The sequence below is a fragment of the Phalangium opilio genome, unplaced genomic scaffold (genome assembly GCF_054372755.1).
Source record: "Phalangium opilio isolate 3A_F unplaced genomic scaffold, DU_Popi_V2 ptg000026l_1, whole genome shotgun sequence".
Lineage (NCBI taxonomy): Eukaryota > Metazoa > Arthropoda > Arachnida > Opiliones > Phalangiidae > Phalangium > Phalangium opilio.
Window position 1 is genome coordinate 1,401,272 of NW_028324157.1, and position 72,089 is coordinate 1,473,360.

Below are 72,089 nucleotides of genomic sequence, written 5' to 3' on the forward strand. Positions count from 1 at the left end.
CTCCTGACTACTTGCGTGTTAATGTTTTCTTATTTTGTGATTACACTTATTTTTCTTTCTCTTGACATTTTGTAACCACGTACGATGCCCATTTACACGTCACTTTGTTGACTTTGTGGGCAATCATTCAAATAAATAAATAAACACGAAATTCATATTCCTTGAAAGAATTCCTCCAAAAAATCGACCTTTGACAAACATTAGGAAGCCATGAATTGCGAGAATTTATTGAAGATCCTCAATTTATAGTTTCCACCGATTCCCGAATAAATGTGAACATAGTTTTAGTAGACGAGAAATATAAATTAATTTTCCACAGAAAACATATCCAAGGACCGTTAGACTAAATTTTTACGAGTGCGATCCGATCTATATAGAACCATGTGCAGATATTCTCACTAGTTATTCCCCGCGTTACTCAATCGTTAGCTCTACTCAAAATATTTCTCAAACGGAAAAATTGGTTTCAAGTATACGGTTGCCGGAATTTTGAAGTAATATTCTAAATTCTTTCGAAGCACTTGAAATTATCATTAAGCTAGTCTTAACTCCAGCAAAACACGAAATTTATATCCCTCAGCAACTCAATTTTCTTTTCGCTAAGTTTAATAAGTCGATATAGCTTTATAGTTCCACATTTGATTAACTTTACAAGCGTGAAATTGTTTACGAAGTAAAATTTAGACGTAAACGAAACATTTTCATAGGTTAGAAGCTTTAATGCGAATTAGAATGTAAAATGGCTTTACTGAAACTTTCATGCACGCCTATTGGCTAAACTTCAATCCTTCGGGGTCTCCAACAACATCTTCCACTGGATTAAGAGTTACCTCCTTGACAGATCTCAAGCTGTGCGCGTCGGTACCTCCCTGAGTGACGTCCTCCCTGTCTTGAATAATGAAATCCTACAATGCAACTGTATATTCAAGTACTGGTTTCGCTCCTGTTGATGTCAATGAGAAGAAATTCCACCACAGAATTTGTATTAGTCCTAGACGTCGATATGATGCCCAACTATAACCTCCACGAAATGTTCCTGGAGTAGGCTTGAGAAAATAGGCTCTTTCTCGAATCTCGAAAAGATGATAAAACTGTTTACGTTGTACCCGCATTCGAAATGAAAGAAATAGCCCAAATACCCAAGGATAAAACGGACAACGTTTGGAAATGATGGACGCCCACCTCTTTTACATCGAGCTTAGTAGGAAATGTCAGAAACATATTGACTACGAAGCCTGGTATAGAGAACCAATGACTAATAAGTTAGCTGTCATTTTTGAAGTCTTGTGGAGAGATCCTTGGGAACCTTTCTTCTTCAGCAGAAATTCAGCGCCTTATCATGATGAAAGGTTTAGACAATATGACTTTAATTTAAAAGTCAAGTAAGACCAAGATACCACCGTGTGTAGAAAGAAGAAACAATGGATAATTAACCCATTGATTGATATCTTTGTAGGTTCGCGAATTACACGTTGTAGGATACAAATTTTCAGTTTTAAATAACACTTTTTGTCATCCATAATGGCCTGAAAACGGCCAACTCATTCCATAAAGAAAAGGATACCGATCAAGAAAAGAACCGTATCTTATTTCGACAGTTCAAAACTGAACTAAAGGAAAATATCCAGACTCCTCCAGGAGGTGCTACTGATCTCGAAGCTTCCATTTACATGAAAAATATAAAACTTACAAAAAAGAAGTAATTTATCAGGTTAGTTTTAAAGAGTAAGTAAAAAGAAAATCAAATCTACCTTCCATTGTGTATAAAAACAATGGTCCCGAAAGCTTTGGAACAGATTTTGGCTGTTATGAAAAAACTGTCTCCATTGAGGAACTCTATTTAGATAATATAGGAGTTTAATGGTGTATATTAGTACTAGTTATTCTTATAATGACGTGATTTAATGTAAAGATTTGTATTTTAAAATAGGGATTTTGCTCATAAACATGCATTGGTTTTGAAAAGTAATCCAAATGTACCTTTTCATACTTTGGACCTATCAAATAACCTAATTGAAGATAAAGGTAATATATTTTCTAATTAATTTGAACTATACTTAATAATTTAAAGTGTTTAGCACAAAATTGATATTTTAAACACAAAACATTAAAGGAAAAAAAATTGGTTTACAAAATTCCGAGCTTCTAATATGAAATTGGTCCCGAAAGCTTTGGAACAGATTTTGGCTGTTATGAAAAAACTGACTCCATTGAGAAACTCTATTTAGATAATATATGAGTTAAATGGTGTATATTCGTACAAGTTATTCTTATAATTAATGTAATTGCGTGATTTAATGTAAAGATTTGTATTTTAAAATAGGGATGTTGCTCATAAACATTCATTGGCTTTGATAAGTAATCCAAATGTACCTTTTCATACTTTGGACCTATCAAATAACCTAATAGAAGATAAAGGTAATATATTTACTGACGAAAAAAGAAATATCAAAGACAAATAAATAACAACAATAGCTCTTCATTGTATTTCTTAATGAAATATCTCTTGTCAATTAATTGTAAAGAAAAACAGAAAATAAATGTTACCAGTAAACAATGTGGTGAACTTTTTATGAGGATATTATTTCTGCATTTTTCATAATAACGCTGAACTGCCTATGTGTACGAGGTTGAATTCAGGGTTCGTACAAACCTGGGAAACTGGGAAAACTAAGACAAATAAATAACTTTCAAGAAATTCAGTGTTTTTTCTTCTTGAAATATATATGGCGGTCTATTTGTTAACATGTTTTACTGTAGTTTAGTGTGTTTTGTTGTAATTTAAGTGAATTTTAGACTGTTTTATTGCAGTTTTAGTGTGCTTTGGTGCGTTTTATTGTAGTTTTATTGTACCTTAGTGTATTCTATTGTAGAATAGTGTAGTTTAAGAGTGTTTTTATTGTACTTTTAGTGTATTTTATTGTACTTTTAGTGTATTTTATTGTGGTTTAGTGTAGTTTTAGAGTGTTTTATTGTACTTTTAGTGTATTTTATTGAGTTTTACTGTGCTTTGGTGTGTTTTGTTATAGTTTTATTGTAGTTTAATTGTATTTCAGTGTGTTTTACTGTAATTTTATTGTATTTTGTTGTAATTTAGGTTTTTCATCATAACTTTCTATTGTACCTTAGTGTATTTTATTGTGGTATAGTGTAGTTTTAGAGTGTTTTATTGTGTTTTGGTGTGTTTTATTGTGTTTTGGTGTGTTTTATTATAGTTTTATTGTAGTTTTATTGTAGTTTTATTGTAGTTTTATTGTAGTTTTTTGTAGTTTTATTGTATTTCAGTGTGTTTTACTGTAATTTTATTGTATTTTGTTGTAATTTTATTGTATTTTGTTGTAATTTTATTGTATTTTGTTGTAATTTTATTGTATTTTGTTGTAATTTAAGTTTTTCATCATAACTTTTTATTGCACCTTAGTGTAGTTTATTGTTGTATAGTGTAATTTTAGAGTGTTTTATTGTGTTTTTAGTGTATTTTATTGTGGTATAGTGTAGTTTTAGAGTGTTTTATTGTGTTTTATTGTGTTTTACTGTGTTTTATTTTACTTTTAGTGTATTTTATTGTGGTATAGTGAAGTTTTAGAGGGTTTTATTGTGTTTTACTGTGTTTTATTGTAGTTTTATTGTACCTTAGTGTAGTTTTAGAGTGTTTTATATTACTTTTAGTGTGTTTTGTTGTACTTTTAGTGTATTGTATTATGGTATAGTGTAGTTTTAAAGTGTTTTATTGTACTTATAGTGTATTTTATTGTGTTTTACTGTACAAACAACAGACCTACAATCGTAGATTCATATACATGTACCTTAGTGTAGTTTTAGAGTGTTTAATTGTACTTTTAGTGTGTTTTGTTGTACTTTTAGTGTATTTTATTATGGTATAGTGTAGTTTTAAAGTGTTTTATTGTACAAACAACAGACCTACAATCGTAAATTCATATACAAAGATAAATTACATATCACTATGCAGCGAAAGGTAGAAAAAACTAGTTGAAGAGGTTTATATTGAACTAACATTGGGAGAAAAACGTTCAAAAATAATTAATTCATACACCTACTGTTTTGTCGTGACAGATGTTCGTAAAAATGTTATGGTAAGTTGAGTGTCGAAAACATCTTGTGCCGAAAGGTAGTTTAAAATGTTTGAATCTAGACACTGACCGGCGGTAGCGAGTGATTCTTCAAGTTCAGTAGCGATATGACTGGGTAAACAACCCGAATAAAGATCATGCCGAGAAGCGAGTTCATACTCGTATAGTATATTAAAAGTTTCGCGCGACGCTACTTTAGCCAAGGTATACAGAGAAGGTATATTCGATAAAGACATGACTAATATTTGCGGGGAGAATTTAATAGTTTGTAGATCTGAATACAGTAACTTATTGCTAGTAGTGAACTTGGTTATCCAGCAGATATACGTTTCGTAACGGGGGGAAAGAATCATATTATATTAATAAATCCACGGTACTATAGTCATCAACCGAATATACCCTTAAGTAACATTGGTTCGCTCGTTAACGTATCTGCCTTTAAAACTCGTTGTTCTATGTATCACGAGTTCGAATCCCCTTATCGAGAGTCCTTAACAAGCGAACCAACGTTACTTTTGTAAAGGATATATTTTGCTCCTTTATAACTAACAGTTGTTTTTATAAAGCAAGGACAAGGTTGGTTGATGTCAAAGATAATTCGAAATATACGTATAACGAATAGGTTGGTTCGCGATACCTCTAGGTGAATAATATAGCGCCTATACCGTGTTAAAAATATATTTTGCTCTGTTATAACTAACAGTTGTTGGTTATAGACTTCGTTCCTATTAAGCTAGCTAGGACCCGAGGATTCGTTATACCTCTAGGTGAATAATATAGCGCCTATACCTAGTTGAAAAATATATTTTGCTCCGTTATAACCAACAGTTGTTTTTATAAAGCAAAAACAAGGTTGGTTGACGTTAAATATAATTCGAAATATACGTATGACGTCAAGGTTATAATATATTTTTCTCCGTTATAACTAACAGATGTTTTTGTACAACGTAAACCAGATTGATTTATATCTATGATAGTTCAAAATGTACTTATTTTAACGTGATACGCGTATTATAAGACCGTTCTAGATACGCTATATAACTCCGCAATTCGCGGCGTACCATCACTTGAGCCAATATCTCTCGACCATAAACTATCTAAATTCTCTCGATGACTTCAAAAGTGGTAAGATTTTTTAAATTTTCCGCGTTGTTAAAACTGCATGTCCAATTGTATCATTATTGTCTTTAGACGGCAAATCAAACGTGGGAAACTATCGAGATTAAATTTAATCAGAGTGAAAATATCGGTGTAAAATTAGTTAAATTAAACAATAAATTATATATAGATATCAGAAGATACGCTTTTAAAAAACCCCTTATATATGGAATATGTATTTCGGTAGATTTGATAGAAGAAGTTAAAAAAAATTTAAGCAAACCATGCTGTACCCTAAAGCAGACCCTATGCTTCCCGGGAATGCTGGAACTGGAAAATTTTAAAGATACGGGTTATTTATTAACAAAATATAGGGGGGAAATGCGCGAAAAACAATTAAATTTAAAGTTTGATGAAGTACCAGAAGTTGTCAGTCTTATAGATAAAGTTGTAAAGAAAATACCTGTAACTGAGTAAGAAATTTGAAAATGTAAACAATAAAGAATTTTTAAAACATATTTTTAGAAAATTAATACTTACTCCAATTTCACATAGAAAATGGCACTTGCTTAAAAATTAAACGGTGTTTAAAATGCTGTAAAGGTGGAGGTTGGAAGGTTGTGGAGGTTATAATAATAATAATAATAATCTAAGCTTTGCCTATGAAGGGATTTCCACACTAAGCCTGTGGCTTGTTTACAGGTGGGTCCCTTTACAATGCATAGAGGGGTGGTGGCTAGCCCCTATGCCACAGCTAACCGACAGCGCCCTATACTGACTATTACCGTTAACCTCTGCAAGTTTTGATGGAAAGGAGAAACCGGGTTAGACCGCGGAGGAAAACTCCTTTAACAAGCGGGGAGAGAACTTGCAAACTCTACGCAGAAGGATTTGTTCCCAGATTTTCACCCGGTGCCACAGTCCGGGATCGAACCCGGGATCCTCTTGCTGCGAGGCGAAAGCGCTAACCGCTACGCCACCCCTAAGGAAGGTTGTGGAGGTTGGTAGGTTGTGGGGTTGGGACAAAATGGCATTCAAAAGCGTTGACAAATACAGAGAAGTGGTACAAATACAAAGAAGTGGTACAAATACAGATAAGTGGTACAAATACAGATAAGTGGTACAAATACAGATAAGTGGTACAAATACAGATAAGTGGTACAAATGCAGAGAAGTGGTAATGTTAGTTTAATGAAAGATGAGAGATAAGAAAATTATAAGTATATAAAACACACACATACATTTCTGGGAAGACAAACACCAGCCAACAAGTTGTTAAAATTATCGTAAGTAAACGTCTTTGATAGGGTTAAAGGGAGGGTGAAGGAGGAAATGATTGGCTCTTCAAGCTTTTCACCCCGGCTAACCATATCCACGTGTCATCACTTAGAAATGGACTCAGTTAAATTGTTAGTATACTCTTAACAATATAGTTTACCCTTGCATGTCCATTTGTAGCCAGACTTATAATTTGAGTATTCGGTTAATTTTTAAACCATCAGGGACGAATCAAAAGCGTTGTCCGAAACTGACAATACGTCGGACACACCTTCCTACCCTATCTGCTGTAGTGAGTATGGTAGAATAAATTCACCCATTACTTTAGAAGCCGTCGTTAGACGAAACAACTTAAGACGAATTGAAAAATTTGGTGCTATCGGATGGGATAAAGATTACGGAAAATCCGAAAGGAGTACAGATCCCGAAACGGGGCATTTACTAATAAACCCCTCACCGAATGAAGTCTATAATGTAGCCGATGGTGAAGGTTATATATGGCAATACGTTAATGGCCCTAATATAAATTTTGGTTTGAAACACTTAGCGATGTTCAGATTACTAACTTCTACAGAGAAATTACCCGCAGGGCCATTAATTGACATGTTTGCTAGACAGTTTCCATGTATCATAAATAAGAAGGTTCATCAATTCAAATTGAAAGAATTTGCGGGGGATAGTATCCACGAATTTCCCGTACAACTCACACCGAACAAAATGTACGGAATGTCAACCCCAAATATTTGTCAGTTACGAAGTTGCCATCCTCGCAATGAGGAGGGATGTAAATTTCGTACCTTTTATTACGGAGGATACGAATTTCATTGTCCATATCAGTACTTAAGAGTTCTTCATATGTGTATGTTTATGGTATATAAAACTAACAAAACAGTAAGGAAAAATTATAGTGATGAAAACGACACAGCTACGCATTATATATTCAAGGCCCTGCAGATTTGCTGGTTAGCCGAGTGTCTGTGTGATAACACTCACAGTTTAATGTTTCATGAAGTTCATTATCACATGAGATCCAATGACGCGAATAAGTATTTCGTAGACTTTCTTTAATTAATAAAACGTTTGTAAGTTCTACATTTTGTAGGCGAGGGACAGTAAATAAACAATATTTGTAGAATCTAGAATAAAAAGAAAATGTTTGAATGACATAAATATCTAATAATTTACGTAGGTTTAATATAATTAATATTTTAAGCCCATTATAAAACCTTATCTTTTCACCATTTAAACAACTGCCTTATCTGGAAGTTCATATCTATATAAATAAATCTTGTTATAGATTTAAATGGTTTTCGAAACCCCACCAATTACGTCAATAATATATTTATATATATATATATATAAATTAGACATATCTAATTTGCTTAAAGCAGATGGACTTGCTTGATCTATTGAATTAAAGTGTTATAAAATTAGGGGATAAAATATATTTTAAGATTAAATTTAACATTGATTTAAAAAGGATATTTTCTCTGTGGAATTTAAAACAAAATAAAATACGCTAAATTACAATAAAATACACTAAAAGTACAATAAAACACTCTAAAACTACACTATACCACAATAAAATACCCTAAGGTACAATAAAACTACAATAAAACACACCAAAGCACAGAAAAACACAATAAAATACACTAAAAGTACAATAAAACACTCTAAACCTACACTATACCACAATAAAACACAGTTAAACACAATAAAACACAATAAAAGTACAATAAAACACTCTAAAACTACACTATACCACGTAAAAATAAACTAAGGTACAATAAAACTACAATAAAACACAGTAAAACACAATAATATACACTACAAGTACAATAAAACTACAATAAAATACAGTAAAACACAATAAAATACACTACAAGTACAATAAAACTACAATAAAATACAGTAAAACACAATAAAATACACTAAAAGTACAATAAAAGTACAATAAAACACTCTAAAACTACACTATACCACAATAAAGTACACTAAGGTACAATAAAAAGTTATGATGAAAAACTTAAATTACAACAAAATACAATAAAATTACAGTAAAACACACTGAAATACAATTAAACTACAATAAAACTATAACAAAACACACCAAAGCACAGTAAAACTCAATAAAATACACTAAAAGTACAATAAAACACTCTAAAACTACACTAAACCACAATAAAATACACTAAAAGTACAATAAAATACACTAAAAGTACAATAAAATACACTAAAAGTACAATAAAAACACTCTTAAACTACACTATTCTACAATAGAATACACTAAGGTACAATAAAACTACAATAAAACGCACCAAAGCACACTAAAACTGCAATAAAACAGTCTAAAATTCACTTAAATTACAACAAAACACACTAAACTACAGTAAAACATGTTAACAAATAGACCGCCATATATATTTCAAGAAGAAAAAACACTGAATTTCTTGAAAGTTATTTATTTGTCTTAGTTTTCCCAGTTTCCCAGGTTTGTACGAACCCTGAATTCAACCTCGTACACATAGGCAGTTCAGCGTTATTATGAAAAATGCAGAAATAATATCCTCATAAAAAGTTCACCACAATGTTTACTGGTAACATTTATTTTCTGTTTTTCTTTACAATTAATTGACAAGAGATATTTCATTAAGAAATACAATGAAGAGCTATTGTTGTTATTTATTTGTCTTTGATATTTCTTTTTTCGTCAGTAAATATATTACCTTTATCTTCTATTAGGTTATTTGATAGGTCCAAAGTATGAAAAGGTACATTTGGATTACTTATCAAAGCCAATGAATGTTTATGAGCAACATCCCTATTTTAAAATACAAATCTTTACATTAAATCACGCAATTACATTAATTATAAGAATAACTTGTACGAATATACACCATTTAACTCATATATTATCTAAATAGAGTTTCTCAATGGAGTCAGTTTTTTCATAACAGCCAAAATCTGTTCCAAAGCTTTCGGGACCAATTTCATATTAGAAGCTCGGAATTTTGTAAACCAATTTTTTTTCCTTTAATGTTTTGTGTTTAAAATATCAATTTTGTGCTAAACACTTTAAATTATTAAGTATAGTTCAAATTAATTAGAAAATATATTACCTTTATCTTCAATTAGGTTATTTGATAGGTCCAAAGTATGAAAAGGTACATTTGGATTACTTTTCAAAACCAATGCATGTTTATGAGCAAAATCCCTATTTTAAAATACAAATCTTTACATTAAATCACGTCATTATAAGAATAACTAGTACTAATATACACCATTAAACTCCTATATTATCTAAATAGAGTTCCTCAATGGAGACAGTTTTTTCATAACAGCCAAAATCTGTTCCAAAGCTTTCGGGACCATTGTTTTTATACACAATGGAAGGTAGATTTGATTTTCTTTTTACTTACTCTTTAAAACTAACCTGATAAATTACTTCTTTTTTGTAAGTTTTATATTTTTCATGTAAATGGAAGCTTCGAGATCAGTAGCACCTCCTGGAGGAGTCTGGATATTTTTCCTATAGTTCAGTTTTGAACTGTCGAAATAAGATACGGTTCTTTTCTTGATCGGTATCCTTTTCTTTATGGAATGAGTTGGCCGTTTTCAGGCCATTATGGATGACAAAAAGTGTTATTTAAAAGTGAAAATTTGTATCCTACAACGTGTAATTCACGAACCTACAGAGATATCAATCAATGGGTTAATTATCCATTGTTTCTTCTTTCTACACAAATTAAAGTCATATTGTCTAAATCTTTCATCATGATAAGGCGCTGAATTTCTGCTGAAGAAGAAAGGTTCCCAAGGATCTCTCCACAAGACTTCAAAAATGACAGCTAACTTATTAGTCATTGGTTCTCTATACCAGGCTTCGTAGTCAATATGTTTCTGACATTTCCAACAAAGCTCGATGTAAAAGAGGTGGGCGTCCATCATTTCCAAACGTTGTCCGTTTTATCCTTGGGTATTTGGGCTATTTCTTTCATTTCGAATGCGGGTACAACGTAAACAGTTTTATCATCTTTTCGAGATTCGAGAAAGAGCCTATTTTCTCAGGCCTACTCCAGGAACATTTCGTGGAGGTTATAGTTGGGCATCATATCGACGTCTAAGACTAATACAAATTCTGTGGTGAAATTACTTCTCGCCACCTTACGTAATAACGTTATAACGTAGAGGTAGGTTAGGTTTAAACACGTTAGGACGAGTCCTTGCGTTTGGTGTTGGCCTGTAAACGGGGTAGCCTCTGCCTCTACCGTTGGCTTTAGTACGATACTAATAGAAAATTAGATGTGAATTGCTTTGAATACGACAGATTTGAAAGGAGAGTATTTACACACGCTTATTTTTCTGTGATTGTATTTTGAAAATAAGTACTGGTATTTGATTCCGTTTGGGCTGTCAAATCTTTGTTCCTTTTGTAAGTATAACTCTACACCCGTATCAGTCCTTTTCCAGAAAGACATTACCGATACATACCTCTATTTTATCCGATACGCTATGAACTTGACACATCTTCATTTAACAATGATTAAACTATACCGCCACCCCTTAATATACGTTACGCAATACAACAACTCTTCGAAGGACGTCACAATTGTAGAAGATTTAACCCTTGTCAATGTACGTTTAAAGCTATCCATTCTCGTCTCTTACCAATGACGTCACAGATACAGCAATGACGTCACAGATACAGTTGTAGAAGAGACTGCCAGGTGTTTTCCCGCGAGGGGGCGCGCGAGTTTTCCCGCCAGGGGGCGCGCAAGTGGGGGCGTGGCATAATACGTCATAGGTCATTGACATAGTGACCTTGACATTCTACACCTACGGAGGTACGAAGTGTGGGGTTATACTACTAGTGTAGGCGACGCGACAGCTTTTTCAATATCCTCCATAATCTGAGGTGTTGGAGTCTTTAACCCAGGGAGATTTAACACGAATGGAAACGTCGTTCCGTCAATCTCACAAGTTTTTGTACCAAAGTCCAAAATGGCCCGATGTTTATACAGAAAATTTTTTCCCAGAATAAAATCGTTCGGTAGTGAGGGAACTATGTGAAATTCCTGCTTTAGTTTCAACTGTCCTAAGTGGAAGTCTATTCGCGCGCGCCCCTTTGTAAAGGTATAACGGCTATCGCCTAACACTATACATTGAGTCTCTTCTTCTTCCGGAAGTACTAAGTCTGGTTTCAAAGTTCTGACTAAATTACGCCACTGATATAAGCTGATAAAACAAGCATCAGCGCCTGAATCTAGCCTAGTCGCGAAAGTCCCATGCGAATACACGGCTTCTATGGCCACGGGAGGGTCAACCTCACAGCGACGCACATCCATAGAGCCAATTTCCATAAGGGGCTTTACTTTCTTCGCGCGGCGGGAAGACGATCCCGTTTTTGTCTTCCCGCTTTCGCGTTTTCCGAAGCCTGTCTTTGCGCGACTTCCTGTTTGCTCCGACAAGTTGTGGCATAATGCCCTAAGAGCTCGCACTTATAGCATTCTACGTGACTTAAATCATTTTGCTCTGGATTAACCTGTGCACGAGTCTTTGGTATTTCTTGCTTTAGGTATCGCAACCTTTGATTTCGCACCCCCCGCAGGCGGTTTAGTCAAAACCGCAGCTGTGGGAGAATTTCTTCCCGCGGCGTAGACTTTGAACTTTTTCTAGGATACAATGAGCTAGAAGGGGTCGCTCGCAAAATATCTTCCGTTACGCGACCCTTTTCTATAAAAAGCGCATTGTCCTTATGTTGTCGTTGAAGACATGGATGCTTATTTCGGGGAGGATATTTCTCTTGCAAATACCGACCAGTTCAGAGTCAGTATACGGAACGCGTAGGTTCTGATTCATCGCGGTAATACTCGCGATGTACGCGTCAAAAGACACATCGGCGGGTTGTTTCAACCCTAGCTATTTCGCACAGAAAAGAAATAGTCTCTAAACGCGCCATTCACTGTACGCCACATTAGTGTCTGATTAGGTCTATTCAAGTCTCTAAACCAGATTAATGCACGGCCCCTTAATATTTGTGGGAGAAGCGCGATAATGTCAGTGTCTGTCATGCTGTGATATTCAGCGAACTCCGTCAAAGTCCGAAGGAATTCCGGCACGCTTTCACCTTCAACACCACTAAATATTAAGTCAGGGGGCGGTTTAGGCCTATTTTTGGTGGCTGGTCTAGTTCCTATGCTTGCTAACGTAGTCGCGCGAGTTTAAATAGTTTGCATCAAAACATTGGACATTGCACCTTGCGGTAGCGGCGGCGGAGGTGGGATTCCTCCAGCCGCTTGTCCTTGTCCATGGGTAGGACTAGTACCAAGGCTTGGAGGAGGAGTGATACTCCTCGGGGTAGTATAGGATCCCGGTAACTGCGCGTTGAGCGCCGCGAACAAAGCTTGCGGATCGGCGGGATTCATAACGCGACAGTTTGTGAAATATTCAAATATTTCTTTGTATTTTTTATTTTTTTTATTTCTTAACTATCGAACTCTTAAAATCTTAAAAAAACACCTGTATAAATAAAACTACTTAACTCTTTTTTTCTCAATACTGTATCTAATCCTATTTTTTATTTTTTGTAAACTTCAAAAAATACCTTTGTGAAGCAAGAGAGTTGGGGTCCAGGGATTTACCAGTGACGCACGTGTAAGATAAACATCTTCGACGTCACGGAAAAAAATGGGTGGTCACTCGGTAATCCCCTGGGCCACGCCCTCTAGCTATAAAAAAAAACCTTTTGTGCGGTCCGGGACCGAGATTGTAAAAGTTTTTGAAAAAATAAACCAGAATGCTTGCAAGAGTCAACGAAAAAGGATAGGCTCTCGAGTTTTTCTCAACACTCTCCCAAATGAAAAAAAATACTTAGAAAAATTTTAAAATAATTAAACAAAACAAATCAAACGTATTTTTCAGTCGGTACGTTTATTAAATAATTAAGTCTCTCCCAAGAGCATAAAAATTACCCTAGAAATCCCAACCAAAACTATAAGGATTTTCTATATGGTGCCGAAACCCGGGAAAAAACACTCGGTATTTAAAAAACAAAGGACTACAATCGGACAAAATCCAAAAACGTGTTAACAAGCCCAAAAGGATTGAAACGCGAGCGCGTACCCAAAAGGATTAATTTAAACGCGTGAATAAAAGTGCAAGTGAACTCGTTTACGGACCCAAATGGACCCAAAGCGGTAAAGTTAAAAATTTAAAAATTAAACAATTAACAATTATGGCGGTAAATCAAACGCCAGAAGAAATCGCGAAAGCCTTAGCTGACGCTACGGAATTAAAGAAACAAAGAGAATCGCGAAAGACTGTTCGCGCTAACACTACAACGGCTATAAATCAGCTTTAAAAATTAATTAAAGCCACGGTAATTAATTCTGACGATATTGAGGATCAATTAGCTATCCTGGAATTAAAAGAATCGGCTCTGGAACATTTAAACGCCGTAATTTATTCGCTCGCGGACGGTTGTGATGAAACGGAACTCGCCAGTGAATTTGACTCAGTCGAAAAATACAGAACTGAAATCAAACTCATCAAAAACCAAGTGACGAGGGCCTTAAAAAAGGCGGGAATTGTTCTCGACGACCAACTATCCATTGCATCATCGTCAACGGCTACCAATCCAGCGTCCTCAGCCACTCAACAGGATTTAATCACCTTGCTACAAGCGACTCAAGAAGCCAGACTGGCACCCTTGACTGTCGAAAAGTTCTACGGGGACCCCACGGAATGGACAGGATTTTGGAGCAACTTCGAAAGCGTCGTCGACTCCAAGACCAACATGAAAAAGGTACAGAAATTCAGCTACTTAAAGTCCTATCTCGGAGGCAAAGCATTAAGAAAAATATCGGGAATGAAACCTTCAGATCAAAGCTATGACGAAGCCGTAAGAATATTAAAAAACCAATTCGGTAGAGACGAACTGGTCTCGCATAGCCACATGAAGGTTTTATTCTCTTTAAAACCTGTAGAAAGCTCTAAGGATTTGGTCGCTTTAGAAAATTTATATAATATCGCGGACACGCATGTTAGAAGTTTAAAATCGGTAGGAATTTATAAATCTGAAAACGGGTTATACTTATGTCCAAAATTATTAAGTTGTATACCCGAAGATATGAGGTTAGAATTTACAAAAGAAAAGGGTGTCGCGGCCGAATTCTTGGGGTCAGAGGTTGAATCTAGGCAAACATGTCGCTTATTGGGTAGTATGTATGGCGACTCTGTGAAGCCAACCGTGCATGAAAATTCAAAACCAAAACAAAAATACGAAAATAAGCCGAATAGGGCTAGCGCGTCATTGCTTACGTCACAAATTAAAAGTAACTCCTCGGGCAACTCCTCACGAAACAGAGGCCCGTATTGCATATTTTGCAAAGAGCAAACGCATCACACGTCAAACTGCACCAACTTCGAGTTGGAGGAAAAAATAAAGCTCATTAAAGATAACGAGCGCTGTGAAATTTGTTTAAGATTCGGGCACCCAACAAAAGATTGCACTTCGCCCTACAAAACGTGCAAAATCTGTAACAATTCGAATCATAACGCGGCCTTGTGCGAAAAAAACAACGCGAATAAGAAAAATAATAGCAAGCAAGACGTAGGAAAACAAGTTGTGAACAGCAATTCGGTCACGTGTGAAAGATCGGTTTTACTTCAAACAGCCCAAGCGGTGGCTGGAAATACGTCAACTCACCGGGAAACGCGAGTTCGCTGTCTTCTTGACAATGGAAGCCAAGGTAGCTTCGTCAGTGAAGAAATCTCAAAAATGTTAAACCTACCCGTCATCGGAAAATGCGAATTTAAAATAAGAAACTTCGGTAATGAAAATCCAACGGAAGCGGTTAGAAATATTGTGAAGCTTACTCTTAAAAACGCGAAGCTTGGAGGAGAAAAAAATCGAGATTGCAGCTGTAGAAGTACCGTATATCTGCGAAGGTGAAGCCACAGAAAATTCGGGCACGGTCCAGAAAATAGAATGCCAATTAAAGAAAAAAGGTTATCAATTGGCAGACGAAATCAGTGGTCAAACGCCAGAAATGATAAAAATTGGAATCCTAATCGGCGGAGACGTATATTGGGAATTCGCTACAGGAAAAATTGAGCGTTTTACCCAAAGATTAGTCGCCGTGGAAACGACCTTCGGTTGGGCTATACAAGGTCCCGTGAAGTTGGGCAACATCGCCGTCGGAAGTTACACGGTCAGCGTCCTAAAAGTCAGTTTAACCGAAAAACACATCTCCAAAGTCGTTGAGTCCTTCTGGAATCTTGAAGGAATGGGAATCACAGAAAAACCAAGTGATCCTACCAACATGGAAATATTAGAAGCCTTCCAGGAAGATATCAAGCAGGAAAACGGACGCTACGTGGTAAAATTTCCGTGGATAAGAAAAAAAGAAGCCCTTCCTGACAACTTAGCTATAGCTACCAAAAGAATGGAGGGATTGGCGCGAAAATTTGAAAAACAACCCGAACTTTACGCGGATTATAAAGCTATAATCGACGACCAAATCAAACAAGGTGTCGCGGAAGTAGTTTTGGACCCTGAAAACAAGAAGCCTGGAACGTATTATGTACCCCACCAGCCGGTCGTACGGTTAGAAAGTTTGACTACAAAATTAAGAGTCGTTTTCGACGCATCGAGCCACGCCCATGGAGCACCCTCGCTCAACGACTGTCTCAGCAGCGGTCCAAGCTTGAACCCCGACATGCTGCAGTTACTCTTAAAATTCAGAGTGAAGAAAATTGCCATAGTTGCCGATATCACCAAAGCGTTCTTACAAGTTTCATTGGACTCGGATGATAGAGACTCGGTCCGTTTCTTGTGGATTAGAGAAGAAGATGGAAAATTAAATCTAAAAGAATTTCAAGTTATGCGCATGGCAAGGGTACCATTCGGCGTCACGTCAAGCCCGTACCTTTTGGCAGCCACCGTGAAAACCCACATTAACAAATACCAGGAAACGGAACCAAAAGCCTTCGAAATTCTGAATGAAAGCTTGTACGTCGATGACCTCGCGGGAGGAGAGGACGACGTCCAAAGCGCGTATGAAATATCAAAATCTGCATCGAAAATTATGGCAGGCGCAAAAATGGAATTGCGGAAGTGGCAAACGAATTCCGACAGTTTAAGAGAAATATGGAAGAATGAAACTGAGGATCCAAACACGAAAATCAAATTCAGCGGAGAATCGGAACCAAAGGTTCAAAAAATACTGGGCTACGTCTGGGACCCAAAGTCCGATGCGGTATCAGTTGACCTCGAAAAATTAGCCAAGATGCCGCCGGAAAACAAAATTACAAAAAGAACTGTCCTCAGCACTGTCGCTCAGATTTTCGATCCCATCGGGATTCTCGCGCCATATACCATACGGGCAAAAATAGTCTTTCAAGGTCTATGGGAATTAAAATTAAAATGGGACGAAGAGCTCCCTGAAAACCTAAGGGAAAATTTCATGAACTGGCACGAGGAAATTAAATATTTGATGGAAGTCAAGATCCCTCGATGCTACTTCCAACCGGAAAATGAAACTATAAAACTAGAAATTCACTGTTTTACGGACTCCAGCAAAAAGGCATACGCGGCCATCGTTTATCTGCGGTTCGTGACGTCAGACAATCAAATTCACGTCAGTTTCGTCACGGCAAAGAATAGAGTAGCTCCTCTAAAGGACGAAAGGCTCGAAATACCAAAATTGGAGCTCATGGGCTGCTTGCTTGGAGCACGTTTAGCCAGAAACGTTGCAAAGATATTTAAAAACCAGGAAATTCCCATAAAAATGTGGTCGGATTCAGAAGCATGCTTGGCTTGGATAAGAAGCCCAGCCAAAAACTGGAAACCTTTCGTTCAAAACAGAGCAGCCGAGATACAAGGGTTAGTGGATCCACAAAATTGGTCCCACTGCCCTGGAAAACAAAATCCGGCCGATTTGCCAACTCGTGGTATCAAAGGAAAGGATTTAAAGGAAAATACCCTTTGGTGGCACGGACCCTCTTGGCTTACGGAAGACGAGTCCAAGTGGCCCGTAGAAAACAAGAAAGGCGCGGAAATAGAAGGCGTGGAGAAAGAAAGGAGAAAAGTCGTAATGACAGTCGGAGTGAGACAAAGAACAGGAATTCTGGAAATCATAGACTTGAACAGGCATAATTAATTAGACAAAATTATCAGAATTATAGCCTATCTGTACCGATTCAAAGAAGGAAAGAAAAACGCCGGCCCAATAACAGCGGATGAAATTTCAAGAGCGGAAATAAAATTAATCAAGGATGTCCAAATGTCGTCTTATGAAGAAGAAATAAAAGCGCTTCAAGAAAAGAAACCGCTACCCAAAAATTCAAATATCTTGTCACTTAATCCAAGATTAAACGACCAAGGGTTATTGTGTCTCGGCGGGAGAATAGAAGAGGCTGAATTCAGCTATGCCATAAAACATCCGGTTATTCTCCACAAAAAAGAAAGATTGGCCCACCTGCTCATGTTACGAAGCCATGAGCAAGTAAATCACGAAGGCATCCAAGCCACTGTGACGCAATCACGTGAAAAATATTGGATAATTGTTGGAAGGCAATTAGCAAAACATATAGTAACAAGCTGTTACAAATGTAAAAAGTTCAACGCTAAGCCTTGCGACACGGATATGGGAATGTTACCTAAGGATAGGATAACGGAAGCACCCCCCTTTTCGGTAATTGGCATTGACTTTGGCGGTCCCTTGATGGTTAAACTCGGGGGAAAAATAGAAAAATCGTACATCTGTTTATTTACGTGCAGTGTAACGCGCGCGGTACACCTAGAGCTCGTACCGTCACAAAGTACCTACGAGTTTCTCATGGCTATGAGAAGAATGATTTCCCGTCGCGGTATCCCAACGACCATTTATTCAGACAACGCGAAAACATTTAAAAAGGCCGAAAGTGATTTAAAATCTATGTGGGAAAATTTAAAAAGCGACGCGGTTAAACAATTCTTTGGAAAAAAAGGAATCCACTGGAAGTTTATCGTGGAACGCGCACCCTGGTGGGGAGGACACTATGAAAGGCTAATAAAGTCAACAAAGGTTATCCTTAGAAAAACTTTAGGAAAGGCGTCTTTGACCTACCAGGAAGTCGAGACAATACTACACGAAACAGAGGCGGTCGTGAACAACGCTAGCGAACCCGAACCATTATCACCAGCGCATTTGATAATTGGAAAACGATTAACATGTTTGCCACCCCAAAATTCAAAACCTCTAAAAAACCCTAGCACCCAAACCGAATTTGCCAAAAGGCTAAGATATAGGGTAGCTCTCCAAGAAAGACTCTGGAAACGTTGGAGGCAAGAGTACCTCTTAGAGTTAAGAAGTGCCCACCACGTTAAATTAGCTAAAACCCATAGTCAAGTTAAAGTGGGTGACGTCATGATTGTCCACGAGGACCACGTACCTAAACACATGTGGAAGCTAGGGGTAATAAAAGAAGTAATGGTGGGAAGAGATTCAAAAATAAGATCATGTTTGGTTAAAATGGGTAATGGTAGTGAGATTAAGCGACCAATCCAATTATTGTACGCGCTAGAGCTTGATGAAAATGAAACTGTATAAATTGTTTAAAATTATAAAATTAATAAGCAAAAAAAATCCTAGTAATACTGTGTATTACTCGCGGGAGTGTGAAATATTCAAATATTTCTTTGTATTTTTTATTTTTTTTATTTCTTAACTATCGAACTCTTAAAATCTTAAAAAAAGCACCTGTATAAATAAAACTACTTAAGTCTTTTTTTCTCAATACTGTATCTAATCCTATTTTTTATTTTTTTGTAAACTTCAAAAAATACCTTTGTGAAGCAAGAGAGTTGGGGTCCAGGGATTTACCAGTGACGCACGTGTAAGATAAACATCTTCGACGTCACGGAAAAAATGGGTGGTCACTCGGTAATCCCCTGGGCCACGCTCTCTAGCTATAAAAAAAAACCTTTTGTACGGTCCGGGACCGAGATTGTAAACGTTTTTGAAAAAATAAACCAGAATGCTTGCAAGAGTCAACGAAAAAGGATAGGCTCTCGAGTTTTTCTCAACCCTCTCCCAAATGAAAAAAAATACTTAGAAAAATTTTAAAATAATTAAACAAAACAAATCAAACGTATTTTTCAGTCGGTACGTTTATTAAATAATTAAGTCTCTCCCAAGAGCATAAAAATTACCCTAGAAATCCCAACCAAAACTATAAGGATTTTCTATATAGTTCAAGCAATGGCACAAGTGATATTCACAAGTACGCGTTTACGCACACTTGGTAATTGTCAGTCTTAACGAGTCCTGGCAAGCTCGCCATTTTATGTAACCGTAAAATTAAAACGTAGGAAAGGGGGCCTAATTTCACGGCTCACAAAGAAAATTAAATAAAACTAGCAATTAAGAAGTTCCCAGGATACCCGTTTAAAGGACTTATTGTCCATGAATAACTATATTTACCAAGTTATCTATTGTCGAAAGAAGACTCAGTCGTAGTAGAAATAATACTTGTCTTTATTAAACAAAACACGTCTGAACTTAGAGCGTGTACAAAGGAACTGCAACTGAATTTTTACAGATTGTAGGCGGGGGTTTTTATCCGCGCGAACTAATGTTTTTTAGTAAGTTTGACAGCGGTGGCGCTTAAGGGGCCACTTCGGGACAATTTGGCATTATACAAAATTTAGTATAAAAAAATAAAACCCGAGCAAAGCAGACGACGCGGGTTTCTTCCCTGGGAGGAGAAGCTTGGTGTGGACGGTTACATTGTTAAGCCTAAATTTTACCGCGTCGCGCGCATTTGTAACTAAAATAGAAACGGACGTGACGACATCTAGGAGTAGGAATAGTTGTGATCCGACTTTCTAGGTGCTTCTCTCGCCACACACCTACATTTCAAGGTAAATCTGCTTTCCACATTTTAGACCTTTCTTTCAAACAAACTGAAATTTATACTTGACATCCTTATTAGACATATAAGTGCATTTTTGGTAGTATCTATGAATTTCAGAAAATTTTATTTCATTTTGTTAAATTTTAGTAGTCAGAGGAAAGTTGCTTTAAAGGAAAAATCATGAAATCAGATTTTCGCGTGGAAATTGTAGAGAAAACCAAATATATAGAAATATTTTAGTATCAATAGAAAGACCTGCCCACTGGTCCTTGAAAATAGCTCATATAATTGGGAATGCTATATTCTGACATCGCCATTTTCCTCTTCGAATGGGACCCCCAAAAAAATGTTTTTTTTCGGTTGGTGTGTTAATAACGCCGAAACCCGAATTCTTAGAAATATTTCAACAAAACTAGTCCAATTCTCGTGAAAAGGTGCATAAGAAACTCAATTTTCATTTAAATATATGTAATAGAAGGAAACTTATTCCACTTTATGTGGAGAGACCCGAATTTGTTAAATGTACACGGCAAAAAACAAGGGTTATACTAAAACTGTCGTATCTCAAAAACTTTTCAGTATTTAGTCCTTAAAACTTGACATCATTAGTTTTAAGGCTTGCTTAAAGTGTACGTAAAATTTTAAAAAAATCGGTTTACATCGCTTTTCCGGTCCCAACTCCGAAGACCAGAGGGATACGCATGTAGTTGACTGCAGTATCCACGGACCGCAAAAAATTCTGATGCCAACAAAGGAGCTATTACTGGAGTTCAAAAATTACGGGTGGCGTGAAAAGGTATGTCATATGCTAAATTAATTCATAGAGTAGTTAAATTTGGTTATAGCCGTGTTTTAAAACTGCGTATATTTTTTATCATTATTTCCAGATTAACTACGTAATCTTTGCGGATTTTGGAGCGATTTTACTTAAAATCCTCACGTGTATACCGGATTCCAAGCTCTCATCAATAACTCAGCTAACTAGTCACATGGCCTGTGGATTTAGTTACGTAGTCGTGGGACCGGACGGGAAGCCATCTAAACTAGTAACTTATCGCCGATATTTTCCAAAACATCCGTGCTATGTATTTGGATTACTACAAGTTGGACTGCGCCCACGCTTTTACCGGATCCTGATTCGCTTGGGAAAGCGCTTTATCCATGACTAAAGTGAAACTCGATCTATTAGTTGACCCCGATATGCACCTTTTCATAGAGAAGGGTATAAGAGGGGGTGTCTCAATGATATGTCACCGATTGGCCCAGACAAACAACAAGGATTTACCAGAATCCTTCGACGCCGAAAAACCCAGCAGCTACATAACATACCTAGGTGAGAATATATTGCTGTCACCCCCCTAACCCCAACCCACTTGTTAATTTGTAAATTTTTTTTTATTTATTTATGTTTTTTATTATTTTATTTTATTTTTGTCATTTTCTTCGCTCGCAACATTGTAACAATCTCTATGGTACAGTTATGTGCGATAATCTCCCAATGACCGCGTTTAAATGGATCAGACCCTGCCGTGACTTTACGGAGGAAATTATACTAAACCATCCGGATGACGATGACACTGGATACATACTCGAGGTTGATTTGGACTACCCCCAACACCTTCACAACGATCACAACTGCTATCCTCCAGCAAGTGAAAGACGCATAATCACAACGGCTGAACTTTCGCCTTTTTCCAAGGATCAGCTACGTGAAATAAATCTGAAAGAGAAGAATCTGTCCGAAACTGGTACCATATTTTTTTATTTATTTATGTTTTTTATTATTTTATTTTATTTTTGTCATTTTCTTCGCTCGCAAGATTGTAACAATCTCTATGGTACAGTTATGTGCGATAATCTCCCAATGACCGCGTTTAAATGGATCAGACCCTGCCGTGACTTTACGGAGGAAATTATACTAAACCATCCGGATGACGATGACACTGGATACATACTCGAGGTTGATTTGGACTACCCCCAACACCTTCACAACGATCACAACTGCTATCCTCCAGCAAGTGAAAGACGCATAATCACAACGGCTGAACTTTCGCCTTTTTCCAAGGATCAGCTACGTGAAATAAATCTGAAAGAGAAGAATCTGTCCGAAACTGGTACCATATTTTTTTATTTATTTATGTTTTTTATTATTTTATTTTATTTTTGTCATTTTCTTCGCTCGCAAGATTGTAACAATCTCTATGGTACAGTTATGTGCGATAATCTCCCAATGACCGCGTTTAAATGGATCAGACCCTGCCGTGACTTTACGGAGGAAATTATACTAAACCATCCGGATGACGATGACACTGGATACATACTCGAGGTTGATTTGGACTACCCCCAACACCTTCACAACGATCACAACTGCTATCCTCCAGCATCTGAAAGACGCATAATCACAACGGCTGAACTTTCGCCTTTTTCCAAGGATCAGCTACGTGAAATAAATCTTAAAGAGAAGGATAGCTGTCCGAAACTGGTACCATCGCTCTGCAAGAAGGGGAACTACGTTGTGCACTACCACAACCTCATGTTGTACGTATCTAAGGGACTGGTTATCAGTAATATTCACCGCATTCTATCGTTCAAGCAGGGGGCTTGGTTGAAGCTCTTTATTGACTTCAATACGGAAAAACGTAAGATGGCGGCGAACGAGTTCTTTGAGTCACCATTCTGTGAAGATTGCTATACCGTTTTTGTTTAAGTTTTTCTTCGGCTCCGAAAGATTTAGAAGAACAGTTTTTTCCCTACTGAATATTGAACGCTTATTCGGTAAGGTATTTAAATCCTACTCGTGGCGGTTTTGATTTTATGAAATGATGGTCAAACATTGATCCTAAGCCTCGGTCGCCGTTAATGTTTTTGGTAGCTCCTTTTTTCGCGAGAGCTCAGCCTACATTTGAGTAAAACCGATCATAACTATATAAAATCGTTCACAAATGTGTTTGATGTATGCTACATTTAGCGACTAACTGATAATCGTGACCACGATTCAATTAGTTGTGCTGGTAGAAACAGAATCACCAAGTAGAGTTCCCAGTCTATAAAGTAAAAACAGACTTTCAAGTTTGAACCGCACCGTACTATTCTATTCAGTCCGCATCGCGAGGTCGAATGTAAACCCCTGGAAGTTTAGCTACCCCGTATAGAATTCTAAACTATTCCGAATTGAATCGAGAAGTAAAAGTATGACGATTAGTTTTTTAAACGAACGTGCCTAACTCGTCTGATTTATCTTCAAAAAAAAACAATTACTCCCCCCTAACAACGCTATACTAGATCCTTAAAGCCAACATCGCATCAACGAATTAGCGACAACGTACGCATAAGTGGGCGTTTCTAATAATCGAGCGTAATAGGGAAGGTTCTAACATCTTCAATTGCATTCTTTGAAATTAAAGGAATAAAACCAAGGGGTGCAGTTAAAGCCCAGGAGATTCGCAAATCTGCCCACCTTTGCTCGATAGACAATCCCCTCTCTCTGCGATATATGATGAAGGAATTTCACCACCTGTTGGGGAATTTTTGGAGCCGTTATTAAGTAACCGATTATTGTTTAGAAAATCATTCACTGCTTAAATCTTTGGAATTCCCCCTTGTCAAAATTGAATTATTTTTTTTCTTTGATGGGCCTAAAATTTATTATATTATACTTGTTAGATAACCACATTAGCAATTACCATTATTTAACCTTGTTTCAGTAGGATGACCCAAATCAACAAATTGTTGTTAAATAAATTGTAGTCAAAGTTCGATTGTTTGAAAATACATTTTATTCAAACCATAATAGACTTATGAGCAAACTGATCAGTTGAAAATTACTTAGAATGAAAAATCATAAATATTTTTAAATCGTGTTCAATTCACAAAAAAGCATAATTAACAAAACTCATTTCCTGTTTCTGACCTTTGTTAAATCCCCAAATTTTTCCTCACAAAAATTAAGTCAATAAAACTTGGATGACGTTCAAACAATTATCAGGGTTCCAATTAATGTTTGGACAAATATTAAATGTTATACTCTTAATTGGATCATCTGACACCAGCGATTTGCACTGATTCAACTTTGTGTCAGGAGTATTTGGAGTCTCAAAACCAGATAATTGTTCAAAAGTAAAATCATAAAGACTACTATGATCGACTTGTTCAATTTTTTGTGGTTGGTTGTGTAAAACACCATAGTCAACGGGAGATTCCTGCTTTGCGCTTGAAGTGAAAGGAGGTATTGCGCGGTTATCTTGCATAACAGTAAGAGCTCCATCATATCCATGGAAATGTTCGATTATTTCCAGGGGAGCTCTGTCAAAGTCACGAGAAGCAACTCTATTCAAGTCAGGAGAAGTAGAAACAGATTTGAGTTGTTCCGATAGGAAATCCCACATCATCTTTGATCTATAGGAAAATTACCCCTATCTTGTTTTTCATATTAAAAATATTACAAGTACGCTTACTTTGACTTGAACCGATTCATAATTAACCAGATGTTTTAACTTGTTTAGTACTTCTTGAAACAGTAAGAAACTAAAATTGTAAAGAAAATTTTTAAAAGAAAATCTGATAAATTAAAATTAAACACTAAAAGCCAAAGTAACTTTTTGCACAAGGCTACCATTTTTATTTTCTACAAACCACTGTAACCGCAAAATTGAAATGTAGGAAAGGGGGCCTAATTTCACGGCTCACAAAGAATGTAAATTAAAACTAGAACTAAGAAGTTCCCAGATTACCCGTTTAAAGGACTTATTATCCATGACTAACTATAATTACCAAGTAATCCATTGTCGAAAGAAGACACAGTCGTAGTAGAAATAATACTTGTCTTTATTAAACAAAAACACGTCTGAACTTAGCGCGTGTACAAAGGAACTGCAACTGACTCCGTTACAGACGGAGGCGGGGGTTTTTATTCCCGCGAAAACGTTTTTTAGTAAGTTTGACAGCGGTGGCGCTTAAGGCGCCACTTCGGGACAATTTAACATTATACAAAAATAAGTATAAAAAATTAAAAATGAACAAAGCAGACGACGCGGTTTTTTCCGGGAAGGAGAAGCTTGGTGTGGACGGTTACATCCTCTCCCCCAAAGAAACGTCGTCTGCTGCGGCACTTTTGTTCCCAAATCCGCTGAGTTTAGGGCAGGCGGCGAGGAGGGCATCCTGGCCTTGGCAGCAGTCTTCTATGGCGAATTCCATGGACCGCGTCAAAACGTTATGTTGCGTGCCGAATAGTCTCCCATGGTTCTCGCGAGATTGCTTGACGGGAAAAATTAAAATCACTAGACGTCACATCTGTGATTGAATGCATGCGTAGATACTGTTCTACGTCTGCGCGAGACCGAAGAGTCTTATGAGTAAAGTTCGCTGGAGGGTGATAATTTATGTCTAGTTCAGGACCTCCAGGCTTTGGACTCTTCCTCAGTACTATCTCACGTTTCCATCCTTTAGGAAAAGGATTGACAAATCTCATAGGATTTATGGGAACAGGGTTGGACAATTCCGCATCGTCTTCCTCAAAGAGGGTAGAGGGAGAGAAGTCTCCCTCGAGCTCCTATCAGGAGAGGAAAGTGGAGAAAGGTCTCGCGGCATCCGATTCACTCGGAAGACCGCGGTAGGATCTGAGAATAAGGCGAGTCCTCATGTAGGTCTGTTACTTCTTCCGAGGGAACATAAGAGGATCCATCATCATCATTGGATGAAGATGAGGTCTGATTGCTCCTCGTTTCTTCTCGAGACGACTCGGTCTGTGCTTCTTGGTCTGTCAAGTAGTGATGCCACGAATATTCGGTTACTATTCGGTATTCGGCCTATTCGGCCATTTTTTTCGTATTCGGTATTCGGCCGAATATTTCGTAATATTCGGCCGAATACCGAATCTCCAATCATGAAGGAAAAAAACGGAAAAATAACTCAAAAATTATTTATTTCAATAATAATTTTTACTTTAATATTTATAATCTACCAGTGGTAAGTTGTGATGAATAAAAACAAGTTTTTCAGCATTTGTTGATTCCAAACAGGCGATTTTTTGTTTGCCGATGACATTTTGTAAAGCATATAGTGACACGATCTACTCGCAAATGAACCAAAAACCTAAAGACCCTAAAGACGGGTCCTATAGTGTTAAAGAGAGCTCGTTGAAAGATCGTAACTTCCCCCTTTTAATTCCCTCCTTCCCGAGTTTATCACCAACGTTGAAAGCTTCCGCGCAGGCGCGCTGTAGCAGAGGCGGTAGAGAGCGGATCTAAATCTAAACAGTGTATCCCTCTCTCTGCTTGCGCGCCAATATTGCGCAGATCAGTAATCGCGTTACAGCTAGTGCCGAGAGGAGAGGAGAGTTTTCCCACGTGTGTGACGTGACCCTACATTTCGCGTGGCTGTCTGCCTATTCACCTCACCATTCCATACCCTTCTTCTTCCATGATGAGACCTGTCCCATTGCGGTCCGTGCGGGGGATGTACGTATTTCGCGGAACGGGTTACAGCTCATAACCGGTTTCGCGCGAGTTGCACATATATCTCACGCCCGAATATTCGGTGGCCGAATATTCGGTGCTTCGGCCGAGAGCATGGCCGAATATTCGGTATTCGGTATTCGGCAAAATCAATATTCGCGGCATCACTACTCTCAAGTGTCGTTGTCTTCGATCTCGTCGAGTCTCACGACGTTCGTCACCAGTACTGACTCCAGCGTCCTGAAGTATAGGTACGGACTGTGACGTTGTAGAACTTGAAGAGGAAGTTGAGGATGACTGGCTTCCGTCCGGTTGGCAGACATCTTTATTCGACCAATACAGCTTTAGATGAGCGATATTCTCGAATGCTTTATTTTCACCGGTTTCTGGGTCTTCTAATTTATATCGCAATCGGTCGATCTTCTTTGCGATCTTGTAGGGACCATCCCATTTGGGACATAACTTAGCGGCGACATTAGGTGCCGCTTGAGACAAGGGATGCGTTTCCTTCCAGACAAGCGCACCAACGGGAAATTCAATCCCTTCCCGCCTTTGATCGTAGTAGCGATTCTGGTGTGCTTGCGCTTTCTTGGCAAGTTCTTTAGACAAAGCAAGTTGCTTCGCTAAAGCTGAGAGCGATGCGGACCTTTCAACAAAGTCCGCTACTGGCATATCCACGTCCAAGTCCCAGGGAAATCTCGGTTCCCTCCTTCATCGGGTATAGTTCGACAAATTTAGTAGCATAGTCCGTGAAAACTAGGAGGTATTTATGATGGTGACGGCTTCTTGGTAGAGGTCCCATTATGTCCACTCCCAGCAAGTCAAATGGCTCAGTAATGGCCGTAGGCTGCATGAGACCTGGACGTTTTCTATTGCGGGCCTTGTGCATCTGACACCAAGGACATCCGCGGACGCACTGGGTAACGTCCTGCCGGAACGATGGCCACCAGTACCTTATCGAAGGTACGATCTCGACCTCGATGTCCAGATAGAGGGTGGTCGTGAAATAAGCGGATGGCGTCCCGCAGGAACCGCTGTGGCAAATAGATTTTTGCTGGTTGTCTACCATAGGCCTTTCGGTATAAGACATCGTTCTTTAGTTCGTAGTACCGATGTCTTTGAGGATTATCTCCTGATAACTGGACTATATGTCATTGGTGGCTTGTTCATCTTGTTGGGCCTTTCGCACTTCTTCCAGCGTGAAAGAGTGATATAATGCATGACTGGCGGGAGGAGCTAATCCGCTACTGGTTGAGGACGAGGTCGACGTCATTGACGAGGACGGTGAAGTCATGTCTTCCAAGGACATGGCTAATAGCGAGACAGGCGCTCTTGATAATGCGTCCGCAACCTTGTTCTCAACTCCCTTCTTGTGTATGATCTTGTAGTCATACGTCTGCAAGTACATTGCCCAACGAACAAGTCGAGAATTGGGTTCTTTCAGAGTGAACAACCACTGGAGCGCTTTGTGATCGGTGATCACAGTGAACGGTATGTTCTCCAAGTATGGCCAGAACTTTCCAACTCCCCAATAGATGGCAAGACATTCCTTTTCCGTGGTGGTATATCTTCGCTGGACGTCGGTCAGTTGTTTACTGGCATATGCAATAGGTACCTCGACGTCATCTTGGATTTGCGACAGGAAAGCTCCAAGTCCGGCGTCGCTAGCATCCGTGGTCAGGATACACGGCAACTTAGGGTTGTAAGCCGCTAAAGGAGGCGCCATACAGATCGCATCCTTGATGGCCTGGAACGCTTCCTGCTGTTCTCTCTTCCACTGGAACGGAACGTCCGTCTTCTTGAGTTGGTTTAACGGGGCAACGATTTTGGAATACTGCGGGATGAATCGTGAGTTCCATCCCGCCATGCCCAGAAAGCTTTGGATTTCTTTCACGTTCTTTGGGACGGAAAAGTCTACTATAGCGCTAGTCTTGGAAGGATCAATATGAATCCCTCGTTCATTTACTATATGCCCTAACACGGTCGCTTCGCTTTGCGCAAAGCGACATTTCTTAGTCTGAAGCGTAAGTCCTGCTTCAGACAGTCGGTGAAAGACATATTCCAAGGCTTGTAAATGGTCAGTCCAAGTACTGGATGGAATGACGATGTCATCCAGATAGACACAGATGGAAAAGTGATGTCCATCCCTAAAGACTTCGTCGATGAGTCGTTGAAACGACGACGGCGCATTGCATAGTCCGAACGGAAGTACTTCGAACTCGTACTTTCCCGCATGCGTGATAAAAGCAGTCTTCGCTTTCGCCTGCGGATGGAGATCTATCTGCCAATAGCCGCTCTTTAAGTCCAGTGCTGTGATGAACTTTGGGGCACCCATTTTTCCTAATAGTTCTTCTATTCGCGGAAGCGGATACGGATCTTTCATTGTCACTTTATTTAAAGCGCGATAGTCGACGCAGAAACGCATCTTTCCGCATTTCTGGTGGACAAGTACCACAGGCGGCGCGTAAGGACTAACGGAGGGCTTCACGATACCGTAGCGGATCATTTCGTGAAGATGATCCTCAATTATCCGTTTGTTCTCGTCGCTAACATGATACGCGCGTTGACTAACGGGAACATCGGTGGTAGTGTGTATCTCGTGATATACTAAGTTCGTACGTCCCGCTTTTTCCGAAAATAGTTTTGGAAATCGTAATAATAAAGTTTTTAAGTCTTCCTTCTGAGTAGGACTAAGTGTAGGAGACGCGACAGCTTGTTCAATATCCTCTATAATCTGAGGGGTCGGTGTCTTTAACCCAGGGAGATTAAGCACGAATGGAAACGTTGTTCCGTCAAACTGACACGTTTTTGTACCAAAGTCCAAAACGGCACGATGTTTGTAACGGAAATTCTTTCCCAGAATAAAGTCGTTTGGTAGTGAAATTCCTGCTTTAGTTTCAACTGTCCTAAGCGGAAGTCTATTCGCGCGCGTCCCTTCGCGAAGGTATAACGTCCATCGCCTAACACTATGCATTGGGTCTCTTCTTCTTCCGGAAGTACTAAGTCTGGTTTTAAAGTTCTGACTAAATTACGCCACTGATATAAGGTGACAAAACATGCAACAGCGCCTGAATCTAGTCTAGTCGCGAAAGTCCCATGCGAATACGCGGCTTCTATGGCCACGGGAGGATCAACCTCAGAGCGACGCACATCCATAGGGCCTATTTCCATAAGGGGCTTTATTTTCTTCGCGCGGCGGGAAGACGATCCCCTTTTGGTCTTCCCGCTTTCGCGTTTTCCGAAGCCTGTCTTTGCGCGACTTCTTGTTTGTCCGGACAGGTTGTGGCATAATGTCCTAAGAGTCCGCACTTATAGCATTCTATGTGACTTAAATCGCTTTGCTCTGGCTTAACCTGTGTAGGAGTCTTTGGTCTATTGGTATTTCTTGCGGTTGATGTCGCAACCTTTGATTTCGCACCTCCCCCCGGCGGTTTAGTCGAAACCGCGGCTGTGGGAGAATTTCTTCTCCCACTGGATTCACGCGAGGTAGACTTTGAACTGTCTCTAGGATACAATGAGCTAGAGGGGTCGCTCGTAAAATTTCTTCTGTTACGCGGCCCTTTTCTATAAAACTGCGCATTGTCCTTATGTTGTCGTTGAAGACATGGATGCGTATTTCGGGGAGGATATTTTTCTTGCAAATACCAACAAGTTCAGAGTCAGTGTACGGAACGCGTAGGTTTTGATTCATCGCGGTAATGTTCGCGAAATACGCGTCAAAAGACACACTTGCAGGTTGTTTAAACTGAGCTATTTCTAAGCGGAGGGATTCCTCCGCTCGCACAGAAAAGAAATAGTCTCTAAACGCGCCTTTTACTGTAGGCCACGTAATTGTTTGATTAGACCAAAAGTAATATAAGAACCTCCCTACGGGAGGAAAGTGTACAAAGGCGAACTTTTGCCGATACATCCTCGTAACGCGAATGTCCCCGCGCACTTATACGGTCGTAAACAAAGTTTCAAAAAATAGGGCTGCGGCGCGTAGAGCGTAGGAATACATTCTCTGATCTTGCGATTGCGTCGGCTGCTTAAGTTAGTCAATCTCACAGACTCATTGTAATTTTAAACATTTCCAAAGAAGTAATTCATGCTGCATTCTTAGATTTTGATGATAATCATTCATTGATAATCAGGGAGTGACTAAATTATAGGATTTTCATCTGTCTTTGCATAAAATTTGAATTAAACCCTTACCTTGCCAAGGTATATGCCTAACACTGTGCATAGATAGATTTTAAAATGGTGTTATTATCTATCTCGAAATTTTATTCTTGTATTCATCATTTTCATCTTCTTGGCTTCACAAAAAACTAGATTCTCTCTTCGAAATAACCGTTTGTGAATATTTATTAGTAAAATCAGGAATCCTCTATTTCTTACGACAGACGGCTTAGCAGACTACACAGCTCTTTTTCCTCTTTCCCTTTCCAACGACCATATCAAAGGACTAAGGTCTACCGTACCTTGTCCATGCGCAATAGTGTCAGAGTATGGTATTTGGCGGTTCGAGGATGTCTCGCGTGTTTTAACGTTACGACTATGGCGTCTTGTATACTTCCCTCCCGTAGGGAGGTTTCTTATATTACTTCTGATTAGACCTATTCAAGTCTCTAAACCAGATTAATGCACGGCCCCTTAATATTTGGGGTAGAAGCGCGATAATGTCAGATCCTGACATGCTGTGATAATCCGCGAATTCCGTCAAAGTCCGAAGGCATTCCGGCGCGCTTTCACCTTCAACACCACTAAATATTAAGTGAGGGGGGGTTGGCCTATATTTTGCGGCTGGTCTAGTTCCTATGTTTGCTAACGTAGCCGCAAGTGTTTGAATAGTTTGAATCAAAGCATTTGACGCTGCACCTTGCGGAAGCGGCGGCGGAGGTGGGATTCCTCCTGCCGCTTGTCCTTGTCCATGCGCAGGACTAGTACCAAGGCTTGGAGGAGGAGTGTTCCTCCTCGGGGGAGTATAGGATCTCGGTAACTGCGCGTTGAGCGCCGCGAACAAAGCTTGCGGATCGGCGGGATTCATGACGCGACAGTTAATGAGTTCAAGCAATGGCACAATTAAATGTCACAAGAACGCGTTAAAGTACAAATGGTGATGTCAGTCTTAACGAGTCCTGGCAAGCTCGCCACTTTATGTAACCGTAAAATTTAAAAGTAGGAAAGGGGGCCTAATTTCACGGCTCACAAAGAATTTAAATTAAAACCAGCAAATTAAGAAGTTCCCAGGTTCCCATTTAAAAGACTTATTGTCCGTGACTAATATTTACCAAGTAGTCCATGCTTGAAAGAAGAACGCAGCAAATGATAGAACAATAATATTGGTTTATTTAGAAAAACAAAAACGCGTCTGTACTTGTTAGCGTGTACAATACTGCCTTTGTTACAGACGGAGGCGGGGGTTTTATTCCCGCGAAAACGTTGTTTAGTAACTTTGACAGCAGTGGCGCTTAAGGCGCCACTTCGGGACAATTTAACATTATACAAAATTTAGTATAAAAAATACGAAATGAGTAAAGCAGACGACGCGGTTTTTTCCCGGGAAGGAGGTTCTGGCTGTGGACGGTTACAAGCTAATAAATTTTAATCGCGTTTATGAGGCTCGAAACGGAGAATAGAGTGTTAAGCGATGAACCCTACGATCCAGTAACGCTTTTGAGCTCTACCGAAGCCTCGAATGGACAGACAAACTTTCCAACGATCAAGTCCTGTCGCTACGACTTGTTTCGCGCAACTTCATAAACTAATAGACCCAACCAACAAATCCTCTGAATTTTTATAACACCTCAGCGGCCGTATTCTGCAGAAAAGTTAAGCTCCTCCTTCTGCCCTTGGCTCGCTGGTTGGACCGTCAACCATTGCCCTTGGCCTTTTAATTGGCTACGTCTACCGATGACGTTACATGCCTTGGCTCAGTGATTGGAGGTTCAACTGGCAAAAATAAGCCTTTGAATTCAGTTCAGTTTGAGTTTCAAGTTGAACCAAATTTCGGTGTAAGGTCAGTGTACACTGTACAGTGTAAATTTGTCGCCAAAGGTCAGTGCTGCAACCTTTAACCGAAACGTTTAAGCTATTAACGCCACCTATCATATGAACTGAATAGTAATTTCGTGCCGTCTGCTCTTTTTTAATTTTAAATGACGTCAACGTATTTGAGACATCGTTTAATGTTGAGTAAGTTATATATTTTCACGTAAATAATGTGCTTGACATATTTGTATAAAAGTAAAAACCAATTGTAATTGCTGAATTAAGTATTAAGCGTCAAATCTTTCCCTGTTTCCATGTTGTTACTTTGATAACATCGAACCACAACTACCTAAGCGTAATGAAGGCATAACGTGAAGGGCACACAGATTTTTATGTCGGTAGTTATATTGGTAATGGTGAAACAGTAATTTTTTCATTCCTGTGTAATTTATCTTCAACCTTTGAAGTTGTAATTACATTTATATGTTCTAACATTGGTAAGATTTATTTGTAGTTATTGTATTGAATTATACATAGTAATGAAACATGTTTAAAAAACTGAAAAAGGCGCCACATTCCCTCTATGAGTTGAAGGTTGTACCCTTGTTGGTCATCAGTGACACGTCCAAGAGAGGACAAAGATGTGATAACATATCACAAAGCAGGTAAATGATGTCCACCGCCAACAGAGAACCCTTTCCCGAGGTGACAATTAAAGGCTTTCCTCAACAATATTCCACTTGTTATAGAAGAACGTGAAGCTCTGCGTATTGCAATTTTGGTAAGTTCTCGTAATGTATTAACCATGTTATTAACATTATTTTTTGTTGCAGGTGGGTGCAAGCTTCTTGAATAGCCATCCTCCAGTTTTTGCTGAAGATTCCTCAAAGAGCCTTCTGCTTTCCAAGAACATGGTGCTCATCCACTTGCCACTGAAGAACACAAAAATGGTCATAAGAATGGTTTCTATTCGACGTAGGGTATAATAGTCCACCTTCTGAAAATTTCATTTGAACATTTTTTTGAGATAGAAGGTTGCTGCAAAGTCAGTTAACCATTAGGAGTTACTGTGGTGTCCTTTTAATTTTATTCTTCACTTCAACAATTCATTGTTCTTTTTTCCATCATTCCTTGCTATTGTTTCTGCATGCATGGCCTTCCTTTATCGTTTCATTTATAAAAGGGCTAAACTTTCTTATAGCTTAGTCGCTGCCTAGTAAGAAAAGCAAGAAACGCTCATAGCTTCCGCTAATGCATGTTTGGAGGCCCTACTCATGTTTCCGTCTGTTTGGCAAATAATGACTGAAAATGAAAGGGCTAGGAATGAATACGAAAAGCTAAGGTTGGAAAATAAAAGGTTTAGACTGGAAACCGAGAGTATTCAAGCCAACATCATGACCGAAGAAAACAATTGCAGCCTGAAAATAATGAATAGTTTTCTTTTTTGAAGACATGCTCAAGCGAAGCATGTTCTACTTTACTGTAGATAATTATCTAAATGCCATGATAGGTTGTTTGAATAACGTCTCCCTGTATTTCGATTATTTTCAATGCTCAATTTGGTATGCACTTTCTTCATGATGGCATAAACTCTCTCTGATTACTGTATTCTCCTTTGTGATTTTATAGTACTCATTGTAGATATTCTACTAATTCATTTTCACCAAAGTTTCTTTAATATCCAATTTGACATGTACTTTTTTTCATTCTCTCATTATAAATAGTTATTTTTTTCGCGTTTAATCCATATAATTTATTACACGCGATATTTGCGTGTATTTTGTGATTTATTTCTCGCATACGTGTTAGTTTACTGTTAACTTGTATTGTAATTTAGTAGACGCTTCATTTAATAAGCGCATTAAATTTATTGCATGCATTTTTTTAAATTATTTGGATTTTTGTCATCATTGACCGTTATTAAAAGGGGTTGTGAGCCTGTGTGGATAGTGTTTGTCATCCTCATAGAGCTAAGTGGAGCCGGGGAGGGATTTAAAAAAGACGAAAAAGTCTGTTACCGCCTTTAATGCTTTAAAACCGTTAATGGCATGTTTTTAATCTGTTCACATTAGAATTATGTTGATGATGTCTAGCCTGTACTCAAGATGACATTATTTATAACCAGCATGCCAGCACCCAATCAGTCCCGATACGCTCTCAAACCCAAAAATTCGGCAATTTATTTTCCACGTGTATTAAATTTTACATATTTCTGACTGTCAAGAGTTCATTGCTCTTTTCTGTTGCATGATTGCAATTTACATCCTCCGAAGTCTTCATGACCACATACCTATTTTAAATATAACTTAACTATTCTATTGTCATTCATTAGACCTATTTCAGATTTACCATATTCATATTAAGAGAAACAAAGGGGTGATTATACCAATTGCTGCATACTGAAATGCTTACTTTTCAAGTAACTGTTCATTGGAAAGGTGTAAATATGGTTACTGGTTATGTTTTATAAGTTATGTCGATTTGCAGTTGTAAAGCGCTTCCGCGACTTCCAGTGTTAGTTTCGAGGCGCAAATGGCTTGACACTCAGTCTCTGGATAAGCTTTTTCGTCAGCAGTTGGAAGATATACCTCGTCTGAGAGAGGAAAGGATAAATATTGATTAAAGGGTATGGGTGTATATCGCTCATCAACACACCATTCCATGAGAATATAATAAGTGCGAAATTGTTAATGCCACAAGAGCATGAACGAATCATGGAGTTGCTCTTGCGATTTTGGTCATGCTAACTTGCTAAGTGCTCAAATAAGGCTTTAACCATTCAGTTACCACGGGCGATCAGCCCTCTCACCTTTTTACTGCAGTGACTTCTATACTGCGATCGACAGTTTCCACACAATCTGAATAAGTAATAAATAATAAAAGAAATAAATTAAATGGTGTGTTTTTATTTAAATCGGATTTTTAAGGGGGAAAATTAAAGAGTTTAGTTGAATACTTCATAAATTAATTAATCCTTCATAAATTACACTTACCACTTTAGTCGACACGTTGATCAACGTCGGGAGGTTGATAGAAAGTGTTGAAATGTCGTCTGCTTTAAGTGCGTTCAGCACATAGCGTTACCGAAACAACCAGTAAAACCAGTGTTTAACCGGTAACTCATTTGTCAGTTTATGAAAAAAAATTTTGAATTTGGTGTATAATTTGATAGTTTACATCTGAGTCTGCGCGGAATTTGCACCAATCACTGAGCCAAGACATGTAACGTCATCGGTAGACGTAGCCAATTAAAAGGCCAAGGGCAATGGTTGACGGTCCAACCAGCGAGCCAAGGGCAGAAGGAGGAGCTTAACTTTTCTGCAGAATACGGCCGCAGGTTGTTCTTCATAACTCGGTTTACCCGAATCGTCGCAACCTGACGTTGCACAAACGTGAATTGACTGTTGGCGGCAATACAACATCTCATATCGAGAGTCTTACCATGGCAAAATAATTTGCAAAATGACTGTACTGTGATAAGTAAGTACCAACATCTTATTTGTTGTATATTATGTGCAAAAATAGTAACTATTATATACCCAAGTATACAAGACCAAATTAAGCACAGGGAACTTAAAACACCACGTTGAGAAGAAACATCTTAAATATTATACTGATCGCGATTATCAATGGTGAGTTGCAATAGTTAATACCTATAGATGAATAGAAATCATACTTTTATATACAGAAGTCCATGTCCATGTGCATAAACAGGTTTAGAAAGAAAACGTCCGCCTTCAAATATGACAATTTTTTCAACAGCCCGCATATTATCTTCACCTGTTTTTCCGTTTCCGTGGTATCCGTTTTGAGGGTTGTTTTGTTTGTACCCAACCGCGTTCCTGCAAAAGCGCCTTCAATGTCGCTGTTTATCAGGATCTCATATCTCTTGATCATGCTTCTTGAGCTAATTTTAAGGTGTGTTCTTTCCCTAATAGCATTTTCTATCCGTTTTGTAGTCGGTTTATTGTCGGTAAAGGCGGTTAGTAGATCGAATCGGTTAAATGTCGGTAAACGTCTTCAAACCACCCCAAGCCAGATACTAAACTCAAAACTAGTGATGCCACGAATATTCGGTTACTATTCGGTATTCGTCCTATTCGGCCATTTTTTTCGTATTCGGTATTCGGCCGAATAATTCGTAATATTCGGCCGAATACCGAATCTCCAATCATGAAGGAAAAAAACGGAAAAATAACTCAAAAATTATTTATTTCAATAATAATTTTTACTTTAATATTTATAATCTACCAGTGGTAAGTTGTGATGAATAAAAACAAGTTTTTCAGCATTTGTTGATTCCAAACAGGCGATTTTTTGTTTGCCGATGACATTTTGTAAAGCATATAGTGACACGATCTACTCGCAAATGAACCAAAAACCTAAAGACCCTATAGACGGGTCCTATAGTGTTAAAGAGAGCTCGTTGAAAAATCGTAACTTCCCCCTTTTCATTCCCTCCTTCCCGAGTTTATCACCAACGTTGAAAGCTTCCGCGCAGGCGCGCTGTAGCAGAGGCGGTAGAGAGCGGATCTAAATCTAAACAGTGTATCCCTCTCTCTGCTTGCGCGCCAATATTGCGCAGATCAGTAATCGCGTTACAGCTAGTGCCGAGAGGAGAGGAGAGTTTTCCCACGTGTGTGACGTGACCCTACATTTCGCGTGGCTGTCTGCCTATTCACCTCACCATTCCATACCCTTCTTCTTCCATGATGAGACCTGTCCCATTGCGGTCCGTGCGGGGGATGTACGTATTTCGCGGAACGGGTTACAGCTCATAACCGGTTTCGCGCGAGTTGCACATATCTCACGCCCGAATATTCGGTGGCCGAATATTCGGTGCTTCGGCCGAGAGCATGGTCGAATATTCGGTATTCGGTATTCGGCAAAATCAATATTCGCGGCATCACTACTCAAAACACGACGTGGAATGCACCTTGCCTACTAAATGGCTCAGACATTAAGTATTGTAGACCGACAGTCCGATAATTTTTTCGGGCCGATTGATCAGGTTTGGTGTCGGCCCGACTAGTTTTCTACTGGGTTCGGTCAAGCTGAGAGCAAAATGTCCTAGAACCTGGCGCCTGCAATATTTAATTACAAATGTACGGGCACCCAAACATAGGCCCCTTAAACAAGGAAAAGATTCAAACTTGCAGTAATACGTACTAGCCTGCCATCTTGTTTAGAAGAGATAGAAGTCTTTGGAAGATGTTAAAACACTGCAACACTTTCATTTAGCTTCATTTTACCTACTCACACACACGGCAATCCATTTAACAACATTGTAGCAAGAGGGTAAAAACGTGACGCTGATCTTCATAACTACTAGCAAAGGCGCGGTTATAACAAAGACTAGTTTGCAGTGGCCCGTTGTAGCGCAAAAGGTAATATCGAAGTGCTGTATTTCTTCTAATGGCTGTTGGGTACCCAGACTTTGTTGCGGGCAATTGCGTATTGAGCAGCGCGACGGGGTTATTTGCCGTAAGACTACTAAATTGAGTACAACCGCACGATGAGTATAAATGAAACATAAATTTATTTACGTGAGCAATACAAAAAATATTTGATCCTCTCTCAACCTTATCTTGGTTAGAACTGTCCTTTCTATCTTTCCTCTCCCTCAACCCCGGCTCTTAACGGTATCGTTCCTTTCAACCGAATTCCCAATGGACCGAAATCCCATTCGACCGAATATCCCGCAATGATTTTAGATTTCCAGCCCAATGGCTATATTCCCGATGGACCGAAATCCCAATCGTCCGAATATGCCTCTAAAAAATACATGAATATAACTTGAAACACTGTCGCCGTCAGCGATTCGGTGGTGTAGTGGATACGATGTTGGACTGCGAAGCGATAGGTTGTTGGTTCGAATCTCCGAAAGGTATGTTAATAATATTGAAAGTAAATGTTTCGTGGTACTAATTAAAACGCTCGCTTTCATTCCTTTCAAGGCAGCAGATATATAGAATTAATAAACAAATTGTGCTTAAAATGAAGTACAGTCTTAATGGTAGTTCCATCAATGTCTTTAAATTTTAAATTAAAATTTTAATATTTTGGTTTCGGGTGGGTTGGGTTAGGTTAGGTTAGGTTAGATTAGGTTAGGTTAGGTTAGGTTAGGTTAAGTTAGGTTAGCATAGGTTAAGTTAGGTTAGCATAGGTTAGGTTAGGTTAGCATAGGTTAAGTTAGGTTAGGTTAGGTTAGGTTAGCCAAGGTTAGTTTAGGTTTGGTTTGGTTTGGTTCCAATAATTCGTTGACACCTTTTCCAAAATATGCTCCTTTTAATTAGCTACCACCTTTTCCAAAATATTATCCCTTTAAATAGCTACCACCTTTTCCAAAACATTCTCCTATTAATTAGCTGCCACCTTTTCCAAAATATTCTCCTATTAATTAGCTGCCACCTTTTTCAAAATATTCTCGTATTAATTAGCTGCAACCTTTTCCAAAACATTCTCTTACTAATTAGCTACCACATTTTCAAAAAAATTCTCCTTTTAACTAGCTACCACCTTTTCCAAAATATTCTCCTTTTAATTAGCTACCACCTTTTCCAAAACATTCTCCTATTAATTAGCTGCCACCTTTTCCAAAATATTCTCCTATTAATTAGCTGCAACCTTTTCCAAAACATTCTCCTACTAATTAGCTGCCACATTTTCCAAAATATTCTCCTTTTAATTAGCTACCACCTTTTCTAAAATATTCTCCTATTAATTAGCTGCCACCTTTTCCAAAAGATTTTCCTATTAATTAGCTGCCACCTTTTCCAAAATATTCTCCTATTAATTAGCTGCCACCTTTTCCAAAATATTCTCCAATTAATTATCTGACATCTTTTCCAAAATATTTCTATTATTGCTAATAAATTGTTCGTGGTAAGAGGCGGGCTTTTAATACTCATATAAATAATCTTTTTACCTCCAAACAAGGTTGGGTTGGGTTAGGTTAGGTTAGGTTAGGTTAGGTTAGGTTAGGTTAGGTTAGGTTAGGTTAGGTTAGGCTAGGTTAGGTTAGGTTAGGTTACGTTTGGTTAGGTTAGGCTAGGGTAGGTGAGGTTGGCCGTAATTAAAACGTAGTTAAAATAAGTGAGGTAATACATTTTCAACTCACATTTATTTTAACAATAATAACACAGTATGTCTTCTTCCAGTTCAATAGAATTTCGGTCCAATGGGACTATAATAAAACCGCACCTTTGGCTACGTTCGGTCGAATGGGACCCCCAAAAAAACCCCCTTCTGTCGAATGGGAATTCGGTTCAATGGGACCAAAGCCTCTTAACGCCTCTTGCGGACATAAGGGGTTTTGGGTGGAAACATAGGTAAAAACTTTCCATCGTGGTCAGCGCGTGAAGCGCGGGACCCGTGGGTTTTTTGGGCATCTCTCTTGAGATGAGTAAGAGGTATTTTTCTTACTGGAAAAATACTGTTTAAATACTTTTACATTGTTTGGGGAGGGGAGCCAAATACGGGTGTTACAACCTTGGGATCACAGCCATACCCAGCTCTTTTGGGAGCATGCCGCACTTGAGCCGTCGCTGACGATGCGCTCTGACAAAACCGTTACCAGTTTTGATTTTACAAAGCCATTCAGCACCCACTTTCCCAGTCGGGCCGAGTGGACTAAGTTACCCTTGGTACCGGGGTTCTAAGACTGATTCCGGCGCTGGTGCGCTGGTGCCGGTTACTACTGCCAGACCACAAAGGTCGGTTTTTCTGATAGTCTGGGCACCTATGCAAGTGTGTTCCAGGCGGGGATTGCCGTGATCTGTTATTGCGCGGACTATTGCGTCAATAAAGGTTATACCGGACGGACTGTAAGAATTTAATCTGACAGTCAGGCCGCCTTGGAAGCGCTGAACCAGTGTCAGATAACTTCTCAACTGGTGCGCAGTTGCCTTGATCTGCTTGAGCGACTGGCATCCTGCAACAGGGTTCAGCTATACTGGGTGCCGGTCACAGCGGTTATCATGGCCATGAGCAAGCCGAAAGGTTTGCTAAAAGGGGGGTTCGGAGGCCAAGTTCTTGGGACAGGCGCAGTTCGTCCACATCCCGTACGGGTATGCTAGACGGAGTCTGCATGGCAGGTTGACCGTCATTAAGAGTCAGCTCTGGCATAATATGGAAGGCCAGAGACAAACGAAACAGTTTGCTAATGATCCCTGTGGGTCTCGAACTAGAAACCTTATTGCGCTCAGCAAATGGGATATTAGGCTGGCCACCTGTTTCTTAAGTTAAGAATTTCAAAATTTCAAACTTTGAACCAGTTTAACAAATACTATGATTGCAGTGAAGCTTCGACAATGGATATTCACGGAGCTTTCGCTGGCTTTGACGACTTATATAGCGTCCATCCAAAAGATCTCGAAGGATAATCAAAGACTCGAATGGTGGAAGGTATAGACCTGTTTAAGGTAAGTATTTTCGTGGAATAATATCATAACAAGCTGTACCATTACAGGTCAATAAAGAAGTTTACTAAACGGTTTGCAAAATGGCCAGCGAATATTTTTCACTAAAGGGTCGTCAGTTGCTTTTGAGGGACATTTTTCTGGTGACACTTATCGAATTTCAAAGAAGCGTTTTACCATGACAACAGACAGAATTTTATATAATAGCGGTGGAAATGGAGTATTTTTAATAACACATTACTAATGTGAACAACCAACAATTTTTTTTTGAAATATGTATAAATTCACTGGATGTTTGCGCAATTACCTTGTTAATTAGCAATGAAGAGCTGCCAGAAAAGGAACTAACGAGGCATTGTTTGCACAGTTGTGACTTCGAGGGACATGTATAAGTATCTTAAGATGACTTTTAAGTACGTCTGTAATTGAGAATAGTACTTAACTCGTCCTTTATAACTTCAGATTCTAACCATGAACAAGGACACAAAGTTCAAATACCTTAAAGTTATGACTGTATAGTATACTTATTTTAACATAAGATGTTGAAACCAGGTTCATAACTGTTTAATAGGCAAAAGACTTATCTCAATAATATTAATGCTTTAAAGTGTTTTAGTTAAAACGAACGCTATACATTAACTAGTTTTGATGTTCAGTTAAGAAAAAATTACCACATTACGTAATATGTAAGCTTATCTATATGTAATTTAACTTACTCAACGTTTATCCGAATGGATACAGTTGATTGATATGGGCTTGCAAACAGTACATTTTTCAACCTTCAACCGCATAGGCGAACCTATGAAATAGAAGCTACTATATTTTAGACCTGGGTAAATTAGCCGCGAATAATTTGTCGACATAAACGTGAATAACAAACGATAATGGATATCCGATTCCGAGCTCTAGACTTGACGGGGTAGAACCTGGGATCTTCCAAGTGTGAAGAGGACGTGATAACCACTACACCATACACACGTGGTAAAACAGAATTTATCGAGAGAACTAAATTATTTTTATGTCCAATCACGATGTTGGCTACATGTATCTACTAGGGTTCGAACTTGGGACCTTCCGCGTGTTAGGCGGACGTGATAATCACTACACCACAGATACGTTCTTACACCATAGATACGTAGTAATCCTGGGTTTTTCAAGAGATCTAGCATATTTTTATGCCCAATCACGATGGTCAAAACACGTATCTACCAGGGCTCGAACCTGGGACCTTCCGAGTGTGAAGCGGACGTGATAACAACTACACCATATATAAGTGATATCACTGAGTTTCCCAAAAGATATAGCTTCTTTTTATGCCCAATCACGATTGTAAAATGATGTATCTACCATGGCTCGAACCTGGGACCTTCCGCGTGTTACGCGGACGTGATAACCACTACACCATAGATACGTGATAACACTGCGTTTTCCAAGAGATCTAGCTTATTTTTATGCCCAATCACGATGGTCAAAACATGTATCTACCAGAGCTCGAACCTGCGACCTTCCGCGTGTGAAGCGGACGTGATAACCACTACACCATGGTTACGTAGCAATTCTGAGTATTTCAAGAGATCTAGCTTATTTTTATGCCAAATGATGATCAAAACATGTATCTACCAGGGCTCGAACCTGGGACCTTCCGCGTGTGAAGCGGACGTGATAACCACTACACCATAGATACGTGATCACACTGCGTTTTCCAAAAGACCTAGCTTACTTTTATGCCCAATCACGATGGTAAAAGCATGTCTCTACCAGGGCTCGAACCTGGGACCTCGCGCGTGTGAAGCGGACGTGATAACCACTACACCATGGATACGTAGCAATTCTGAGTTTTTCAAGAGATCTAGCTTATTTTTATGCCCAATCACGATGGTCAAAACATGTATCTACCAGGGCTCGAACCTGGGACCTTCCGCGTGTGAAGCGGACGTGATAACCACTACACCATAGATACGTAGCAATTCTGAGTATTTCAAGAGATCTAGCTTATTTTTATGCCAAATGATGATCAAAACATGTATCTACCAGGGCTCGAACCTGGGACCTTCCAAGTGTGAAGCGGACGTGATAACCACTACACCATAGATACGTGATCACACTGCGTTTTTCAAGAGATCTAGCTTATTTTTATGCCCAATCACGATGGTCAAAACATGTATCTACCAGGGCTCGAACCTGGGACCTTCCGCGTGTGAAGCGGACGTGATAACCATTACACGATAGGCCAGGACAGATAGGCGAAAAAAGGGCTTGACCTAGAACATTTGAACATAAAGATGAAAATTGGTACATGGGTTGTTTTTGACCCAACAAAAAATATACTAAAAGTCCCCTGCTGTATAGCGCGAGCTTTCGCCGCCATCTTGGAAAATGGCCGCCGGGAATCACAGCTACAATGTATTCCACGTTCTTCTTCAAAAATTATGAAAATTGGAAAACATTATGATTGGAACCACATGAACATCATGGCAAAATTTTACAGCTCTGTGTTCAATAGTTCGGTCGCCATATTGGAAAATGGCCGCCGTGAATGCTAGGTACAGTATATATCACCATGTTGTTGGAAAATTATGAAAATTGATAGGTATTATAATCAGAGTTCTGTGAACCTCATAGAAAAATATTGAAGCCATTAGTCAGATAGTTTGGCCGCCATGTTGGAAAATGGCCGCCATCAATGTCATTTAGATACAGTATACGGTTGAAAAATTATGAAAATTGGTAATAACTATGTTGAAGACCGTCTAAACATGATATTTGAATATCGAAGACGTGCTACTGATAGTTTGGGCGCAATCTTCGAAAATGACTGCTTGAAATGCCAAATATATTACCGATATATAAATTTTTTCGATATTTTTTTATTGAGTAGGTGAGTTTCATGAACGTATTAAACGCCATAAAAATAACTATTTTCGAGTCTAAATTATCGACCCCTCTTCAAAAATGGTCGCTGGAATATTACTATCCTAAAATCTGGAAAAAAGAAAAGCAAAACCATATTACTCGGATTTTGGTTAGGAAAAATCATTTCATATGGGGTATATACATTCTAGTGTCGTTAAGGACTAGACTTAAGACACATTTTTAACATTACGTTCATATTTCTCTCCTTCCTGATGATTTTTTATTACGGCTAATACCTTGACAATGACCACACATTGTCCAGCAAGATAATCCTGATCGTCTACATTCACAGTTCTTTATACAAGATGTTCTGCAGACTGCAGGTACAAATAATGAGTGTTAAAAGTTCATCTGATGCCGGAAGGAGAATGGTGTGAATTGTTCTTCGACTTTCGCGATCGCGAACCAATCCCCACTGTTCGGGATTAAATCGTTTCCTAGCTATTGTTGGACTTGAAGATACGCTCGGAAAAAATGTAGTTTTGCGGCGTCGGTTGTTGGATGAAGCTTAGCGAGATCAAATGAGGACTTGACAGTATGTGTGGCAACGGTTCCATTGATTGATTATCTGTCACGTAAATTAAAGAAGTGTTCTCTTAACATTTTTAACTCAAAGGACTTGTCGTGGCGGAGTGGTCCCGAGTTCGGTGTGACGGTTCGGGAGTTCCTTGGGTTCGCCCTTGGTTCAGACCGTTCCTTGGGTTCGCCCTTGGTTCAGACCGTTCCTTGGGTTCGCCCTTGGTTCAGACCGTTCCTTGCCCCATTCCGTGAAGGTTTTGCCCGGCCTTTTCGCCGCCGCTCAGGTGTTGCCTTGGCTCGCCCCCTCTATTGGCAACCCTCTAGGGGTCGCGGATACACTATTTGTTTTGGACGTATGGCACTGTTGTGCTTGGAGAAAACTCACCCGTCCCCTGGAGTCTTCTGCTGCCTTAATCCATCCCTGTCATCGACCACCTCCTGACTGGGCTCGCCGCTGACGGTGTTCAGCTTCTGTCACCTGCTTAAATGGCGTTTGTCGGGCCCACTGGCCGATCCCGTGTGCCATGACGGCGGTTCCTCAGGTTCAATTTCGAATATGATTGGGAGGGGCGCTGATAAGGTCCCCTGCTAGGTGTAGCGCCTAATCAAGGGTTCTGACATGCAATTATTATGAAAAATCTTCAGGATGACGATGAATATCAATGAAATGTTAGAGATTTGTCTAAAATCTAATCTTAAACAACATTAGAATGTATAAACCCCATATTTAATCATATTCTCTAATCAACATGTCGAGAATAACAGCTTTGAATAGCTTTTCTTTCTTTCCGAATTTAGGGCAATGATTTTCGTGTGGCCATTTTTAAAGATGGCGTCGATAATTTCAACTTCGAGATATCCATTTTTTGTGGTTTATTACGTTAATGAAAATCATCTATTCAAAATAGGAATTTCAAAAAGATTTACATATTTGAAATATATTTAGCATTTCCAGCAGCCATTTTCGAAGATGGCGCCCAAGCTAACTGTAGCACGTCTTCGATATTCAAGTATGATGTTAAGACGGTCTTCAACATATTTATTAACAATTTTTATAATTTTTGAACTATATACAGCATCTAAATTATTTTGATGGCGGCCATTTTTCAACATGGCGGCCAAAATATCTGTTTAATGGCTTCAATATTTTACTGTGAGGTTCACACAGCTCTGATTATCATACCTATCAATTTTCATAATTTTCCAACAACATGGTGAAATATACTGTGCCTAGCATTCACGGCGGCCATTTTCCAATATGGCGGCCAAACTATTGAACACAGAGCTGTAGCATTTTGCCATGATGTTCATGTGGTTCCAATCATTATGTGTACCAATTTTCATAATTTTCGAAGAAGAACGTGGAATACATTGTAGCTGTAATTCCCGGCAGCCATTTTCCAAGATGGCGGCGAAAGCTCGCGCTCTACAGCAGGGGACTTTTAGTATATTTTTTGTTGTATCAAAAACAACACATGTACCAATTTTCATCTTTATGTTCAAATGTTCTAGGTCAAACCCTAAAAGTCCTGGGCTACGATGGATACGTAGCAATTCTGAGTTTTTCAAGAGATTTAGCTTATTTTTATGCCCAATCACGATGGTCAAAACATGTATCTACCAGTGCTCGACCCTGGCAACTTCCGCGTGTTAGGCGGACGTGATAACCACTACACCATAGTTACGTAGTAATTCTGAGTTTTTCAAGAGATCTAGCTTATTTTTATGCCCAATCAGGATGGTCAAAACATGTATCTACCAGGGCTCGAACCTGCGACGTTAGGCGGACGTTATAACCACTACACCATAGATACGTGATAACACTGCGTTTTCCAAGAGATCTAGCTTATTTTTATGCCCAATCACGATGGTCAAAACATGCATCTATCTGGGCTCGAACCTGGGGCCTTCCGCGTGCGAAGCGGACGTGATAACCACTACACCATATATACTTGATCACACCGAGTTTTCCAAATTATCTAGCTTACTTTTATGCCCAATCACGATGGTTAAGTATGTATCTACCAGGTCTCGAACCTGCGACCTACCACGTGTGAAGCGGACGAGATAACCACTACTCCATAGACACGTAGTAATTCTGAGTTTTTCAAGGGATCTAGCTTATTTTTATGATCTATCACGATGGTCAAAACACGCATCTACACGGGCTCGAAACTGGGACCTTCCGCGTGTGAAGCGGACGTGATAACCACTACACCATAGATACATGCTCACTAAGTTTTCCAAAAGATCTAGCTCATTTTTATGCCCAATCACGATGGTCACAACATGTGGGCTCGAACCTGGGACCATCCGCGTGCGAAGCGTACGTGATAACCACCACACCATATATACGTGATATCACTGCGTTTTCCAAGAGATCTAGCTTATTTTTATGCCCAATCACGATGGTAGAAACATGTATCTATCTGGGCTCGAACCTAGGGCCTTTCGCGTGTGAAGCGCACGTGATAACCACTACACCATAGTTACCTGCTCACTAAGTTTTCCAAAAGATCTAGCTCATTTTTATGCCCAATCACGATGGTCAAAACATGTGGGCTCGAACCCAGCACCTTCCGCGTGTGAAGCGGACGTGATAACCACTACACCACAGTTACATGCTCACTAAGTTTTCCAAAAGATCTATCTCATTTTTATGCCCAATCACGATGGTCAAAACATGTATCTACCAGTGCTCGAACCTGGGACCTTCCGCGTGTTTGGCGGACGTGATAACCACTACACCATAGATACGTAGTAATTCTGAGTTGTTCAAGGGATCTAGCTTATTTTTATGCCCAATGACGATGGTCAAAACATGTATCTACCAGGGCTCGAGTTTTTCCTAACTTTATCACGTATCCTGATAATATTGATTAACGAAACAGAACCATTTACTTTATAGGGAACAGGACTAGTCAATTTACAAGTAACAAGTTTCTTATCTACTCTAAAGAGAAGAAAAGAATTAAGGTATCTACCAGGGCTCGATCCTAGCACCTTCCGCGTGTGAATCGGACGTGATAACTAGTGATGCCACGAATATTCGGTTACTATTCGGTATTCGGCCTATTCGGCCATTTTTTTCGTATTCGGTATTCGGCCGAATATTTCGTAATATTCGGCCGAATACCGAATCTCCAATCATGAAGGAAAAAAACGGAAAAATAACTCAAAAATTATTTATTTCAATAATAATTTTTACTTTAATATTTATAATCTACCAGTGGTAAGTTGTGATGAATAAAAACAAGTTTTTCAGCATTTGTTGATTCCAAACAGGCGATTTTTTGTTTGCCGATGACATTTTGTAAAGCATATAGTGACACGATCTACTCGCAAATGAACCAAAAACCTAAAGACCCTATAGACGGGTCCTATAGTGTTAAAGAGAGCTCGTTGAAAGATCGTAACTTCCCCCTTTTAATTCCCTCCTTCCCGAGTTTATCACCAACGTTGAAAGCTTCCGCGCAGGCGCGCTGTAGCAGAGGCGGTAGAGAGCGGATCTAAATCTAAACAGTGTATCCCTCTCTCTGCTTGCGCGCCAATATTGCGCAGATCAGTAATCGCGTTACAGCTAGTGCCGAGAGGAGAGGAGAGTTTTCCCACGTGTGTGACGTGACCCTACATTTCGCGTGGCTGTCTGCCTATTCACCTCACCATTCCATACCCTTCTTCTTCCATGATGAGACCTGTCCCATTGCGGTCCGTGCGGGGGATGTACGTATTTCGCGGAACAGGTTACAGCTCATAACCGGTTTCGCGCGAGTTGCACATATCTCACGCCCGAATATTCGGTGGCCGAATATTCGGTGCTTCGGCCGAGAGCATGGCCGAATATTCGGTATTCGGTATTCGGCAAAATCAATATTCGCGGCATCACTAGTGATAACCACTACACCATAGTTACATGCTCACTAAGTTTTCCAAAAGATCTAGCTCATTTTTATGCCCAATCACGATGGTCAAAACATGTATCTACCAGTGCTCGAACCTGGGGCCTTCCGCGTGTGAAGCGGAAGTGATAACCACTACACCATATATACTTGATCACACCGAGTTTTCCAAAATATCTAGCTTACTTTTATGCCCAATCACGATGGTTAAAGTATGTATCTACCAGGTCTCGAACCTGCGACCTACCACGTGTGAAGCGGACGAGATAACCACTACTCCATAGACACGTAGTAGAGTTTTTCAAGGGATCTAGCTTATTTTTATGCCCAATCACGATGGTCAAAACACGCATCTACACGGGCTCGAAACTGGGACCTTCCGCGTGTGAAGCGGACGTGATAACCACTACACCATAGTTACATGCTCACTAAGTTTTCCAAAAGATCTAGCTCATTTTTATGCCCAATCACGATGGTCACAACATGTGGGCTCGAACCTGGGACCATCCGCGTGCGAAGCGTACGTGATAACCACTACACCATATATACGTGATAACACTGCGTTTTCCAAGAGATCTAGCTTATTTTTATGCCCAATCACGATGGTCAAAACATGTATCTATCTGTGCTCGAACCTGGGGCCTTTCGCGTGTGAAGCGCACGTGATAACCACTACACCATAGTTACATGCTCACTAAGTTTTCCAAAAGATCTAGCTCATTTTTATGCCCAATCACGATGGTCACAACATGTGGGCTCGAACCTGGGACCATCCGCGTGCGAAGCGTACGTGATAACCACCACACCATATATACGTGATATCACTGCGTTTTCCAAGAGATCTAGCTTATTTTTATGCCCAATCACGATGGTAGAAACATGTATCTATCTGGGCTCGAACCTAGGGCCTTTCGCGTGTGAAGCGCACGTGATAACCACTACACCATAGTTACATGCTCACTAAGTTTTCCAAAAGATCTAGCTCATTTTTATGCCCAATCACGATGGTCAAAACATGTGGGCTCGAACCCAGCACCTTCCGCGTGTGAAGCGGACGTGATAACCACTACACCACAGTTACATGCTCACTAAGTTTTCCAAAAGATCTATCTCATTTTTATGCCCAATCACGATGGTCAAAACATGTATCTACCAGTGCTCGAACCTGGGACCTTCCGCGTGTTAGGCGGACGTGATAACCACTACACCATAGATACGTAGTAATTCTGAGTTGTTCAAGGGATCTAGCTTATTTTTATGCCCAATGACGATGGTCAAAACATGTATCTACCAGGGCTCGAGTTTTTCCTAACTTTATCACGTATCCTGATAATATTGATTAACGAAACAGAACCATTTACTTTATAGGGAACAGGACTAGTCAATTTACAAGTAACAAGTTTCTTATCTACTCTAAAGAGAAGAAAAGAATTAAGGTATTTCATGCTATTGTAAAGAGACTATTGTATAAGAGTTTAAGTAATTAGCCGAAAGCTTGAACGAAAACGTTTAGTGCTTTATAATTTTCATATTATTTTTAATACGTGAAAAATCTTGGGAAATTTCATCTAGGGAGCAAAAGGTTTTCGTACACGGTTTTCGATCTGTTTCTAAAACTGTATTATTTTTTAACTTCTTCTAGTTTACATAAACAGTTTTTAAGAGGTAACTTTTCGGACTGGAGAGACGAATTTGCATTAAGATTCCACAATGTAAGATTACCGTCTTTTATTTAATACTCTTCAAATAAATTTTTTCCTTATTTTTAAGAATACTGATATAATGTGGATACCAGTTGATCTTTCGTCTCTATCACACAAAGCTTTAACGAATCCAATTTACCTAACACAAGTATTTTCCGAAACTTCGACAACAATTCTTCCATCCGCACCCCACGAAGTAAAATCGGTTTCTGTGGATTTTATACGTATGGAATACACGGTATAAAATACTCAGTGATACTAACAATCTTTATTCTGAAATTGGCTTTCTTTAATTACTCAAAGGTCATTGCTCTTCTAACTACGTGTTTAATATCAATTAGTACCATAAAAACAATATCCAATAAGTTTCATAATAAAATGAATCCCAAGCACAATTGTCAACAAAACCGAAAATTTTTTGAAGAAGCTCTTCAAAATATGTGGGAGTCGATAATCATTTTCTTTTTCGAACGTGGGTAAATTTGGAATTTAAAGTGCACGTCTTTATCGAAACAGGGAAGAGAAAAATATGAGACACTCTTTGGGGTGAAGTAGTATTCTACACCGTGAGCCAAAGAAAGATGCCACTTAAGAAAAGGGGAATTAAATAGATTCCTTCTTTTCGCGTTAGTAGTGATGACTATACAGATAGACATGGATCCAAGATGGCCGCCATCCAACCAACTCGAACCAAACTTGCAAAGATTATGTTACCTGATATACCCTGCCTTCCACCATGCTATGCCCCGAAACAAGTCTAAACCAACCCAGACTTGTGTTATTTTGCCAGATTTGTTTGAATTTCCCGCCATAAAACCTTTAAATATGTCTGAGAAACAAAACCAAATATATAAATAAAGATTTTTTAATAACAAGAAAACCGTATCAGACAATACAGATTAACAAGAATATAGATATTTTCTTTGAGTTGGGAATGCTTTGTTCGGCATCCCCATAAAGAAACGCGTTACACGCTGAATCCTAAGTTAAAACTAAATTTATTTACCGCCGCTTCTACCGGACAACAACAAGGTTTCTAGATCCAAAACAGGTTGTTTTTGGCACTTCTTGATCTCAAAATGTAGGCTTTACACGCTGTGTGGTCAGAACAATCGAATTTGGTCTCTTTTCACGCCGCAATGCCGGATGAATTTTGATGAAAGACAGGCCGGGTGGTTGAGGATTGTTAGAAAACGACCTTTTAGGTGAAACTCTCCATCGGTTCTCGAAGATCTTCGGCATCTCGACAAGGTTGGGTTGTTTTCGACGCTTCTTGTGTCCAAAATGTATCCAGCGCTGAGGAGGACCACGCTGATGTCGTGAAATTGTTAAGTTTAAGAAGGACATCGAAGTCAAGATTGCAATTAGAGCCCCACTGAAGAGAACGTGTTCTAACTGGTGCAGGGTACGTAGAACCTTATGCGGTGGGGCTGGACTTGTCAGCTTTTACGGGCCATGTCTCGTAAAATTCTTCGTTGACCCTTTACCTCCCAAATGAAGTTACATTCGAGCCACTGTGGGACTTGGTCTTCTCGTCCAGGTCTGGTTGTTGGCGCCAGAACTTCTCCTTCATTGCAATAGTCAGTTGTGTGGACACATATAACAATGCAATGAAGTTAAAGTTGATCCCTCTCGACAACGATTCATGAAGCTCCACATCATCATTCGACCTGGTTTAATGGAAGGTCCGGGACCAAATTTTCCGGATTTCGGACATAAATATCCTGCATTTGGTCTCGAACCATGGTCGATGTTGCGTTGTGGGACGCCTCGACTCCACACAAATTTAGACAACTTTTGCGTAGTCAAATGTAACCAGTAAAGATTACAAAAAAAAGTTGCCCAAATCCAGCTCATGAATCGAATTTGGTCTCTTCCCAGGCTATTCCTGAGACGAGACGGAGGGAAAAATCGAATTTGGTCTCTTCTCACACAGCAAAAGCTGTGTGAGTCCACGATCGGCGGGTAAAGTCATCTTAGTAGAGATGGTACTGAACACGGTTAAACAGGAGAGCGTAGCCAGGTAACTGGTAACTCTCTCTTTAAAACACGACTCTTATATACTATAATATCACGTAGATGTTTCAAGGATGACGACTTAAAACCTTCCTTGTTTTGAGGAAAATATTTTATTGGAAGCGGGTCGGGTTTAATTAACTATGCACGTAGATGTTTCAAGGATGACGACTTAAAACTTTCCTTGTTTTGAGGAAAATATTTTATTGGAAGCGGGTCGGGTTTAATTAACTATGCACGTAGATGTTTCAAGGATGACGACTTAAAACTTTCCTTGTTTTGAGGAAAATATTTTATTGGAAGCGGGTCGGGTTTAATTAACTATTTACGTAGATGTTTCAAGGATAGCGACTTTAAAAGTTTAAGAATTTTTAAAGTTTTTGATAAAAAATAAACGGCGTGTTTTGTAAGATTGCCAATGGCTCAATGGGTTAAGGCAGGGTTTACTAATGTGATACCTAAAAAGGTGGCGAGTTCAAATCCCGGCCAGTCCACCGAACCATTGGCAATCTTTTTTTATGTATAAAATAACGTTAGTCTAAGAAATTGGGGTTAGTTGACAAACAGGCGTTAGTCATGAATGACGACTTTTTTTTAACTCTAGCGTCTAATACGTGTCTCGATATATATCCAAACAATACCCAGTCAAGTTTTAAAAATTATTTGCATCAGCCCCTTAACTTGACTAGTGATTATGAAGTTGGGTTGGCGGAAATCATATTTCCAAATCATTGGGTGAATATAAGCGAGGATTTTAACAAGTTTGAAATTCAGGTCACAAATGACTCTAATCGGGGCAATTACACGGCTGTTCGAGAGCCTATTGAATACCATAAATTAGAGTTACCAGTCCAACGCTATGTTAAGTCTTACGACTACGAACTACCCCAAAATTTTGTCGAGCTTTTAAATGATGATGTAAACAGTCATCCGTATTTAAAAGGCAAATTAGCTTTTAAATTAGTAAATAAATATATAGACGGGGCCCTGGGAAAACAATTAGATATAAACTTTCCCGTTTACCTGCAAGTTTTAGGAGAGGAGAACATACGGTTTAGAATACCAGCTGCTTCACCCTTGGCTACATTATTTGAGTTTAAGGAGGATAATTACGAAGATGTTCCTTATATATCCAAATTTCCTGTATCAAAGCATGCTAAAAATATAAGTTTAAATTACACTAACAATTACGTGGAAATCGAAATTGATAATGTTGGAGATAGTTTTAAAAAAAAAATTTGATTACAAGTACATTCCTAAGGCAGCCATTAAACGTAAAACAAACTACGAAGTTCCACCAATAAGAAAAAAGACCAGCCGGAATATAGGCCTGTACCACCATCTATACCTATTTTACCACGAACTACGCCTTTTCTTCCAATACCCATTGCTACGACTGAATCCGTAGTACCTGTACAACCACAGTTATCTAAAATAACCCCTCCACCACCAGACAAAATAACTTTTCCAAAACAAAACCCACCTAAACCTGACTTACCGAAACCCTACTATCCAAAGCCTAAACCACCTAAGCCCGAGTTACCAAAGCCAAAACCGCAAATACCCAAGCCTGAACTACCGAAGCTTCCAGCTCCGGATCCCCCCAAAATTCCAGCTCCGGATCCCCCCAAAATTCCAGCTCCGGATCCCCCCAAAATTCCAGCTCCGGATCCCCCTAAAATACCAGCTCCGGATCCCCCTAAAATACCAGCTCCGGACCCCCCTAAAATACCAGCTCCGGATCCCCCTAAAATACCAGCTCCGGACCCCCCTAAAATACCAGCTCCGGACCCCCCTAAAATACCAGTTCCGGATCCCCCTAAAATACCAGCTCCGGATCCCCCTAAAATTCCAGCACCCGAGGTTCCGAAACCCTCTACCTTTGAACCACTGACGCCGACCCCCTCGCCAACAGAGGTTGAGGAAATATATATATTTACAGACCCATCTAAACTAGTGATGCCACGAATATTCGGTTACTATTCGGTATTCGGCCTATTCGGCCATTTTTTTCGTATTCGGTATTCGGCCGAATATTTCGTAATATTCGGCCGAATACCGAATCTCCAATCATGAAGGAAAAAAACGGAAAAATAACTCAAAAATTATTTATTTCAATAATAATTTTTACTTTAATATTTATAATCTACCAGTGGTAAGTTGTGATGAATAAAAACAAGTTTTTCAGCATTTGTTGATTCCAAACAGGCGATTTTTTGTTTGCCGATGACATTTTGTAAAGCATATAGTGACACGATCTACTCGCAAATGAACCAAAAACCTAAAGACCCTATAGACGGGTCCTATAGTGTTAAAGAGAGCTCGTTGAAAGATCGTAACTTCCCCCTTTTAATTCCCTCCTTCCCGAGTTTATCACCAACGTTGAAAGCTTCCGCGCAGGCGCGCTGTAGCAGAGGCGGTAGAGAGCGGATCTAAATCTAAACAGTGTATCCCTCTCTCTGCTTGCGCGCCAATATTGCGCAGATCAGTAATCGCGTTACAGCTAGTGCCGAGAGGAGAGGAGAGTTTTCCCACGTGTGTGACGTGACCCTACATTTCGCGTGGCTGTCTGCCTATTCACCTCACCATTCCATACCCTTCTTCTTCCATGATGAGACCTGTCCCATTGCGGTCCGTGCGGGGGATGTACGTATTTCGCGGAACAGGTTACAGCTCATAACCGGTTTCGCGCGAGTTGCACATATCTCACGCCCGAATATTCGGTGGCCGAATATTCGGTTCTTCGGCCGAGAGCATGGCCGAATATTCGGTATTCGGTATTCGGCAAAATCAATATTCGCGGCATCACTAATCTAAACCTGACTTACCGAAACCCGACCTATCGAAACCCGACCCATCAAAGCCTGACTTACCGAACCCCGACCTATCGAAACCCGACCCATCAAAGCCTGACCTCTCAAAATCTCCAAACTCTACAACATCTTCTACTTTTGAGCTACCCATATTACCGAACCCCTCCCCACAACCGGTTGATGAAAAACCCTCGTTTCCGCAACCGGTTGATCCGCCAAAGAAAAAACCCGAGCCAATAAAACCCGAAGAGCCAAAACCAATTAACCCTGAAGATTATGATAACTATAAGATATTGTTCTTACCGCAAACTTTTAGAGCCAGTAAAACGCCAGAGAAAAACGCCGAAGGGCTTTATCGAGCCGTAACGCGTACTTTAGAAAGTTTAGTATTTAAAAAAAATGCCGTAACATATCACACAATAGATAATCGAGTTATGCTATCATGTATAATTTCAAAACACCGAAATGGGTAGAAATTAAATTTTCCCCCCAACTAGCTAAATTGCTCCATCTTGACCCCAATAAATACTTCACAGGACTCAATCAATCTGGTCCTTTGAGCATGACGTTACAAGAATATACCATAAATGAGAACAATGCGTATCTAGAATATCGAGTCAATAAAACCATAAAGCACTATACCGCTTGGGAAGAACCCTGGCTTTATTTCTTTTTTAGAGTGTCAGGCGAGTTTAGATCGACAGATGATTATAAGATTTATGAAGAAATTGCCGAAAACCTCCAAATAACTGCGCGCAATTTTGACCCTTTAAGAATGCAACAGGCCGAATTTAGCGTTATTAAACAAGGAGCGGAACGTTATTTTAGAGTCCATTGTCCGGCAAAAATTGAAATGCTATTCCCAAAGGATTTGCGGGATATATTAAATTTAGAAGCTGAATACGTTGGTGGGACGTTTCTATCCACTAAACCTTTAGAGCGTAATTTTACGCATTTCAAAACAACTAATGACACATTTGTAAATTATCGCGCTCATGACTCGCTAAAGTATCTATTTACTAAGACTAATTTCACAAAAATTAAAATACCCGCGGGCGAATATACCTGCGATTTGACGGCGACCGGGGCCGTAATTCCCTTCTCTTTACATTTAAAAATTATAAACCAGTTATTGGGGTTCAAGAATATATGCCTCGCCAGTATTTTAAAATGTACATTCTCAAAACGGCTTTGGAAAATAGATACTATGTTCGTCTCGAAATAGAGCCAGGTGTTCGCGTATCGGTAGCTGGACCAATGGCCCAGTTATTTAACATTCCCGAAGAGGGAGAATTTTTTCAACACAGTCACTCGGGAGTAGCTCTGGTAAATCCCCGATTAAGATCAATAACTCTGACAGCGGCTAATAATTTTTGGACTAGCGAATACGATGTTGATAGATTTCCAGAAGACCCAGACTACGCTGACCAGCCGTATGTACCCGGGTCCCAAGGCAGACAAGTTAACAATTACGCGTGCGAGATTCCTCCCGGGGTATACTATCATATTAGCGATGTTTTAAATGCCATGAGTGACGCCATGCTACCAGCGCATGGAAAAAGTCTAAAATTTTGGCAGAATGTAGACGGAACCGTGACGGTTTCAAAACTGAACGATACGGTTTCAATTTTGTTTCCCAAAACAACACCCGGACGAGGCCTGGGAAGATTGTTAGGCTTTAGTAGTAATCAATTGGATCGGTATATCAACAGCGAAACGTCAGAGTATCCCGCGGATATCATGAGAGGCGTCGATACCATGTTTGTTTATACCAATATTATCCGTCAGCAAGTAGTGGGTGGTGGTCAAGCCCCTCTGCTACGTTTCATAAAAATGCCGGCTTTTTCGCTGCTAGACGAAGAGAACCAGGAAATATTTAATAATATCGACTTTTATCCAATTTCAACTAGCGATATACAAGAAATTGAAATTGAATTGAAATCCGATTACGGGGAAAATATCCCGTTTAATGTGGGTAAAGTATATATTAAACTGTTTTTTAGGCGTCGACGTCAATAGAACTTGAGCAATGGTACCTAATAGATACACTCTGTATTTCCAAAGAGGATCGTCTCTTCCGGCTTTACACGCAAACGTTTTCCAATCGGGGGTCGTTTTAGTGTTGGCGGTATCTTCAATTCTTTATTGCGCAAAATTACACCCTTTATTAGGCCGGCCATTAGTACCTTAGCATCCGACGCTGTTGGGTTAACGAGTAGAGTAATTAGCGATGCACAAAACCCCGGACTATCACCTCGAGAATCGATTAAAAGAAATGTCAAACAATCTATAAATTCCCTACTACATAAAGGCGTGGACCGGTTCGTCAACACTCAGAGCGGGACGGGTCGAAAACGAAAGAGGACTGCTAAAACAATCCGGAGCAAACGTGTTAAGCGACGCACTAGACGCGATTTTCTAGACTAAACATGTCGACCTACGAAAGTGTTCTATCCGATTTTGAAGTATTTGAAAAGCCAGTGGTGAATAATAATATTGTTGGGACTAAAACGACTGCTCATTATCCAATTGCTCCACTAACTAATGCTAAATATATAGAATTTATCATTCCTCCCTCTAACAATTATCATGATTTGACTAAAACTCTTTTGAGATTAAAATTTCGCGTTTTACACGAGGACGGCACGGCCGTTCCAGATGCGGAAAAGAAAGTCTCGGTAACAAATTTAATAATTGCCTCGCTATTTTGTCAAGTAGAATTATTTCTTAATGGCGTTGCCATCCAGCAACCTAATAATATGTACCCATATGTGGCCTATTTTAAAATACTTTTAAATTATGGACAAACGGCGGCCAATTCCTGGTTAACTTCTATGTTGTATTCTTTGGATACCATTATCGATCCGGCGACGGCTTTAGAAGACGCCAATATTAACAAAGAAGATAGTGGTATTGGTCGTCGCGCTAAACGGGTGGCAAAATCAAAGACGTGCGATGTAATTGGCGAATTATTTCTGGATATGTTCAAAACGCCCAAATTCTTACTAGATAATATCGAGGTGCGAATTAGACTTCACCGAAGCTCCACGGATTTCGCTATTATTCACAATGAAGCGGGCAAAAAGTATAAGATTGATTTAACAGAATGCACCTTGTTTACGCGCGAAATTGAGGTTAATCCCGAACTGCAACTAGCTCACGCCCAGATGTTAAATTCGGGAATAAACGCTCGCTACGAAGTAAACTCTATTGTTATGAAAAATTTCTTAATAACCACCGGAACGCAAGATTTTATTAGGGACAGCTTGTTTACGGGACAATTACCCTCGCGATCTGTCGTGGCTTTCGTTACTAATAAAAAATTTGTAGGGGAAGCAACTTCCAACCCCCTGGATCTCCAACATTTCAAACTCGATTTCATGCAATTCTCTTTAAATTCACAAAATTATCCCGATATCCCGTTTACGCCCAATTTTGACGACGATCAATACGTTAGATGTTACAATTCTTTATTCGAGGGGCTCGAAATATTAGGGCTTGACCGAGGAAATATAATTTCTTACGATTTATATAAAAAAGGCTTTTTTGTCGTTGTTTTTGATTTGAGTAGAGAACATCTCGCTTCGTTAGGTCTAAATTCCATGCCCCAGACTGGTAACTTGAGATTATCGTTAAGTGTACGCTTCGAGCATGGACGACGTTTTTCAAGCTGATCTGATGGATCTACCAAAATTGAAACGCTTTAATAAAAATGTTCGGTACGTCCTGTTCGTCATTGATGTCCTAAGCCGCTACGGCTGGACAATACCTCTTAAAAACAAAACATCTGGCGAGGTCATTGAAGCTTTTAAAACCATATTTCGAGAGAGGATTCCGTTGAAAATATACGCCGACTTTGGTGGCGAGTTTAGTTCCCGCAACTTTGATTCCTTTTTGAAACGTCACAATGTGCAAATACATTTTGCCCGGAGTCAACACAAAGCCAGTTTAGCCGAGCGTTTTATAAGAACAATTAAGGAACAAATTGCCCGGGTTATTACGGCCACAGGGAATAAAAATTACGTTAAATATTTACCTTTAATTACTCAAGCCTATAATGAACGGGTTCATTCAACTACTGGAATTGCACCGGCACATGTTAATATAGATAACGAATCAATCATTTGGAATAAACTGCACGGAAAATCAAACGGAATTAATCGATACGCACCGAGGCTTAAAGTTGGCGATCACGTGCGTCTCTCTATAGCTAGTCGAGTCTTTAGAAAAACTAGCTCGGGAGGCACGTTTACTGACGAAATATTCCGCGTTGTTGACGTCATACCCAGGTCACCACCCGTCTATCGCGTAGCGGATTTAAAGGGGGAGCAAATTTTGGGTGTTTTCTACGGCGCTGAACTACAAAAAGTCTCGTTACCTGAGACTAAATTATGAACACTTCGCAAATAAACGCTCTTTTAACTTGCGACAAAAGAACGCGACCCTACTATTTAGGATGCTTCCCAGTAGATAGACTCCCAGCACATCCAAAAAGGCCCAAATTTTGCTTTATATTCAATAATGAAGCAGCTGGAGAGGCTGGAGAACATTGGATAGGGTGCTTTTCTAACAATGACACGGTAGAAATGTTTTGCACTTACGGAAAGTCGCCGCGATACTATAAAGTTAATTTAAAACGATACGGGAAACGAGTTGTTTACAATAAACAACAAATTCAACATCCATTCTTTCAACTGTGCGGTCTGCACGCCGCCATGTTTTTACCACTCCGTTGCCAGGGCGTGGCTAGAAAGACGATATTAGACGCCATCTATGACCAGAATCTTAAACTTAACGACTATGTCGCCTTATTATATTTATCTTTACATTTAAAAAAACATGTACACAGATATTGTTCGCAATAAAACAATTTTTTATTTGTCTTAATATTACATTTTATTAATCAATATCACGCCATTTATGATGTCGAGGCCTTCGTTCGTTAGATGGAACTACTGGACCGAGATTTTGAAGTTCGTCTTTCTTTTTCCGAGGTTTTTTCTGTTTTTTCTGCTTTTTCTTGTTCTTCTGTTTAGCGGAGGCCGTCTCAAACAGGTTTTCCAAGTCCGTTAAATTGTCCTCGTTTTCCTCCGCTAAATTCTCTTGTTCATCGGCGATTTCTTCTTGAAAAGCGTCGTCGGGATTTGCATAACCGACAGCTCCTTCTTCTAGCTCTCTTTTTGGCGTAAAAAATGTGTTTTGCAAACGATTTGCCAGAACTTCGGCTTGCCGTTTCACCATTTCTCCAACATAGGTCGGCCCAAATTGTTGGTAAAAATCTTCTTGTGTTGGTGTCCCCGCAGCCGTTTCGCTTTTAAAAACCTTTTGCCGAGGCTCGGTTCGTTTAGGCGTAGTAAAAGAACTGCCCGACGTGCTTGTTGTCGGTGATGACGTGGCATAGCTCGGCCATGACAATTGTTTTTTTCGCGGGGGCGTTTTAGGGGTGACCGGTAATGGCGGCGTGGTGACATTTGGCATTGCCTGTGTTACGACCTCAAATTTAGGTAAAGGAATTTGTTTCTCGATACTTAAATATTTCTTAAAAGCGTCTAAATATTTATATAATTTATCGTAGGCATTCATTGGCGATTTTAAAATATCATCAATCGCTGAATGTTCTTGGGCAGCTGTTGAAGTTACGGCGAACGCCGGTACAAGCACCATTTGTTTCATAGTTTAGCAGCTATGGCTTGGACAATTGAAGGCAAAATTGCTGCAAGCAACGTCGTAAGAAAGCCACCTGATTGCTGCAACAACAGCTTTTTTTTGCTTTTCTGCGACAAGGTACTTGATCCGAGTTGTCTAATAATTTTCTTGTACTTTGCTAGCCTTTTCTTACGGTCTTTACTCAAATAAATGCCCCGCCCTTTAAATTCTTACAAATTGTCTGAATGCTCTTTAATTGAGGCGCGCTACTATTGTTTAAGAGGGTTCGCCGTTGTTTACAGCTAGTTTGACGCAAACTCTGTAAATAAGGGACAAATTTGGCAAACTTTGCTGAGGGACGCGCTACGACGAGTCGGGAGCGTTTTCCTGATCGACGTTTAACGCGTGGGGCCATTATTCAAATGACAATTAAATTTAATCGACATACACATACATAGGCGCCTCGTGAGGTAGAACACGCGATCTTAATCGTAAATTTTCCGGAGTTTCTTGTTTTAAATCAATTAACAAATAGCTATAGGGTTCTCTAGTGGCTAGTCTGTACGCGTCCGTAATACGCTTCGGGTTATCTGGACTTATTTGTTGCGCTAAATATCTAGTAGAGGCAACATCTCGAGGATTTTTCATTATTATAAAAAAGGAAGAGTTTTGAGAAATTATCCGCGATTGGCTACCCTTGGGAAACAGTTGTTGAGTAATAATAATGACCGTATACCCTAAATGATGCGACGTCACGCACACTAAATCGGCAATATGAGTTTGCTTAAATAATTGACTAGCTAAATCGTCCAGTATCAAGTAGGAGTCGCGATGAGTTTCCCAAAAATCCGGATCGGCCGTTGGCAAGCCTTGAATAAATTGAATTCCCGGAATCAATTGTTTCAATTTTTCGTAGTTTGGGTGCCAGGCCGCGTAGCAATAAATAACCTGTTTATGCGGCGGGTCGAACATAAGTTGATGATTTTGCAATAAGTTACTTAAAAGAAAACTCTTCCCCGCTTGCGTTGGCCCCACGATTAGTAACTGGGCGGGTGTTTGGAACTTTAAAGAATGCGAGACTGACTCGGCTGGATTCATCTTGATTATTTTTTGATTGTATTTTAATTAACAGTTTATATATATATATATATATATAAACAAAAATACAATTAACCCAAAACCCAAAGAACCTTAATAAATACAAATTAGAAAATATTTAAACAATATAAACGAAACCCTTTTACCCAAAAAAACATTCCCCTATTAAGTAATTGTTTTTTTTAAAAAAAGTTTCCCTTCAAATTCCAGACAACGCTGGCGGAAGCGTTGGGCGTTGAGGAGGTTAAAGTTGACGCGCGACTCGGAGGGTAGTAGGATGTAAACACGCACTACAGTAGCAAACACGACGGATGGATGCGCACGCGCACTTTTTCGGTTCCCGACCGCTCTTCGTTGGTGGTTGGGCATGTCTGAACCAGATGGTCGCAAACATCCGTGCCCTCGCTGGTCGGGAAGTCGGGACACCCCTGACGCAGTGGTTTGTTGTTGCACGGTTTTTTGGAAACCATCGCGCACGATGGACTGTGCTTGCGATGCTCCCTGGATGGACTGTGCTTGCGATGCTCCCTGGATGGACTGTGCTTGCGATGCTCCCTGGATGGACTGTCCGTGCAACGCCACTGATACAAGGTGATGCCGCAAAAGGCGCAGCGCGTCGTCTGTGTTTCTACATCTGCAAGATAGAAACCGTCTTTGGCCAGGGCTTCGATGGGAACGCAAGATTCCCACAAGCCCTCGAAAGTATGTCTTCGCCTAGCCTCGTAATTCATGCGCGAGAGATGTTGAAGCGGATGCTGACTCTTTAAAACCGTACGGTCGACTGGTTGTCAAATCGGCGTTCAACAATCTCTTATTCGAGGTTTGGCGAAATCTTTTGGTGATTTTAACGGCCTCGTATCAATTCGTAATAATTGTTGATAAAGATGCTGCGAATCTTACCAGTATTTAACGCCATGCGACCCCAAAGAGAATTTAAATTAATTTTTGCGATATTACGCAGGGAAGGATTTGATTGAATATCCGTCACGGTCAGAGAAAGCTTTTCATTCTTGTTTATATCAGCGATATACGCCTCTTTTTGCAGAGGCGTTTGCGCGTGAGCGGGAAATCCGGAATTCTTCACTTTCAAGGCGATAAAATCAGTCATGTACTGGGCGAAGAAATATTCCGTTTTTGGATAATGGTATACCTCGAATATATCGAGGAGTTTATAACCATGCTCCATAGCGGCATAGACTTCTACCGTTGGCCAGACTGATTCGAAAGCCCGTTCATTGACAGTGTGATCGCAGATTTCCGCTCGCAATTCTAGACACGTGCGACAGAGGGCGTAGGCTAATTTACCACCGCTGCGAAAGGGAATTAAGGGGATGTGGAGATCCTGAGGGGCCAGCAGACGACAACTCATAACGCCAAAATACCACCCTGGCGATTTGTCAAAATCTCTGTTATAGATTATGGGGTGGCCGCTAGGGTACGGACAATCGCGACAAACTTTCGGGTACAAAGAAATAATATCCTTGTAGAAAATTCTCTCCTCATCTTGCACGTGGCAGTTAAGAACAAAATTTTCCGTTCGTCCCCCATAGAGAGCGCTACGGGCTGATATTTGAGGTCGAAAAGTTAAACTTTTGCAGAAAGCCTTTGCTTCGGCGTTTTCTTTTAAAAGCTTTGCAAATTGACACTCAAAGATGGAAGTGTATTCATAACCGACCATCTTCTCTTTAATAAACAGCTCTCTATCTAGAGTCCGCTCGTACAGAAATCTGTTGCTGGCTTTGAGTTGGGTATTGTAGGCATTAAGTTTTTGACATGGACAACCGTGAAAGTAGCAACCGTGGAAATCGTAGATTTTGGGCGGAGTTTCGCTATAGCCGTCGACTAAATAGCGACCCACCCTATATTCACCCCCATAGCTTAAAGCCGTTCGCAATTTTATATTTTCCGTTTTCTCCACCCAAGCGAGATATTTTAAGCTAATCTGACTGTGATTAAATTTTGCGTTATAGCCGTTAGAAGGAACAATACCCATGCTGTAAGGTTTATAGTAATTGTTAAGATAGATAGTGGTTAAAGCACCCGCCAAAGTAATATTTTTTAAGCAAAAAGGGTCTAATTTTGTTAGATCTACGTAAATTTTTCTAAAAGCTTCGACGCCTTGTCTTAGGACTTTGACGTCTTGAATGCAATATTTAATAAGCTCCTCTTTGATGTTGTAAATAGATCCTTCCATTGACGCGTACCAAGTTTGAAAATCTCGATAATCATTGGCTTTCATTTGAGCTACGTTAAAGTACGAAGCTTCAGGGATGACGCCAATGTAATTGAGATTTTCTTCGGTATGAAAATCAAATGGAAAGAATCCCTTCGCCACATCGCCGAGGTTAAACATGCTGGTGAAATTACGCAGAGGTTGACTAATGTAATTAAAGCTATCGAGGAATCTAATTTGAGGTCCCTCGAGATGAATCATCAGAATTTTACTGCCGTCAAAGATAACGGCAGGGGTGACGTGTCTATGAACTAGAGCGTTAAGAATTAAGAAGTTATCGAAAGCTTTCGCGTAATGAGCTACGACTTGCGTGTTAGTAAAGTGCGGTTGGTACGTTTTACGTTTTTGTCCAGTCAAAACTACCTGCTCGACGCTAAATAAATAATTTAAAAATTGCTCGACGCAATTGGCGCCGTAAAAAATTTTGGTTTCAAAGCCAGTTTCAGTCTGCACGTCGCAAACTAGTAAAATAGGGACGTGGATATTATTTCTAAGAATAGTCTCAATGTCGTAATAAATAAACCGCGAGGCTTTCATTTTGGTTTCCAAAGGCATAACAAAATGTTCACCTGGCGGATGGACTATTTTACATTGAGAGCATTCGGGATTGCAGTCGTGCTCGTCACCCATCAGTCGCCCACATTCTAAACATCGTTTTTGACTCGCGCAGGTGCCATTAAGTAAATGAGTTTCGTAGCAGGGGCCCGGGAAAAAGTAGCGGTGGCATTCGCCGCAACGTTTTAAAACATCCTCGTTGGTTAAATGAAAAGCTTCTCCTTGGCAACGGAAACAGATATAGGGTTTCGTATCCTCGGGGCATTTATGCTCTTTTAACAGTTCGTATTTGTAAAAAGATTTTAAGCATAAATCGCAAGAAATACAACCCCCCATCATGCCGTGCCAAGTTTTTGCCGGGTGGATATGGTCGCCAATTTTTAAGAGATAGATAAATTTAGGAGCTTGGGGTCCTTTGAAAAATATGGTAAAATTATTCGCAGCATCAACTATCACGATCCTATAATGGGGAGCTAAATAATTTTGAAATTTTTGAATATCTTCTAGAGTAACGAAACCTTCGGGGACTCCGGCTTTTCTGTGCAAGATTTTCGCAATATTACCTTGAAGGGTGCTATTGCGTTTCAGTTTGAGGAAATTTTCTAGGTTAAAGGGCGGACCTTGCTTATTTTGTTGATAAAATTGGCGATCGGCCAGCTCTTTACCCAGAACTAAACTCCGAGCAAAACAAAGGTTATCATTATTCTCCATAAAAATAAACTGGTTATTTTGTTTTACAAAATATTCCAAATTAACCAAAGTTCTATTTTTAATGGATTTATAATAAGTTCCTATATTCGCATCGAGGTTTAAAAAAATTATGTCAAACTGAAAATCTTCCCCATTAAAGACAAAGTCCCATAGCGAATATACAGTAAAGCAGACGACATTTTACATCCAATAAGGATAAATCTTGGACACATGGAAATCAGTCAATGGGGAAAAGATCAGGAAATGAAGTCTACGCTTCAGCTGTTTACCGTATATTCTGATAGCTACATTCACAACTGGTTTGCAGTGTAAACACTATCGTCTCGTCTCACCTCAACAATATTCTTAGTTTGCCAACATGAATGTTAACGTTAAATAACACCAAAGCTAAATTGTAGCTAGACGCACTAATCTATATCAAAGTCCTGACTGACTGACTGACTGACTGACTGACAGACTGACTGATAATCAACGCCCAGCCCAAACCGCTTGCCCTAGAAGGCTGAAAATTTGCAGGAACGTTACTTATAAGTAGTAGGCGCGTACTAAGAAAGATTTTTCCAATCCGCTGCCATCTTAAAAAATGGCGCCCGGAAATGTAAAAAATATTCTCTATGCAATTAAGTACGCGCGTTTCAACCGATTTCACAAATATTTAGTACACTGGTTTGCTTTAACCTTAAGACGGGCTGAATGGTCTTTCGGGTTCGATTTTTCGCCATCTTTTAAAATGGCGCCCAGAAATGTAAGAAAATATTCTCTATACAATAAAGTCCGCGCGTTTCAACCGATTTCACAAATATTTAGTACAATGGTTTCCTTTAACCCATAGACGGGCTGAATGGTATTTTGGGATCGATTTGTTGCCATCTTTTTAAATGGCGGCCAAAAACTTATAAACCCTTCTTTATGGAATAATGTCCGCGTGAAAAGTAATAAAAAAAGTATCCCGACGGGCTGACGGACTGTGCCGAGTGCCTTCGCTCCTAGGGTGCTACAAAAATATTAGTCATCAGTAAAATCTACACATTCTTTATATCATTTTAGATGGAAGTTCTTATTACACGCGAGCGACGCCGCGGGTAACGGCTAGTAGTCAATACGCACCATAAAGAGAATAAAAAGTCTGTAGCTACTACCCGTTTACCATTAGCCCTTTTACTATTCTAATTGCCACCATGATCTTTTCTTCTATTATAAAACCTTAACCTTATTATTTAATAGTGTATTTAACTTTCGGCTCACTCTGAACCGTTGATGTCTCTTCATTTCAGACACGAAAATCAAAGCCCAAAGTTTACTTCACCTCAGGCCTCAATTATTTACTCTTTGTTTCACTAAGCCTATTGCGGATGATACTTAATATACCCGCCAGAGTCTAGGTCTTTGTTTTCTTCATGAAATCACTAAACCAAGGATTATTGTATATACAGATGTAGTATAGCTTAAGTAATATATAAACAGCCATTTCAAATAACAATATTAAAAAAATCTTTGGAATATCAAAATGAAACAGAGCTTTAAAGCTACAAAAGTACTAAATGCATCATAATTACGAAAAATATTCCACATACTCACTTTATATTAAGGATAAAGGGAATATTAAGGTTCTGTATGATTTCTTAACACATCAACACAAGGCTAACTGCTAACGCGACGCATTAGTGTAACAATGGACGGACACACAAGTAGTATAGAGCCACACTTCCTACCTCCGTAGGTGTAGAATGTAGGTGTAGAGTGTAGGTGTAGAATTTCAAGGTCACCCTCTGCCACGCCCACTTGGGAAACTCGCGCGCGCCCCCTGGAAAACTCGCGCGCGCCCCTTGGCGCGCCATCTCGCGGCAGCGCGCCCCCTCGCGGGAAAACCCGCGCGCTCCCTCGCGGGAAAACTCGCGCGCGCCCCCTGGCGGCTGCGCCCCCTCGCGGGAAAACATTGCGCGGGTATCTGGCAGTCCTGTCTACAACTGTCTCTGTGACGTCATTGGCGGTAAAATCTACAACTGTATTTGTGACGTCATTGATAAGAGACGAGAATTTATTAAACGTACATGGCCAAGGGTTAATGATAGGCTGAAAGTTGCGCAATCCATTGTAATATTTAGGTTGACTCAAAATTTTAACCTTTTTTCAAGGAGTTTATTTTGATTATGGTATTGTTTTTAATGGTAATTAAAAGTCAGTCTCTTCTACAACTGTGACGTCATAGATAAGAGACGATAAAAACTTTAAACGTACATTGCCAAGGCTTAAATCTTCTACAATTGTATCTGTGACGTCATTGATAAGAGACGAATGGAAGCTTTAAACGTACATTGCCAAGGGTTAAATCTTCTACAATTGTAGCTGTGACGTCATTGATAAGAGATGATACGGGTGTAGAGTTACGCTTACAAAAGGAACAAAGATTTGTCAGCCCAAACGGAATCAAATACCAGTACTTAGTTTCAAAATACAATCACAGAAAAGTAAGCGTGTGAAAATACTCTCCTTTCAAATCTATCGCATTCAAAACAATACACATTTAATTTTCTATTAGAATGGTACTAAAGCCAAGGTGGAGGCCGAGGCTACCCCGTTTACAGGTCAACACCAAATGCCAGGACTCGTCCTAACGTGTCTAAACCTAACCGCTTAGATCCATTAACGGCTGAAGAAAGTCGCAGAGACCCTTGTAAATCTTTGATAGATAAACTACAGTCAGTCAGAGTTGCGGGTGAAAACTATAGCCATAAAGTGCCGTACCCCAACAACTTATTACGTAAGATGGTGAGAAGAAATTCCCCCCACAGAATTTGTATAAGTCTTAGACGTCGATATGATGCCCAACTATAACCTCCACGAAATGTTCCTGGAGTATGCCTGAGAAAATAGACTCCTTCAAAACTAAGTTAATCTATACTTGATATTCAAGTAATCTCATCTGTATAAAATGTACAAACAACAGCTTCAAAACTAAGTTAATCAATACTTGATATTCAAGTAATCTCAATGCTGTTTCTTCTACAATTGTAGTTGTGACGTCATTGATAAGAGACGAATGGAATCTTTGAACGTGCATTGCCAAGGGTTAAATCTTCTACAATTGTAGCTGTGACGTCATTGATAAGAGATGATACGGGTGTAGAGTTACGCTTACAAAAGGAACAAAGATTTGTCAGCCCAAACGGAATCAAATACCAGTACTTAGTTTCAAAATACAATCACAGAAAAGTAAGCGTGTGTAAATACTCTCCTTTCAAATCTGGCGTATTCAAAGCAATTCACGTCTAATTTTCTATTAGAATGGTACTAAAGCCAAGGTGGAGGCCGAGGCTACCCCGTTTACAGGTCAACACCAAATGCCAGGACTCGTCCTAACGTGTCTAAACCTAACCTACCTCCAAGTTATAACGAAGTTATCACTGATTCAAAATAAATCACCGATAGGTTAGTAATGGTTTGAAAGCAATTACCTATACTAAACCAGACTATTTTGGTAAAGATGTCGTACTTGCAATGGTTTAATAGTAGCAAAATTTCTTCCAACATATAAATGTTTAAGGGATTTGTTTTTTCCAGCTCAATCGGCATCGAAATCTGAAAGGACTCGACTTTAATTTGAGCTGTTAGATTGTCATACCTTTTGAAATAACTAGTTTTTCAGGCATTTTCCTCCTGTCGTATGTTTATATTTATTACCAACGTTCCAATCAAGGTACTAGAACCTATTTTGTTATTCCCTATTGAGGACTGATACGGGTGTAGAGTTATACTTACAAAAGGAACAAAGATTTGACAGCTCAAACGGAATCAAATACCAGTACTTAGTTTCAAAATACAATCACAGAAAAGTAAGCGTGTGTAAATACTCTCCTTTCAAATCATTCGTATTCAAAACAATTCACATCTAATTTTTCTATTAGTATCGTACTAAAGTCAACGTTAGAGGCAGAGGCTACCCCGTTTACAGGCCAACACCAAACGCCAGGACTCGTCCTAACGTGTCTAAACCTAACCTACCTCCAAGTTATAACGTTATTACGTAAGGTGGCGAGAAGAAATTCCACCACAGAATTTGTATTAGTCTTAGACGTCGATATGATGCCCAACTATAACCTCCACGAAATGTTCCTGGAGTATGCCTGAGAAAATAGGCTCTTTCTCGAATCTCGAAAAGATGATAAAACTGTTTACGTTGTACCCGCATTCGAAATGAAAGAAATAGCCCAAATACCCAAGGATAAAACGGACAACGTTTGGAAATGATGGGCGCCTACCTCTTTTACATCGAGCTTTGTTGGAAATGTCAGAAACATATTGACTACGAAGCCTGGTATAGAGAACCAATGACTAATAAGTTAGCTGTCATTTTTGAAGTCTTGTGGAGAGATCCTTGGGAACCTTCTTCTTCTTCAGCAGAAATTCAGCGCCTTATCATGATGAAAGGTTTAGACAATATGACTTTAATTTAAAAGTCAAGTAAGACCAAGATACCACCGTGTGTAGAAAGAAGAAACCATCGATAACTAACCCATTGATTGATATCTTTGTAGGTTTGCGAATTACACGTTGTAAGATACTAATTTTCAGTTTTAAATAACGCTTTTTGTCATCCATTATGGCCTGAAAATGGCCAACTCATTCCATAAAGAAAAGGATACCGATCAAGAAAAGAGCCGTATCTTATTTCGACAGTTCAAAACTGAACTAAAGGAAAAAAATATCCAGACTCCTCCAGGAGGTGCTACTGATCTCGAAGCTTCCATTTACATGAAAAACAAAGAAGTAATTTATCAGGTTAGTTTTAAAGAGTAAGTAAAAAGAAAATCAAATCTACCTTCCATTGTGTATAAAAACACTGGTCCCGGAAGCTTTGGAACAGATTTTGGCTGTTATGAAAAAACTGTCTCCATTGAGGAACTCTATTTAGATAATATAGGAGTTAAATGGTGTATATTCGTACAAGTTATTCTTATAATGACGTTATTTAATGTAAAGATTTGTATTTTAAAATAGGGATTTTGCTCATAAACTTGCATTGGTTTTGATAAGTAATCCAAATGTACCTTTTCATACTTTGGACCTATCAAATAACCTAAAAGAAGATAAAGGTAATATATTTACTAACGAAAAAAGAAATATCAAAGACAAATAAATAACAACAATAGCTCTTCATTGTATTTCTTAATGAAATATCTCTTGTCAATTAATTGTAAAGAAAAACAGAAAATAAATGTTACCAATAAACATTGTGGTGAACTTTTTATGAGGATATTATTTCTGCATTTTTCATAATAGCGCTGAACTGCCTATCTGTACGAGGTTGAATTCAGGGTTCGTACAAACCTGGGAAACTGGGAAAACTTTCAAAAATTCAGTGTTTTTTCTTCTTGGCGGTCTAGTGTAAACATGTTTTACTGTGCTTTGGTGTGTTTTATTGTAGTTTTGTTGTGGTATAGTGTAGTTTTAGAGTGTTTTATTGTACTTTTATTGTAGTTTTATTGTACCTTAGTGTATTTTTTTGTGTTTTACTGTGTTTTATTGTAGTTTTTTTGTATTTTATTGTAGTTTTATTGTACTTTTAGTGTATTTTATTGTGTTTTATTGTACCTTAGTGTATTTTATTATGGTATAGTGTAGTTTTAGAGAGTTTTATTGTACTTTTATTGTACTTTTAGTGTGTTTTACTGTGTTTTGATTTGGTTTTATTGCGTTTTACTGTGTTATGGTGTGTTTTTATTGTAGTTTTAGTGTATTTCAGTGTATTTTGTTGTAATTTAAGTTATTTGTCATAAATTCACAAAGTTTCTGTAAGACTCAATATCATATTGAACATAATAATACGTGGAACAAAGTATTTAGTTTATTTAGTTTATTATTAGTTTATTTAGTTTATTATTATTATTAGTTTATTATTATTATTAGTTTATTTAGTTTATTATTATTATTTAGTTTATTATTATTATTAGTTTATTTAGTTCATTATTAGTTTATTATTATTAGTTTATTTAGTTTATTATTATTATTTATATATATTGTGCATTTATAACATTAAAGTAAAACGAAATAAATTTCCTTACCTACATCCCCAATATAACTCCAAAATTATTATGATATTTTTCGTTTGAATCAACTAACCATTCCACGAACATCTGTCACGACAAAACGGAAACAGTAGGTGTACCATTTTTGAACGCTTTTCTCCCAATACCAGTTCAGTATAAATCTCTTCAACTAGAAAGTGTATTTTATTGTCCTTTTCGTGTATTTTATTATGGTATAGTGTACTTTTAGGTTGTTTTATTGTACTTTTAGTGTATTTTATTGTGTTTTACTGTATTTTAATGTAGTTTTATTGCAATTTTAGTGTATTCTATTGTGTTTTACTGTGTTTTGTTGTAGTTTTATTGTACCTTAACGTATTTTATTATGGTATAGTGTACTTTTTGTGTATTTATTGTGTTTTACTGTATTTTATTGTAGTTTTATTGCAATTTTAGTGTATTCTATTGTGTTTTACTGTGTTTTGTTGTAGTTTTATTGTACCTTAATGTATTTTATTATGGTATAGTGTACTTTTAGTGTATTTTATTGTACTTTTAGTGTATTTTATTTTGTTTTACTGTATTTTATTGTAGTTTTATTGTAATTTTAGTGTATTCTATTGTGTTTTACTGTGTTTTGTTGTAGTTTTATTGTACCTTAATGTATTTTATTGTAATTTTAGTGTATTTTATTATGGTGTAGTTTAGTTTTAGAGTGTTTTATTGTACTTTTAGTGTATTTTATT

General features: G+C 39.1%; 2 protein-coding genes, 2 long non-coding RNA genes and 5 other non-coding genes across 9 annotated transcripts; 3 read left to right on the forward strand and 6 right to left on the reverse strand.

Annotated features, from left to right (window-relative positions):
- Positions 1-13,701: 13,701 nt before the first annotated feature.
- LOC149691165 (uncharacterized) lies at positions 13,702-17,629 on the forward strand. Its single transcript, XM_089869465.1, has 3 exons — positions 13,702-13,788; positions 13,870-15,248; positions 15,361-17,629. The coding sequence occupies exons 1-3, from the start codon at positions 13,702-13,704 to the stop codon at positions 17,627-17,629; spliced, it is 3,735 nt and encodes a 1,244-aa protein (XP_089725591.1).
- Positions 17,630-17,752: 123 nt separating this feature from the next.
- Positions 17,753-19,060, forward strand: LOC149691166 (uncharacterized). The gene has a single exon (XM_089869466.1). The coding sequence runs from the start codon at positions 17,753-17,755 to the stop codon at positions 19,058-19,060; it is 1,308 nt and encodes a 435-aa protein (XP_089725592.1).
- Positions 19,061-35,152: 16,092 nt separating this feature from the next.
- On the reverse strand, positions 35,153-35,530 carry LOC149691167 (uncharacterized). Its single transcript, XR_016383584.1, has 2 exons — positions 35,447-35,530; positions 35,153-35,384 (listed from the first exon to the last, which is right to left on the reverse strand). It is a non-coding gene; the product is annotated as an uncharacterized LOC149691167 (long non-coding RNA).
- A 7,292-nt stretch (positions 35,531-42,822) lies between these two features.
- TRNAV-CAC (transfer RNA valine (anticodon CAC)) lies at positions 42,823-42,895 on the reverse strand. Its single transcript has one exon. It is a non-coding gene; the product is annotated as a tRNA-Val (tRNA).
- A 203-nt stretch (positions 42,896-43,098) lies between these two features.
- TRNAV-CAC (transfer RNA valine (anticodon CAC)) lies at positions 43,099-43,171 on the reverse strand. The gene has a single exon. It is a non-coding gene; the product is annotated as a tRNA-Val (tRNA).
- Positions 43,172-43,233: 62 nt separating this feature from the next.
- On the reverse strand, positions 43,234-43,306 carry TRNAV-CAC (transfer RNA valine (anticodon CAC)). The gene has a single exon. It is a non-coding gene; the product is annotated as a tRNA-Val (tRNA).
- A 5,313-nt stretch (positions 43,307-48,619) lies between these two features.
- Positions 48,620-48,692, reverse strand: TRNAV-CAC (transfer RNA valine (anticodon CAC)). Its single transcript has one exon. It is a non-coding gene; the product is annotated as a tRNA-Val (tRNA).
- A 994-nt stretch (positions 48,693-49,686) lies between these two features.
- Positions 49,687-49,759, reverse strand: TRNAV-AAC (transfer RNA valine (anticodon AAC)). The gene has a single exon. It is a non-coding gene; the product is annotated as a tRNA-Val (tRNA).
- A 20,262-nt stretch (positions 49,760-70,021) lies between these two features.
- LOC149691173 (uncharacterized) lies at positions 70,022-70,563 on the forward strand. Its single transcript, XR_016383585.1, has 2 exons — positions 70,022-70,248; positions 70,316-70,563. It is a non-coding gene; the product is annotated as an uncharacterized LOC149691173 (long non-coding RNA).
- Positions 70,564-72,089: the final 1,526 nt, after the last annotated feature.

Excerpts from the sequence above, each read along its gene's own strand:
- LOC149691165 (XM_089869465.1), top strand. The coding sequence starts at position 13,702 with ATGGCGGTAAATCAAACGCCAGAAGAAATCGCGAAAGCCTTAGCTGAC. Across the intron at positions 13,789-13,869 it reads AAAGAGAATCGCGAAAGACT|GATCAATTAGCTATCCTGGA; the intron begins GTTCGCGCTAAC and ends GACGATATTGAG. Across the intron at positions 15,249-15,360 it reads AGTGAAGAAATCTCAAAAAT|CTTGGAGGAGAAAAAAATCG; the intron begins GTTAAACCTACC and ends AAAAACGCGAAG.
- LOC149691166 (XM_089869466.1), top strand. The coding sequence starts at position 17,753 with ATGTCGTCTTATGAAGAAGAAATAAAAGCGCTTCAAGAAAAGAAACCG.